Source organism: Vipera berus (assembly GCF_964194415.1).
Source record: "Vipera berus genome assembly, chromosome: 2".
In the NCBI taxonomy this organism is placed as follows: domain Eukaryota; kingdom Metazoa; phylum Chordata; class Lepidosauria; order Squamata; family Viperidae; genus Vipera; species Vipera berus.
This window is the reverse complement of record NC_138203.1, coordinates 95,689,164-95,761,252: the sequence shown is the minus strand read 5'-3', so window position 1 is coordinate 95,761,252 and position 72,089 is coordinate 95,689,164. Positions and strand designations below refer to the sequence as shown.

The following is a 72,089-nucleotide window of genomic DNA, read 5'->3' as shown; positions in this document are numbered from 1 at the left end:
TGTGTATGTGTGTGTGTGTGCGCGCACACACACACACACACATATATACAGGAAATCCCCATTTAAAAAGGAGCCCACATTTTCTTATTAAAACAAGTTCTTAATGTCAAAAAAACTATTTCTTCATAGGAGACAAATTCTCATAGCCATTTTCAAATTAGTGTTTATGATGTAACCTTTTTGCCCTTTTGACTTAAAAGAAAAATCAATATGAGTATATTACTCTAGCTATTATAGGTCACTGAAGCACAAATAGTGTAATCTATTTGAACATCAACATTCTATTTTAAAATTTATAAAAAAAACTCAGATAAAAAGTGAAACTGAACATGTTTTTACACAAAAGTTTTCCCCAAAAAGGAAAAGAAAAAGGTATCAACAGATAAAAGAAAAGAAAAACTTGCAGTGAGTAAGTAAATGCCATTTGTTAAGGATAAATTGTCTCTGGCTGATTTAAACAAATAAGTAGTCCTGGACTTACAACCATTTGTTTAGCAATTCTTCAAGTTATAATGACATTGAAAACACCATACAACCTTGATCTATGTCACTTTTTTTCACATGTCATGAATAGAAATTTTTTGATTTTAATATGAAGCAGAGAAGTATCAAGCAGAATGTGAACACATTTACAGCAGTTATAGTCCCTCTTAATATTTACAATTCTAGAAGATATTTGAAATATGAAGTTTGTAAAAGCTATAGAAACACCAAAGCCAATAATGAAATCTTTCCCACAGCAATCTTAGTTAAATGTTCATTTGACTAATATAGTTTCGAATTTGTTTCTCCTACCATATTAGTTCTAAGTCCTCTCTTTTTTTTCCTTCTAATTTTTAAACCACAAAAAACCCTAAGCAAATTTACAATTCAAACAGTAGAAGAAAATACCCCTTAACTCATAGAATTAAATGAAATGGTGGCTTTAAAGCATAAGTTGGCTAGAAGGACCTTAGTTTTAAATGATTTAAAATAAGTAAATAATTTAATAAATACATATTTTAATTAAAATTATCTTAAATTATCTGTTGGTACACTAAAGAAACCTCCAATGTAAAACCTTTTCCCCCCTCAAGTATGAGTCATCACGCAAATGCTGCCATTATTTACTCAACATCTGACACAAGAACACAAGTTACCACATTTTTTAATGGCGCACATATTCTCACCTGCCCCACTTCCAATCCTTTCCTCAAGAAAAAAAACAACAAAAATCTGTGGTGGGGCATCTTTCCATCTACCAAAAACTCAAGTTATTTTAATAGAGCTTTAAAGTTACAATGTACAAAACCTAATAAATACACAATATTGGATTTTTGTGTTTGTATTCTTTTATGTTTATTTTGTTTTTTTCTCTTTGTTCTGTGATAAAATGGCAGAAGTAATTTTTGTTGACCTAGAAATACAGGCGGTTAAGTAGGTAGCTAAGTGAGTAAGTAAGTAAGTAAGTAAGTAAATAAATACATAAAAGGCAAGAATCATTTACCAAAATCTACCCTTGTTAGTATGCACTGCATTGGATGGTCAGTTGTATGCCTTGTCGTCGTTGCACCACTTTCATAACAAGATGCACACAGATCGTAATCGTAGCAAATTAAACACTTGTATCTGCGACCTCGAAAATTTCCTTTTAAACATGCATCGCAGCTGACACCTGCAAAAAAATAAACAGAATCATTAGCCATTAGCTATTTACATAAACAATAGGCATCTATGCAATTTCATTGCAATACCACTGTCCTGAATTACTATCAATTATCTTATTCTTAGTTGAAAATTAATGTTCATGATTTCATAATTATCCTGAACATGCTCCTCACATTATAACAATCAACTAAAATGCTGACTATTCATGTCCTCAGGTAGCAGTCGCCAACATGAGGACTTCCAGATCAATTTTGAGAATCATAACAATACTTACAAAGAGTACGACCACCAAGGCCTGCTTACAAGTTTATTTCAAAAGAAGGTGGCATTGTTTGCAGCCCATTTAAATGGGGGTAACATGTGAGACAACTGTAAGATAAGAGAGGTGGACTGACAGACAAGGGATAGAAAAAGACAGTGCAAGCTTGCCTGCTACACAGAATAAAAAGCACCTCCTCATTCATGGACTGCAGCAAAACAGGAAGTGTCAAATCTTTAATTTAATCCTAATTCTCTCACTCTCTCCATCTCCTCCCTCCCGCAAACACTACGAGACTGAGGGAAATGTACAAGGCTGTGGAATTCAGCAGGTTTTTCAGAGAAACTAAAGCCAACAGTTGTCCACCTGCACAAAAGCAATGATCTGTGTCCACACAGGAGAAGCAAGATGGCCGCATGTCTTGCCGCCTACAGATGTACTACTAGAGCCGAGCAGAGGACTGAACCACCACCACCCCGCTTTTTCCATTTGCCTGATTCCCACATCACTGGTGTAGCTCTCGTTACCAGCAGCTGCTGTCCAGAAAAGTACAGGTGTTTACGTCGATGTATAAAGCTTTCAAAGTTGCAGACTTCAAACTAATTGACCATCTTTATGAAAGGCTTGTGATGATCTGAGCTTGAGATCCTTGTCCTAAAGTCCAAAGATTTTCTACACTCCATTATTTTGGTAGTTCACACTACCAAAGAAAAATAAAAGCATTTCTATACAAACCAAACACATATCACTCTTGTAATACATTTCATTCTGACCAGGGCATGCTGACATAATAGTCTTGTTTAATAAATGTAACTTAACTATATCTACTTAAGTTAAAAAGGAAAAGAAAAAAAAACAAGAGTCTGAGATTACTACTAACTCTTGGTATGAAAGGAATCTGTACTAGTTGGTTCTAGTTATATACAGACTAAAGTTTTCACTGGCTTGTCCATTAAAAGCTCACTGTTTAAAGTTGTCTAGAAAAGCATTGATAAAATATTTCAAGCACAGATTAAGAGCATAATATATATTAAAATCATACCATGTACAAAAATCTTCATATTAGCTTTGCAAATATGTCAAATTAAAAAAAATCCAAAATGTTATTGAATTTCAAAATCTTCCAAATCCTATTTTCTACTAAAAAAAAGAATCTGAAAACTTTTTCACTGTTCAAAAACAGCTGAACTGAAATATTTTACCAGAAGTGAAAGCAAAAAGTGGATTTGCAATCTGATATATGCATGCTTATGTATTTCTTCCAATGTGAGTTTATTTGGGTTCAACAATACTCATTCTAAAGCATTTAACTGCTCCACTTAGTACTACAATCTTAGCATGCTTAAAAAGAGAATCAAGGAATTATAAGAACCGGGACCATTTAGAAACAGACTAGCCCGCCCCCTCCAATTCAATGTAAAAAGTACAAAAGTTTTGTTTGTTATGTCCAGCCTCTTCTTGAAAATATCTTACTACCTCTGTGAATAAAAAAAAACCTAGTAAAGACAACAATCACTTGATCAAGTCCTATTTTTCTGTAACTTAATTCCATTACAGTATTCCATGTTCTGAACTCCAGAATACTAGAGAACCGTCTTGATCTTCTATGTGGCCGTCCTTCCAGGTGTTTGAATAGTACTGTTTCCCATTCTGTTTTCTTTTCTCAAGTGAGACAATTCCTTCAATCTTTCTTTTACAACTTACTGACTAATCCTTTGATCATCATCACTGCCTTTCTCTGAACATGTTCAAATATCTCTGGATCCTTCTTGAATAGTGCCCAGAACAGGACCCAGGAGCAGAATAAAGCAGAATAAAGTGGAACAACTGAAGCCGTGAATTGCAAATTACATCTGTTGATGCAGTCTAAAATTGTATTTGCCTTTTGCAGCCACACTACACTTCTGGCTAATATTTTATTTCTAGTCAACTACTATTGACTAAAAAATCTCTTTTACAAGTATCTTTATCATCTTACACTCCATAAATTTGATTTTTGTTTCCTAGGTAAGCTTCACGTTTGTCCTTACTAATGTTATTTTCAGGCCATTTATCTGATTGCTAAAATTAGCTGTTCCATTGATTAATCATCTTCACTGTCAGGAAATTCCACCTTATTTCCAGGTTGAATCACCCTCTGAGAAGCTTCCGCCCACTGCTTCTTGTCCTGCCCTCAGGTGTTATGGAGAGTAAATCGATGCCCTCATCTCTGTGACAAACTTTCAAGTATTGGAAGACTCCAATCATGTCTCCCATGAGCTTTCAAAATTTCATTAATATCTCCAGGTACTTCAAACAATGGTAAAACTATTGTAAAATTGAGAAGTTAATAGGCAGCTACTCAAGGAAGTCATTGTGTTAACAAATACAATTTCAGAAGAAGATCAAGAAAACAAACAGCTATGCACTGATTTGCAAACAGTACCATCTTTCCAACCAAAACTCTGCACCGGATTAAAATTTCAAATTTGTTCATCATTTATGCTACCATAGCATCATTTATCACGGTCCCTCTTAAGAGAGTAAGGAACTCAAATATTAATACTTTTATATAGCTGCCATCACATATACACATATCACACACATCACATTTGAATGGCAAGCGATTAAAACCAGAAAACAATAACCAAATTTGTAAAAGCACAAATAATATAAAATAATAGATACTACAAAAATCTAATTAACTATCTGTCATTAGGTAAGCAGCTGTCAATATACTGTGCACAAAAATATTAATATAATTTTCAATACTAATTCAATACATTTTTAGTTTTAATAAGGCAAGACAGGATAGGTTTGTATTTAAATGTTTCCAATTTTTCCAATATAATTTTCTATATTAAGTGGCACTATTTAGCTAACACTGAGGTTTTTATTTTTTATCATATATTTCAGAATGTTCATGTAGTTAAGCCAAATAATCAACAAAGAATACAATGTTGTATACAATGCATTTAAAATAAAATACTAGCAAAATTAAAATTCTTCTCTAGACTATTATTTAGAGTTGCAATAAATAAAAAATTGTATTGTGATGCAAAAAGCAAAAAAAATCAGTTTAAAGTCTTCAATTCAGAATTTTCTGGAACCAATTTCAGCAGAACCATATCTGTACTTTCAAAACTGTACTTATGTTGAAGTTAATGATAACTACTATCTTTAATACACTATAATTATTAAGCACGATCAAACTTTGAATCCATCTGCAATGTTAATTACAGAGACAGGCTCATCAATAAGACTTTGTATAAATCATGGGGTCAATTGAAAGGGAAAATGTAACTATTTGAAGATTCTGAGTAAAACCAGCATTTCCAAGTTTCAACATACAAGTGGGTTCTACAATATTAACAATCATTTCAATCAGGTGTTCCATCTAAAAAAAGTGCAATAGAATCACTCTACAAAATCAATGCTTCTTATGTTTTTAATCTTTAAGATGGAAGCTTAAAATAATTTACTCACAATGCTAACCAAATTACATGTGTCCTAATTTTAATAAAAACCAGCAATGCAGATGTTTAGTTGCTCCCTATGATGTGGATTTCATCAGCAAAGATTGGGTTGAGACAATATTGTAATCAGGATTGAGAACCAGCAAATATAAAATAGCCTTAATATTTTTTTTTATTTGTTAGATATTTTTATGTCCTGAAAATGTAATGTCAAAAGTAGAAAGCTTGTGCAGACACTTGTTTTTGAAGTAGTTTTGTATTCCTCTTATACTCCTTAGGAGAGAGTAGGCCTAATAATATCACTGCTTCAACACTTGACAGAAAATGAGAGGATTGGCATTGCTGCTGTCTTGAGAGGACAGCCAAGTGATAGCAAGCTGAGAAAAAGAACAGAATCAGGTGAGCTCAAATTGTGGATGAGGATCATCAGTGATAAAATATCAAAAAGGACTCCATTCCTGTGGCAAGGTCAAGCCAGAGGAGACTGCTGCTACTTGATCAAAGCTTCTGCAATTGAGTAAAAAGGCAAAGAGGCAGAAGACTGACTAGAACAGCAGCCCAATCCAAGGGGATTCATTCTTTCATACTAGTTTAATAAAACATGAAGAATCCATAAATTTTAGGTTCTGCAAAGGCTAATAAGGTATGCCTATCTGTAAGAAATAGTTTATTACCTCAGAACCTTTTTCCCCTCCAACTCAAGTACCTCCACCACAGCTAACATACATTAGTCAACGTTTATAAAAACTGCAGTCCATTTGCTTTCTCCTACTCTAGGTTATTTGTCCATCACGACAGCAGAAGAGATACTGAAAAGGAATGTGGATTCTTCCTATTAAATTTGACTGTTCAAGATAGGAAGCTTCCAATAAAAGTGTGGAAATTCTCACATAGTGGAAAACATTTTATAGTAGATCAGGTCTTTGCCAAAACAAGGAAAGATGGAAACTACCTCACTTGCAAAACAGATTAGCTTCTAACCTTTACATAGAATAGGTAGAAGAAAAAGAAATAGAATAATGATTGCTATAAATAATATTTACATTTGATACACAGCGATCATGGAAACATTTTGGTAATAGCTTTATCGTTTTTGCTACTATATAAATCTGCTTGTCTGAGCTTTCCTGTCCTGAAAATATATTCTACAATATTTTGTCTTGCCTTGACAGCCAAGGCAGGTCTGAAAAAATACTAGCCTAACTCTATAATATTTGAAATGCTCCTGCCCAATGTTCCAGATGTCAACGCTGCTATCATTGAATGTTATTGCTTGACAAGAGATGAAGAAGTAGCCATTTCATAGTTAAACTTGTGTATTACTTTAAGAGATTAAATTTAAGGTTGGGAGGGGGGGATGAGTAGGATTGTACTTTCAAGGCCATCTCTAACTAAAGAAGATAAGACCTTGGCAGGTTTTCTAACGGAAGGGAAACTGATTCTTTAAATTAATTGGAGAATATGATTAATGACAAAATTAGAAAGATGGAGAATTGTGTTTTAATATATTGTGCAAGAGGCGGAGATTTCAGATTCCAGCTTCCTTTGAGCAAACATTTGCCAGTGTATTAGGCTAATAAAGGACTTTTAAGGTAAACAATGCCTCAGAGTCACTTGAAAAGCCCATACGTCAACACTGAATTCATGTTACAAAGTTACAATACTGTTGTGTAATGATGTTATACAGGTAATCCTTGACTTATGACTATTTGTCCAGTGAATGTTCGAAGTTACAACAGTGCTAAAAAAAAGTAACTCACAGTTGGTCCTCAAAGTTATGGCCATTACAACACTACCATGGTCACATTATCAAAATCAGACACTTGGCAGACTGCCCGACCAAACGTGGAAGCTCAGAATATCTTGGATTGGGTTATGTCCTTGACTAACCACTGGTGGAATTTGGTTAACAGTGGAATGGCATGTGTGCTGCCAGTGTTGGTCTAGAGACTCTAGTGTTAATCTTGGTATTAATTTAATCTGATTGTCTCTTTTGATGTCATTCAAAAGCCAAAAAAGAAAGACCAAAAATAACATCCCACCAGCAATCAACAGCATCATGAGCAGAGATAAACACTAAGATTAACACTAGACCAACAATCAAGAAGTAAACAGTACCCCAGTCAAGGAATTACCAATACAGACAAACAAGGCAACAGCAGACAACAGCCCAATCAAGGAACCACGACTACTCCCAGCAACACTGACAAGGCAAGCCACTAGTGTGTAAAAATAAGGGCAAACCCCACTCCCTCCTAGCAGATGATTTATTTATTTATTCAATTTCTATAGCCACCCAACTCAACAAAGTGAGTCTGAATAGCTTACAGTTCAAAATTTATAAAACAGTTTAAAAAACATTGAAACATATCGCATATTGACCCCAACAATCTGGATTCTCATTTTACCGATCTCAGAAGGATGGAAGGCAACCTTGAGCCCCATCAGGATCGAACTCCATGCTGCGGGCAGAGTTTGCCTACAATACGGCTCTTTAACCACTGCACTGCTAGGACTCATGATGTTACCTACTTTGCTAATGAAATGTCTGTAAGAGAAACACCACCCTTGGAGAGCACCAAGGATCCCACAATCATAGTAATATATTGTAGTTCATAATATTTAATTTTCATGATTGATTATTTCAGTAATTTTAGAAAAATGGTTTAGGTATGTCAATATTTTCTTGTAGCACAGAGATCAAGCACTGAGAAATATAATATTTGCTATACAGAGAACATATAATACACAGACATCATTTATCTTGTTTTTAATGCCAACACAACTACACCTAGTAAATAATTGATAAAGGATATATGCACGTCTATTAGTGGCAACTCCATATAACTGCATTCCCAATCTGAGTTATACCAACATTTTCAGCTAATGCTCTTTTCATTTTAATAGAAGTCTATAGTACACAAAAATGTTGTTGTAAATAAAATTAGCTTTTCTAACTTGCAAAGCTGGAAACACTTTCTAACATTATTTTATGCCTTCTTGGGCCCTCCCTGCTTAATTCCCCAACGTAGTTGAAATGCCAATAGAAACAAGAAACAGTTTTTGAACATTATGACATTAGAGAGTAGAACAGTAAGGATAAAATGGCTCACCCTGGTTTTAAAAATCCTGCTTCCCAAGGATATTCTTACCTTTGCTGTGCTTCTAACCTTATATGCATTTTTAAAAACTTAATAAAGTTTTCATACACAAGGAAATGACAATATAAAATAATTACAAGCAAATTTAAGTTTCTTTTCAGGTAGGACATGATTGTAAGGCTTTCTCACAATGAAGGCCCGCAGGAAGCTTGTTGCAATGCATGAATCGTATTTAAATTTTGTTACTCAGAGATATGGAGCAGCAATTAATTTCATTGATGTTTTTTGCCTTAACCCTATTATTTCTATATTTGACAGAAAAGCTTGCTCACATTTCTGTTTTAAACCATGATTTACCTAATATACAGGAACATCTTTCTACTTCAAGTTCAAGATAATGTATGTTACAGATTACATTCTTAATAATCTAATTTTACCAACAACCAACAATCTGATTAACTAAGTACTTTGTGCAGTAGTGATTTCTAAAGCTACATCAAATCATTTTCTTGTTCCTAATACAATACATCAGAGATTATAGGGATGTGACACATAAAAAAAAGACAGACCTCCCTCTCTATATGGATATGTCTTACATGGCTTACATTCAATAAGGTTTAGGAATCACAGGAGTATACACTAAATAGAAAATTATTTTTTATCTCAAGTACAGAACAAAACAGTCTGACTCAAATGAATTATGTTGAAACATTTCAACTTGGCTATATTCCCTTGGAACAAAACACTAGGAACAAAACACAAAATATTTCAAGTGCATAGAACAACAGTGAAAACTCAGGATCAGCTGCATTCCCGTTTTTTATCCTAGGGCTACAAAAGTATAGTGATATTCCCTACTGAAAGAATAGACAAGATGATTTTTTTTAAAAAAAATTTTTTTAACTTTCCAGGTAGCTCAGTTACCACATAATAACACAAAAAAGAACAGTTAAATTATTTAACATTCTTTTTAATTGGTACATTAGCCCTATGAGGGTTTCTTTCTTAATTTCTTTGACTAGGCTGTCAAAATTTTGATGCCTGTTTGCCAGATGCAAAAGAACTAGGTTATTCTTCCCCAGTGCTGCTACTTGTGCAAAAGAGTGGGTGAAAGAAAGAAAAACAAGACTGCTAGAGCTTCTTAACAGCACGAATAAATAACATAAATATTACCAAACGGGAGAGAACACACAGACAGCATATAAACATTCATTCCCAGCCAGTATCTAACTCATGGAACCCACCTATATTCACTTGCATCGATTCTGTTTCTTGAAACAAAACAAATTTTTATTTCATCCTTGGGACAAAAATGTATGCCCAACATACTAAAAAGGGGTCAATTCTTTGCAGTTGAAATGTTCTACATTTCTCAAGGTTGACCGAAATATCTTAAGTGGGAGATACCATTTTGTGCACTTTGACTTTGAAACAAAACACCCATGCTGCAATAATTTATCCTGATCACAAAACAAATATACTATTTGATTCCAAGAATCCTGTAATTGGCTTTTTATAAATCCAACATTGCAAATAAAATGGCATTGGACAAGTAGAATCCTGTTACTATTGGACAAAACTAAATGGCCAAAACTCAAGGAGAGAAATAAATAGAAATAAGGATCAGAAAAAAAAACAGTGTGAGAAGCAGAAGCAGAGGCTAATAATGTCCCTGGACCCGTGTCACTGAATTATCTGAATAAAAAACACTGTATCATAAGTCAGGTATAAAAAAGCTACACATTTTACATTCAGATGATGGTGTATTAGAGCAAAGATAATTCAGGAGACTCAACTCAGAAATAAAAGTACCGGTAAGCTTTTGTAACTTTGGGTTTTGTTTAGATGCTCCTGATAATGAAAAAGTCTGTAAATACTATATTCTAGCTATACATACATTTTCTGAAAGTGAAGGCAGGTCAGTTAAACACCTGGGATCTCATGCTATTTGTAATGTTATCGCAGTACTGAATTTAAAACTCTAGATGAAATATATCCCAAAGTACTGAAACAACTGGACAACTAGATGGATTGGACATATGGTAGGTACATCAGAAATCCTGGAGAACTTGTGAATTATCCGATATACAACTGAAATAGAGATAATGTAACTCTGATGAATTTTCCTTTTCCCTCTTTCAGAAAACTACAGACTGATCAGTTTGAAACAACCAACCCAGAAAACTGGTAGGCTCCCCTTCATCAAATATGTTCAAGCACCTCTCTGTTGTTAGCTGCAAAGTCGTGTCTGACCCATCGCGACCCTATGGACAACGTTCCTCCAGGCCTTCCTGTCCTCTACCATCTTCTGGAGTCCATTTAAGCTCACGCCTACTGCTTCAGTGACTCCATCCAGCCATCTCATTCTCTGTCGTCCCTTTCTTCTCTTGCCCTCAATCTTTCCCAGCATTAGGCTCTTCTCCAGTGAGTCCTTCCTTCTCATTAGGTGGCCAAAGTATTTGAGTTTTAGCTTTAGGATCTGGCCTTCTAAAGAGCAGTCAGGGTTGATCTCCTCTAGGACTGACCGGTTTGATCGCCTTGCAGTCCAAGGGACTCGCAGGAGTCTTCTCCAGCACCATAGTTCAAAGGCCTTAATTCTTTGGCGCTCAGCCTTTTTATGGTTCAACTTTCACTGCCATACATTGCAACTGGGAAGACCATAGCCTTGACTATATGCACTTTTGTTGACAGGGTGATGTCTCTGCTTTTTAGTGTGCTGTCTAGTTTTTCCATGGCTTTCCTCCCGAGGAGCAAGCGTCTTTTAATTTCTTGGCTACAGTCCCCATCTGCAGTGATCTTGGAGCCCAGGAAAATAAAATCTGTCACTACCTCCATTTCTTCCCCATCTATTTGCCAGGAATTGAGGGGGCTGGGTGCCATGATCTTGGTTTTTTTAATGTTAAGTTTCAACCCAACTTTTGCACTCTCCTTCTTCACCCGCAACAAGAGGCTCTTTAGTTCCTCTTCACTTTCTGCCATTAGAGTGGTATCATCTGCATATCTTAGGTTGTTGATATTTCTTCCGGCAATCTTTATTCCAACTTTTGATTCATCTAGCCATGCCTTTCTCATGATGTGCTCTGCATATAAGTTAAATAGGCAGGGCGACAGTATATAGCCTTGCCGGACTCCTTTCCCAATTTTGAACCAATCAGTGGTTCCGTGTCCAGTTCTCACTGTTGCTTCTTGGCCCACATATAGGTTTCTCAAGAGACAAATAAGATGGTCTGGTACACCCATCTCTTTAAGAACTTGCCACAGCACCTCTCTAGGATGCTACAATCTGGGCTCCTATACTATGCAAGGGGCTGCATTTGAAGGCCCAAATGGCTTCTTCCACCTCTGTAATTAAAATGGAATGTTTTCAGGACAGAGAAAAAAACAAATTACACTATCTCATATACCATGGAAATTATTTTTTTTAACTTTGATTAATAAATCCAATAGTCATATTTTATATAGCTCCCTCTGATACTGAAAGCATGTATCAGAGGTAAGAAAAGTTGTACATAGAAAAAAAAAAGAAAAACTAAATCAAGATAGAATTTAATCTTCCATAAAAGTACTTACTGTATGCTAGCAAGATTTTCAGAGTTCCACAGATAAGATCAAATATCAAATTAAGTCACATTATATCTTTAGTCTATGGAGATTCTCAGTCATCCAGGTCATAGTTATCCCAAAGGTGCTTTTTCATGAGGACACTGGACTTTCTTGTTTTTCTTTGAAGACATTTCACTTCTCATCCAGGAAGCATCTTCAGCTTCTTGGATGAAGGAGAGAAAAACAAGAAAGTCCAGTTGCCTCATGAAAAAGCACCTTTGGGATTGTATCTTTAGGATGAAAAGCAGATTAAATAGGATTTGCCTCCTTTCCTCAGCCTATATAGTATCTCTGTATATAAAGAAGCCACTTGTTCCATTGAAATCCTCTGTCTCAACCAATTGGAGGAATGTATGCTTGAATCTAAAAGCTCAGCAATAGCCAAACACAACACTGCTGAGTTGCTCACTAACACTAATATTCAATGCAGTTTCTAAACTACAACAAAAGCACAACACAGCTGACAAAATCAATAAGCAAAAAATATGCTTCTTCATTTTAAAGCATTGTAAGGAGGAATAATATTGTGAGATCATTGGCTCCACATTAATTTATGAGTTTATTTAACTGCACTTCCCCCCCCCCCTTTCCTTTAATTTCTGTTACAGGTAATCCTCAACTTACAACCACAATTGGGACTGGAACTTCTGTTGCCAAGCAAGATAGTTGAGTTGCACTAGAGCAGGAGTGTCAAACTGCCGGCCCGTGGGCCAGGTGCATCATCCCAAAACCGTGCCCACCCCATTGCCGGCAATGGAGAAAAAGCTCCGATAGGTTGTGCGATGTCATGTGACATGTCTATACTAGATTATACAGCTTTTTTTGGCTGCAATCGCTAAGTGAATCATGTGATGACAGAAGGAATCCAGCTTCCCCCATTGACTTTGCTTGTCAAAAGCCAGTTGGGAAGTTCACAAATGGGGATCACACAATCCTGGAATGCTGCAGCTGTCATAAATGCCCAAATTTTGATCATGTGATCTAAAGACACTGCAACAGTCATAATACAAGGATCAGACATAAGTCAATTTTCCCCCCTGGTGCCACTGTACCTTTGAATGGTCACTAAAACAAATGATCGTCAGTCAAGGAGTATCTGTACATACTTGTCCCCCAAATTCATTTTTAAGTAATGGAGAATCAAGTTGAACAAACTGAATAGTGTCTAACTGATGCCAAAAACATCTACCTATCAATATTTGGCCAGAATTTATTAATTTGAAAAACAGTTTATATTATTATACATATACATATATATAAAGTTATATATATATAAAACTTTGTAACTTTTTAATTTTGGGTTTATTGTACCTTTAAATTTACCTACATGCAGAGTATTATTAATCCACAAAGGTCAGGAAAATACATGATTAAGTTAAGGAAGTGTTGCGGAGACCCTGATAACATGCAACTGCCTTAACTTAAATACATATTTTTCTCACCCTTTCCAGCAACCTTACAAGTCCAGGAAAAGGAAAAATTTGAAGAGCAGTCTACAGGTACCCTACTTCAATGAACAGAGGCTTTGGATAAATAAGGAGAAACTATGTGCCATCATCTCTTAGTTATAAGCTTCCCAAAGGCAACTGGTCACTCCTTACATAGATTTAGTACAGTTCAATATTCAAAGGCTGCATTAGCTATGATGGTCACATAAGAATATAATAACAGCCAAGTAAATAATGATGTTTATTTCAGCAAGTATTAAATATATCATGAGCCTACCCATTTCTTCCCATTCACATATATGGAGAGCAAGATATAATTTTAGAAGTTGGTAGGGGAAATTGATTAAGGAAAACATCAAAATCCACTTCAGTAGAAAAAGATCTGCTACTGAGTACTTGTAGCAGCTCACAAAGTACTCAGGTTAATAGCTATTAGTAAAGGTTTTATATGGAAATTATATCCACCTATTCTAATTGTTTTCAATAATTTCTTGAAATGATAAAATATCAGTTTTTTTTTAAAAAAGCACTTAAAATGCTTAATTTGTGTTAAAGAAGCTGTTTTTGGCACTCAGTAAAATAGACATCAGCTAGTACAATTGATACATTTAATCAAAGCAAATGTTTAGTCTGGCTTTAATATTTTTATTAGTTTATCAAAATATAAAATACAAGTACAAAGAAAAAATGAAAATAAGGGGGAAATAAGGGAGGGAAATGGTAAGAGACAAAAGCGTAGGGGAAAAGGGGAAAAAAAGAAGAAAACCACTGATTTCCAACTCCTTTTGGTGCAATAGAATAAGGTAGTAACATAAAACCTCAATTTTTTTACTTTTATATGATCATTATATACTAGGCATTTCCATATCAAACCAATCTAATCAACAAAATCCAAAATCAAAGTTTCAATTTTTCCACCTCAAGCATAAGTTCAAAAGCCATTTCCAAGTAAAAACAAAATTAACTGTATTCTTTTCTTTAATAAAAGCAGTCAATTTAGCCATCTGTGCTAACTCCCAACTTTTGCAGCCATTCATCCATTGTGGGAATCAAAGTACCTTTCCATTTTTGTGCATAAAGTATTCTTTAACATATCAACATATATAAAATCAAAGTTCCAACTTTTTTTCCAAACCTTTTTCCATTAAACTCAAAAGAAGAGTCTCTGGTTTTTATCTTTATATTCACTTTAAGAATCTTCTGTATTAAGACATAAATCCTACTCCAATATTTCTTTGCTTTGTCATATGTCCACCATAAATGATAAAAAGTTCCTTCTTTACATTTACAACACTCATTGAGTGCCTTTATACATTCTTGACAATTTGTCCAGATAACCAATGGAACATTTTATAGTTTCCTTTTAAATTACCGTATAATTTAATGTGAATTTTAGAACTTTTGTCCATATGTTCTCTCGTTGTTCAAGCATTATACTATATCCAAAGTTCTTTGCTCATTGAATTATACAATACTTTGCATACTCATTCTCCAAGTCAATTTCAATAACAATTTGTAAATTGTTATTAGCAATATGTTCATCATTACCACACAACAGGATGTCCAAATCAAATCCATAGTTCTTTTTGTCTAGTTTAAATCTTTCTTTCAGTTGTAACTATGTAAACCAATGGCAAACATGTTCTTCTAATTACAACTCTTTTTGATTTGAGGATGGGATTACCATAGCTGAAAGATATTATTTGACCATAAGTCTACCAGTCTGGCCTTGCCACCAATTCTTTTCTGAAAAAATCTTCCTGGGGAGACACCCAAAGAGGCATCTTTGCAAAGAACCTTACTTTATATTTATGCCAACTCTTAGGATGGCACATCTAACAATGTGATTATTAAAATCAACATTTATATTAACCTTATCATACCATAAATAGCCGTGGCATCCAAACCTTAATACATTATTCTCTATCTCGACTAACCTCTTATTTTGGAGCGCCAACCACTCTTTTAGCCAGACTAAATAACAGGCATCAAAGTATAATTTCAAATCTGGTAAACCAAATCTCCTCTTTCCTTAGCATCTTGCAATAATTTATATTTAATTCTTGGATTTTTCCCTTGCCATACAAATGTCCATCTGCCATTGATAAAATTGAGTATCAGTTAGAAGTATTGGTAAAGTCTGAACAGAAAAAATCATCTTTGCTAAAACATTCATCTTAATTACAGAGATTCTACCCAATAATGATTGCTGCAATTTGTCCCATCTTAATATTCAAAGCATTTACTCTGAAAGGAGAAAGTAATTTAACTGGTCATGCTAACCAAAATGTGGTATATTTGGTTTTAGCATGTTTCATGAATGCAGCCACTGTATATAATCCGTGGTTTATGGATAATTTTGATTGATTCAGTAAATTGCTATTAAGCATGTATGAACTCTTATATATTTATATATATTTATATTTATTAAATTTTTATACCGCCCTTCTCCCGAAGGACTCAGGGCGGTGTACAGGGCAACAAATATCAAAATACGAAATACAAAAGTTAAAAAACATTAAATAATTATGCCCGATGTAATACATTAGTTAAAATCCATATTAAAACCCCAGACCAGACTTTATCTTGGTCAAAGTTCTGCAGATTCACTCAACTTTCAGTTTATCTGTGCAATTCTTATGAAATGTAATCCTAATTGAAATGCAAACTTTAGTGGCAGGTGTTTTGTCTTTTAAAACAATAATATACTGTATCTCTAAACGCAACAAATTGTGCTGAAAAAGTTGCTTAAAACATAAATATCTTAATTTTGATTAATGGATGTCAATTCCAAGTAATCTATCAGATTATCAGCCATTGGAAATATTTCTACTGCTTGAGTGTCCAGCTGATATCTAAAGTTTTCATTAACTCCCCAGTTTCTTCCTTATGAAGATGCAAGATTCTAAGTCTGTCTTTAAGTCAAATTTGTATGTAAGTTGGAATAGGCTATTTAGTGTCAGTCAAATGTTTTTCTTAGTATATTTAATTCACATTTCTATGCATGTAAAGACACTTAGAGATACTTCCAAATAGACATTTTTAAACATAATCATGTAGCACATAATCATATAGTAAGGAATATTCTCCTTCCTCAAGCTGACAAGCAGTTGAAGCCATGCAATGTTTTCATGAGCATCACAAAGTACATACCCAACATATTACAAAAGACATGTGCTACTTTGGGACACTCATGAAAACATCATGCAGATTCAGGGATTCATGAAAACATCGTGCAGCTTCAGTAGTTCATCGGCTTGAAGATGGAGACTGCCCTCTGGCATTTTTAGTAACAGGAAGTCCATTAAGTATAAGTTGTCTGTAAGTCAGTTATTCTTAACATGGGAACTAATTATAAAATACTTTAAAATGTAGAAGAAAAAGTAATTGTTGCTGGGTGCTAGAAATGAGAGTAACAAGCAAGCTGTTTCAAGGCCATCACCAACAAGATTCTCTTGTTATATTTTTCAGCAATACAGGTAAATTGCTTAGCGATCACAATTGGGATTGGAAATTCCATGGCAAAGCAGAAATCACGTGATCATGACGGACTTACACTGTCACTTCCACTTCAGTCATTGTGAGTCACTGGCTAACCCTAACCCTTTTAAGGATATTATTTTATTTTTAAAAAGCAATCTAATGCAAGCTTTCAAAAAAAAAACCTAACAGAATTCCTTACCAAAAATTTCTGAAGAAACCAAGCCATTATTAGCTAATAACAGAAGAAATCACCTTAAGAATCAGGATGTGATTATAAAGGACTACAAAGAAAAACTAAATGCACACTTTTTAAAATAATATATGTGCTCCCATCTATACTTCACTGGTGGTTATTTACATTATTCTTAAACCAAAACAAAAAGCCCAAACTTTAAATATATACAGAAATTATCATTTTAGAAAGACCAAATAAAAGGAATTTTCTTTAGAAATATGTACAAATTCTACTGAGAAATATCTCAATATTTTACATTAATGAGAAAAGTTCATTGTTAGAAGCCAAAAACAAATACTGGTGGTCCTCCTTACAAAAGTTGGTTTAGTGACCTTTCAAAGTAACAGCGGCACTGAAAAATGTGACTTATGACTGTTTTTCAGAGTTGCAGCATTCCCATGATCATGTCATCAAAATTCAGGTGCTTGGCAACCAACTCATATTTATGACGATTGTAGTGTCCAAGGGTCACGTGATCATATTCTGGGATCTCCTGATAAGCAAAGTCAATGGGGAAGCCAGTCACTTAACAACCAGGTTACTACAGCAACTTATCAACTGCAGTGATTGACTTAACAACGGTGTCAATAAAGGTGGTAAAATGGGGCAAAACTCACTTAACGAATGTCTCGCGTAACAGAAATTTTGGGCTCAATTGTGGTTCTAAGACAAGGACTACTTGTATACCATGATTTAGCTATGCACCCTGTCAACATGAAGAAATTACACTGGGTTGAAACTAATCTAATGCAGACACGTTATGTAAAAGGACAGAAAGATCCCTACAGAAAGCACTGGACATACAACTCAAATCTCGTTCACCCAAATGCCCACAATTCAGAATTACCGTATTTATCGGCGTATAACACGCACCGGCGTATAACACGCACCTCATTTTAAAAAGGAAATTTCAGGAAAAAAACTTAAATTTCGCGCTGCTGTGCGGTATTTACTATGGGTCATTAACAGTATATCGGCGTATAACACGCACACATCATTTGCCCCCTATTTTCAGGAAGAAAAAGTGCGTGTTATACGCCGATAAATACGGTACATATTTCTGGGAAAAGGCACAGGCATATTACTGAGATGAGAGGCTTCCCATCAAATCTGCCCCCTTCCCAAACCTCTCCTGGAATTTTCAACTATGGTATCCTTTCAAGACATGATGGGAGATAAATATACATGCACACTATAATGAAATAATCATGCTCATTTCTGGAGGAAGATGCTGGGAAAATGTGGTATTAGCTGGTCTAATAGGGTTCCATCTTATTGGTTCATATTTTTTTAATGTTCATAGTTTCCAAAAAGCAAAGGATAAAATTCCTAAGTGCTTATAATCAGTTTAGGAGCTGACAAGGGTGAACTATTTAACAATCCAGGTAAGATAGAGACATTGCTGATCAGAGATTTCAGGCTCATTACTTTCTTTGGGAAAGAAAGATTGTCAATTGGCATATCTTTTACCAACTTTAGCTGACTAACTGAAAGAACTTTCGAAAGAAAATGGAGTTGATTATTCATGCACTAGTTACTTCCAGGTTGGGACAATGTCTTGTATGTGGATCATTTTTTTAGCTACAGTTTTAATCATTTGAAAATACTGTTGCCAGATTGCTAGCTGGCAATCTTGGATCTATATATACACAACATCTCGTATGCACCATTTTCCTATTTGCTCCCTGATTCAAATTAAAGTGCCAATAAAAGTCTCCTGAACATGAGCTCAACTCCAAATTACATAGACCCATATTTTCCAGGTTGGGTGCTTTAACAAAGATATAATTCATTCTCTGGCATATTTCTTTTCTTCACTGAGATACAATCCTCAACTAAGTGGAAGAAGAGAATTGCAAAGGGAAGCATTTCTGAACACAAGTGTCCTTTAAATCAAGATGTTTTTGTTTACACTGGGATTAATATAAATACAGCAAAGTTATCTATAACTTTCTCATCTATGAAGCTGTTCATAAATATTAATACAAGGATATAAAATTCTTATATATTTATGTATTTCTGTCCCTTACCTTTATCAAGTACTACCCCAGCACAACAAAACTGTTTTCCTAAATTGATTTATGCTACTGCTTATGCTTTCCACAACATTGTTTAAAGTTTCTCCTTTGAAATTCTTCCTCTGCAAAACCAATCTTCCTGTGAAAACTTTGGTATAATATTTACTCCTTACATTTCACCATGTGTCTGTAATAAATCATAAATTTTGTAAAGTCTTCATCTTCTCTCCATTCTGTGATACGCTGCAAGCTCTTGATTTAACACATTATAAGACAATAGTTTAAATATACAATACGTATATTAGTAACATACATTTCCTATTATTTGAAACAGCATTCATAAAAATAAGCCACAAAATTGTTTATTAAGTCAGTCACAAGTGCCTGAGAGTTCAGAAAATATACTAAACCAGTTTACAAATCACAATACTAGTTACAAACTTCTAAACCAAACCACATTATGGCTTACTATATTCTGTACCGTAGCTACTGGATGCTTATTAGGATCAGATCATAACAGAAGTAAGCCGTTATGCACAATTCCTAATGGGCTTAAGCTGTATTCTTTTAGTGAAAAAGAATTTAAAGTTAGCTGAGCAGAAGAAATGTATTGCTTCAAGATATGGTACTTAAAAGGTTAATGACATTAAAAACAGGCTTACTAGAAGGAACAAGGAACAAGTGTCTTTCAATGTTTAGTCAGAGAATTAAAAATGGAATTTGGTAACTCAAGATAATAAGCCTTTGAGTACTGTAAGAGACACATGTCCATCATGTTGTATATGAATTCCCCAAGGTCATCACATTAGGTGCTATTCAAAACAAATTGCTGAATTAGATGGACACTGACTGGTTGTGTAAGGATGTATTCAGGATGTGTAGCAAATATTGAAGGAAGACATAATGAATACAACTGGAACAATATACAAAAAAGCAGTATCACACTTCAACAATTCAGCTTTTATTTACATACCAGCTTTATTTACATACTGGTGTATCTTTCCACCCCAGAGTAATCTCTTTTAAGTGTACTGTATTTTTAACTTGCTTATCTCTAAGTCTGTATTGTACACTACTGTTTTGAAAACTTTGAGCTAAACACTAAAGAGCTAAAGTGTAGAATTCAGATATGCAAAAGCTATTTCTAGCTCAAACTTTCATCACTGAAGATTAATATTTAAATTTTTAGGGGGATAGAGAATTGTTCATAGTGAAAGGAACTGATAACACAGAACTTAGTAAAACCTAAATAAGAAGTTCATCAGATCTTGGCTCAGTATTAGAACTATTAACCAAGTACAAAAAAAAGAGTTGCCAATAGAGGTAAGGCACATTGACCTTTATCAGTTTTCCTGAGAAAAGAATAAAGTTAGTTGCAGCATAAAAGCTGCATCTAAATAAACTTCAGCAAAGGATCCCAGCAGCCAGTATATAAAAGAGGTTGTTATACTAGTGCAACATTAACTGTATCAGCAGTAAACTGGCTCCCTAAAAAAAATATCAAGGCCTGCTCTAATGTACAATTCAAATGCCTTGCTGCTTGTAAATAATGAACAATATGGCCCTGATAGCCATATCAACTGTTGGTTCTCTGGCTCCAATTCCCCATGTTAATTGTCAAACAACAAAACAATAAACTTTTAAAGAGACATTATTACTTGCTTGCTGATGACACCTGTCCAAAACATAAGAACCAGACATCTACTTAAGGAAATCAGCGTTCTAAGAGAATTTTGTTGATTCTCTACTATTGTTAAATACACTGAAAGTAGTGGCAGAGTTATACTTGCATTATGTATTCAATATTGCTTCTCTTATGAATTTAGTCAAAATAATTTATATAGAAAACTGAGGAAAATATCAATACTTTGTAAAATTGTTCAGAATAACTTTCTTCATCACTAAAATCTATTGAAGGTAATACTTTCAGAGTGCAGTCTCTTGAACACTGACTTGGCACCTCTCAGTTAATAAGCATAGGATTCAGCTGTAAAACTAAAGACATTTACAAATTACAAAAGCAATCTGAAATTGTTTTTCCATTTTACTGTATATGCTTACAATCTTTCCGAGATCTATTGAGCCCTTTTAAAAAAGAAAAATCACTATTATTGCTATTTATATGGAAAGCACTCAGATGTTGAAGTATTGGTATCAACAGGATATTCACAAACCTCACAAGTACTTGGCATCTCTCCTTTATAATTTTAATCAGCAGAACTATAATAGTACTTTATTCTGCTAACATCCTTTAAATTTCCATACAACTTGATTGCAGCCCTTAAAAACAATTTAAAAACCATTCATTCCTCAAAAAGACAACAGTAGTAAAATATGCAGTTTTACAGCTTTCCTGAAACAAACCAAAAATTTAACTAGTCTTTAACTAATCTTATCCAATGTCATTCTGCCTACAAACTTTAAAGATCCAATAACCTATAATGGCTAATAATTATGAGCTACATTTCATGAATTCCCTTATTAAGCTATTTAAACTATAAAGATAGATATTTTCTGATAAATCCCATCAACTGATGGAATTTCAATTATAAAAGACAACAACCAAGAGCAAAGATTGAAAATCTTTGTTCAAATACATAGTTAACTTCTTCAATTACCTTTAAACACAAAAGTGCTGTTTTGTCATAGCTTCTTCATTACAGAGTACCCCAAATGCCTGTCATGCATTTCAATAAGAATATATAAGGCCCACTGATAATTAACCCTGTAGTTTGCTTTCCCTGGTACTAAATTTGTACAAATTTAGACAAAAGTTGTTTAAACAAATAACTTCTGATTATTAACATCTTCAAAATAGGAGGAGGAAGAATGATCCATCAGTCCTGCATTTAATTTTCTTTCTTAAGGATATTCTCTTCCAAATTCTCCTTATTTCAAGAATGAAAATGCAGAGAAAGCTGAATTATTACTTTTGTAAGTAAAGCAAGAGTTCCTATTATATTCTGTCAACAAAAAGATTTTCTCAAGGAACTATTTTCATTAAAAAAAAACTTCCAATATCTATAAAGTACCACAAGATACAAGCATGCCTGATGAGAGAAGTACCTAAATAGTGACTATTTTACTCATTACTGGACAAAAAGACTATTTATAAAACTTTAAATTTGCTGGAAACCATTTAAAAACTCAACACTTTCTCAACCAATTGCATATGCCACTGGGGGGGGGGGCGAAAGCCCTAATAAGCAGGCATATACATAGAATGAAGGCTATTGCTAAGCACATTGGTTTGTGCTTTAGATTGTAAGCCGCCCTGAGTCTTCGGAGAAGGGCGGGATATAAATGGGATTAAAATAAATAAATAAATATACCACACATCCGTCCATCGATAGCTAAATATGCCACTTGATCTGTCTCTCGTGTATTTTTCTCCATTTGAAATTTTCCACTTTTCTCTGGCACTATGCTTTCCTGGAATTCAAGGAAGCCTGCATTCTCTGCAACGTGTGAACTTGATCCAAGTTCAATACCAACTTCCTCTTCAAATCTCCCATTTTCCTGTATACACGCACCTAACCTCAGTACAACTATCTCTGAATACACTTTTCCTTAAGTTACACAAGGTACATTCCCCACTTTTTCGGGCCTATGATCTCCGACCGTTAACCTCCCTTCCTGAAAGGCAAGTCGTTCTCCACCTTAGCTCGTCCTCCTTCGCCCAACCCAACCACAGCTTTAACCGGCTACGGTGGATTCCCGGTTATCCCTTCCTCTCCGGCAAATACAACGCCAGCTAAGTGCCTTAGGCCCTCACACCTTTTCCCCAACGTCTATCCTTTCACACAGATTCACATTTGCCCGGGAAACTTTTCCCCTCTTATGTGGCCTTACCCAGCTCTCACAATCAAACCCCCTCCGATTTTCATTCGGCCACACTTTTACGCCGTTAACCCTTCAAATGTAAGCGCGTCATTCCCATGTGCCGCAGAACAACCCTCCAACTCGGTCCGATACGCCAACCATCCCGAAGTCCATCCTGGCCCGTTTCCTACCCCTCTTGCCATCTGGCTCTGGCCGGTTCAGAGGTCCCCTTTCCCTCCTCTCTCAAGGACGCCCACCCCCCGAAAAACGCAGAGATCGTCCCGGAAAGCGGGGAAACTTTCGCTCAGAAACTATTTTTTTCCCCCCCTAGGGTGGGGCCAGGGCCAGGCCCGGCCCCGAGGCTCCCGGAACGGCCTTGCCTCGTTGTTGTTTTATTTTTTTTTAGGCCGCACCTCAGGCCACCCGTGGATCGGGGCGAAAGAGGAGCTGTAACGGCCCTAGGCCTCATGACAATGCAAAGCGGGGCCGGCCCGCCCTTCCGCCGCTGCGGCTCGCCCTCTCGGACTGCCTCCTATGCCGGCTTCTTCCCAGCCGACTCGAACTACTCCCATCACCACTCCTAGTGCAGCGTCGGCGGCGCCATGATGAGCCAACCTCTGCCTCGCTCCTCTTTCCTCCACCACCACCACCCCCCCTTTTCCCGGCCCGCTCCGGCTTCGCACTCACCTTCATGTCGGGACATCCTAGTTCAGAGGAGAAGACGGCGGCAGCGGCCTGTCCCGGCCCAGCCCAGGCCCGTCCCGGGCTCCAGTTCAACCCCCCTTCCCTCCCTCCCTCCCTCCCACCCACCCCCCGGCTCTCTCTTGGCTGCTCGGCGCCCGCTCTTGCAGCTTGGGCCCGGCCCGTCTTGGCCTAGCCTGGGCCCCCAAGTCGCCCCCTCTGCTGTGCACGGCTCGGGAGGGCTCGCCGGGCCGGGGGGCGCGCGCGGGTGTGTGTGTGTGTGTGTGGAGGGAGGAGACTCGGCTCCGGTGGCGGCAGCGGCTGAGACGAAGGTTGGTGATGGTGGCGGTAGCAGAGCGGAGAGGCCTTTCCGGGTAAGAGAAGCGGCGGCGGCGGCAGTTTCCTCCTCCTCCTCCTCCCCCCCCCCTTCCCTAGCAGCAGCAATGAGGCGGGCGGGCGGGCGGGCGCCGCCGCCGTGACACGGTGACTTCGTAAGCTCGCTCAGCCCCAGGCCAGCTTCTAGCGCCGCCTCCCCCCCCCACCCACCCCGCTCGACCACGACAGCGGCGGCTCGCGGCGGCCTCCTCTTTCGCCTAGTCCCCTCCCCGCGCCATTCGCGCGCGCGCGCGCTCGATCGCTCGCTCGCTCGCTCGCCCACAGACAGACAAATAGACAGAGAGACACCGCCGGGAAGGAGAAGAGAGAAAGAGAGAGAGCGCGAGAGAGTCTTTGGCAAATAACAGCGCCGCCGCGACCTTCTCCTCCAGCCCAACCCAGCCGCCCTCCTCTTCTTTCCTCTCCCGCGGAGAGGAAGTGGAAAGTCACTCAGCGGGAGCGGAGAAAGAGCCGGCGGCTGAAGAGCCCGAGGGGAAAAAAAGGCTCCTTTTTTCTGGCTCCCTTTCTTTTGTCAGACTCGTTAAGGTCCGGGTCCTCGGTCCTTTTCTCCTCTAGATACCGGTAGGACTGAGCTTTTCCCGTTCGTCCCGAAGCCAGACTAGGATGGTGGGAAGAGAGCCAAGGCGAGACATAGCCCTTCCCCATTTAGGTTGATGTTATACAGTAGACGAGGCCAGGTGCCTCTGTAGGATTAACCGGGTGGTCTGAACTCCGATAAAGAAGCCTTCTTCTTCTTCTTCTTCTTCTTCTTCTTCTTCTTCTTCTTCTTCTTCTTCTTCTTCTTCTTCTTCTTCTTCTTCTTCTTCTTCTTCTTCTTCTTCTTCTTCTTCTTCTTCTTCTTCTTCTTCTTCTTCTTCTTCTTCTTCTTCTTCTTCTTCTTCTTCTTCTTCCTCTTCTTCCTCTTCTTCCTCTTCCCCTTCTTCTTCTTCCCCTTCTTCTTCTTCCCCTTCTTCTTCCCCTTCTCCCTTCTTCCTTTTTCTTCTCCTCCTCCTCCTATCCATCCTGGAATTTTTGGAGCCTGGCAGCATAACTCTGGCTACTATTCACACTTTCAGGTGAGGAAGGTTTTTGAACACACACCCGGTCGAAGTTAAATTGGACACAGAGGACCACAGATGGTGGGGCTTCACATTTTTTCCCCCCAGAAGAATCATCGTCCTCAGTCCAGTTTCAGAATTTCCTCTTGTGCAAATGTTACAGGTGGTTAGCTGCATCTTTAATTCCCTGCCGCCCCAGTCCTAGGCTTTCAGGTGGGTTTTATAAAACTTTTTCGCTTTAGGCCTGCGTTGTCGTGTGCAAAGAAAAAAGAAAAAAGGTTCAATCAGTCAATCAATTTCAACTTCTCACGGGAAAAAAAAAGATCTCCGATTGATTGAACTTTTTAGTCCCACCCAGTCTGCCCTTACCACTGCAGCCATGCCCACCCAACTGGCCAAACCCACCCAATGGGCCACGCCCACCCGGCACCCGACCATACATAAGTGGGTTTTGGGTTGCAGTTTGGGCATTCGGTCTCTAAAAGGTTCGCCATCACTGCTATATACTGAACTCCCACACTAGAACAAGTGATATTTAAGTTAGATAGTTGGTATGTTCAAATAATGAACAGTGGTACAGAGGATCAAAGATGTGAGCAAAATTGTGTAATTGCAGCTCAGAGGCTGTCTTGTATCACTTCCTCCTAGAGCAATTATCCAGCAAAAGCAGGCGGCTTCATCAACGATGATAGGTTCAAGATTTTGCTGAGAAGAGCTTGACTGCCTAAAGGAAAGTGATAGTGGAACAGATACACATTACAACTTCTCTCATTCCTGGAGGAGAAAAAAGAATATTTGTCTATAAAGATGCTCTCCCTTTTCAATTGTTAGACATTCCTGATCGTTCTTAGGGAACTAGATTTCTAAACTACATTTTGAAGAGTCCATACATTGGGGGAAAAGGTTCAAAATCTAAACCTGGATTTATTAAGTCTGTGGATGTGAACATTTCCATGAAAGAACTGAGGAAAACTGATAATAGAACTTTTTGGAACTACTTATGTTTCAAAGTTTCTCCATAAAAACTGGCTAAAGACAAAGGACACAGAATTTCTTTATCTTTGTCTCTTAATTAATGGCTACTGTGGGATTTGCACTGCTATAAAGTACTTTAAGAACAACATTGGAAATCACTAAGTCGGTGATTATTGTCCTACACTACTGCTCCCTTTATTTTATGTACATTAGAATTTCACTCCTTTCCTTGAGTAGCAATCACACAAAATATCCTTCTTTCCTCCTTAAGACTAATTATTAATTTGGAGAGAGAATGGCAGAGTTTTAAATGAAGATGGTCCTGTAGAAGATGACCAGGCTGAGCCTGAGGGAGGTGTCAAGCACATCATCAATTTAGAATCCCACAAGAGATCTAAGTCTAGCCCATCTTGAATTCCGTTGACTCTTCTCTGCCACCAATTTGCTTTCACCGTTAGTAGTTCAGATTTTTGTGGAAAGTGTTAATGTGCATTAAACCTGTATTCATCTGAACCGCCTTGGCTCCTGATTTCATGTGTGTGACAGCTCCAACTGTTTTACATTAGATGGCATATTTGGAATTTTGAAAAGGTATTGTTGGGTGCCGTTGTAAAATGGCTGCACTGTGGGAGAAGCCATTCATGGTAATCATAATGATTTTAAAAAATTCAAAAAAAGGCAAAATAGTGATTCTTCAAATCATGAATAAAATGTCCATATGATGTCAGAGGTTTATAAGGCAAGTCCTGAATTCACAATTTTCAAATCCAATGAAACTCCAATAATCTACTTGTATCTTACCAGTTCAGTGACCTTGGTGAACTGGGGTTGGTGGTTGAGTTCCCCAAACTTATAGTTTTGGGTGACTTCAACCTACCATCCCTGGGGGGATCATCTGAGTTAGCTCGGGAGTTCATGGCTTCCATGACGGCCATGGACCTGATGCAGGTTATTCAGGGCCCAACTCATGGGGGGGTCACACGCTCGATCTGGTTTTTCTATCCGGACGGTGGTTAGATGATCTCGGGGGGGGGTTCCCCAATTATTACACCCCTGTCATGGACCGATCATCATCTCCTGCGGTTGGTCTTCCGTTTTGCCACTCCCTGCCGTGGGGTTGTTGAGCCAATAAGATGGTTCCGTCCTAGGCTCCTGATGGACTCTGAGCAGTTCCAGACGGCGCTGGGGCCCCCACCTGCCTCCTTTGCTCACAGCTCGGTCGATGCCCTAGTGGAAGCCTGGGAAACGGCAGCCACAGAGGCACTCGACCAAGTTGTACCCATGCGGCCCTTGACCTGGCGCAGATCCCAATGGGCTCCATGGTTCTCCATGGAGCTCCGGGAGATGAAGCGTCGGAGACGGGGCCTAGAGAGCTGTTGGAGATCCAGCCGATCCGAATCCGACCGATTACGACTAAGGTCGTTTACGAGAACTTATCTCGCGGCGATGAGGGTGGCGAGGTCTAACCACTTCGCCACTCTCATCACGTCCGCAGAAAATCGCCCGGCCGCCCTGTTTAGGGTAACTCGCTCTCTCCTTAATCGGGAGGTGAGGGAGGACCCCTTGCAGGGTCGAGCCAAGGAGTTTAGTCGATTTCTGTCGGACAAAATCGCTCAGATCCGGACCGGTCTGGACTCCGACTGGGCAGAGTCTTGACGATGAGGATACGGGCAGCCTTGTCGATTTAATCTGGGAAGAGTTCGACCCTGTGACTCCTGAAGAAGTGAACAAGATCATGGGGAAGCTGAGCTCCACCACGTGTTTGTTGGACCCGTGTCCCTCCTGGCTGACTTATGTGGCTCGGGATGGGACATGAGGCTGGCTCCAGGCAGTGATTACTGCTTCTTTGAGCGAGGGTAGCTTTCCCGCCACCTTGAAAGAGGCGGTGGTGAGACCCCTCCTCAAGAAGCCTGCCTTGGACCCAGCAATATTAAACAACTTTCGTCTGGTCTCCAACCTTCGCTTTCTGGCAAAGGTTGTTGAGAGCGTGGTGGCGCAACAGCTCCCTTTGTTCTTGGATGAGGCTGATTATCTAGACCCGTACCAATCGGGTTTCAGGCCCGGGTACAGCACGGAGACGGCATTGGTCGCACTGGTGAATGATCTCTGGCGGGCTCGGGACAGGGGTTGCTCCTCTGTCCTAGTCCTTTTAGACCTCTCAGCGGCTTTTGATACCATCGACCATGGTATCCTGCTGCGACGTCTCAGGGGGTTAGGAGTGGGAGGCACAGTTCTCCAGTGGTTCTCCTCCTACCTTCTGGGACGTTCGCAGTCGGTGTTGGCAGGAGGGCAGAGATCGACCTTGAGACCTCTCATTTGTGGAGTTCCTCAGGGATCGGTTCTCTCGCCTCTCCTGTTCAACATCTACATGAAGCCGCTGGGTGAGATCATTCGTGGCTTTGGAGTTGGGTATCATCAATATGCTGATGATACCCAGCTTTTTATTTTGACCCCAAACCACCCCAGTGATGCCCTCGACGTGATGTCCCGCTGCCTGGAGGCGGTCCGGGTCTGGATGGGGAGGAACAGGCTTCGACTCAACCCTGACAAGACTGAGTGGCTGTTAGTGCCGGCATCCCGGGAAATTCCGATTATTCCATCTCTGGCCATGGGGGGTGAGCTATTACCCCCCGTAGATAGGGCTCGCAACTTGGGGGTCCTTCTAGATTCACAGCTCTCTTTGGAAGAGCATATTGGAGCTGTGACTAGGGGGGCCTTTGCCCAGGTTCGCCTGGTGCGCCAGTTGCGGCCCTATCTAGACCGGGATGCCTTGTGTACAGTCACTCATGCGCTCGTGACTTCTCGTCTAGACTACTGTAATGCTCTCTACATGGGGCTGCCCTTGAGGTCCACCCAGAGACTTCAACTGGTGCAGAATGCAGCCGCGCGAGTTGTCTTGGGGGTTTCCCGATACTCCCATGTTACACCTTTGCTCCGCGAGCTGCATTGGCTACCGGTTGCTCTCCGGGTGAGGTTCAAGGTGTTAGTGATGACTTACAAAGCCCTTCATGGCATGGGTCCGGATTACCTACGGCAACACCTGCGGCCGGCGTCAACTTCCCTCCGTCCAGTGCGCTCCCACAGAGACGGCCTCCTCAGGCTGCCTCCGATCAAAGAATGCCGATTGGTGGCCCCCAGGGGGAGAGCGTTCTCTGTGGGCGCGCCAGACCTATGGAACCGCTTACCGGTCGAGCTCCGGATGGCCCCCGACCTTTGCTCCTTCCGGCGCGATCTCAAAACCTTTTTTGAACAAGCTGGCCTGGTCTGACGGGATGGGGTTGGGTTTTTTATAATTAGTTTTAATTTTTAATATGTATCAATTACTACGGGCATAGTTGTTTAATCACTTTTTAATTTTTGTATCCTGTTTTTTATTATGTATTGCCCTGTTCACCGCCCTGAGTCCTTCGGGAGAAGGGCGGTATACAAATTAAATTATTAAATTATTACATTATTAAAAACTAAGCAGGGAGAGACTTAGTTCTCAGAAAGGAAACTACCCAAAACCTCTCTGGATTTTTTTTCTTTTACTCTAAGCATACAGCACAATTTCATTAAAATAGTTTATGCTATCTCTTTAACAAATACTCTTCCCATGTTGCCGTGCATATTCAAAGTACCCATTCCCTACAAGTACTTTTTGCTTTGCCTTTACTTTCCTCCTATTCCCCTTTGATCTCCACCCTATCTCTAAATCATCTTCCTATGGCCGGGCCATCTGCAACTTGAATCCATCATTCCATCATCCTTCAGAATCTCCTGTCCATGATTTCCAAAAATTAGCAGTATGGTTTCTCACAATTTTGGTTAATAACAAAATTATAGTGTGCATCGTGAAACAGGTTTATTTTAAAATAAAAGTTAAGTACTATGAAACCCAGAAAAAAATGGAAACTCCCAATTCCACCTATGTGTGGCTTCCCCTACTTTGCATCATGTTTATTTATTTTGCATCTTGCCTTTATTATTTTTACAAATAAGATGGTGAACATATCCAATATGCCTTCCTTCTCCTATTTCCCCCACAACCCGGTGAAATGGGTTCCATCCAATGTGGCTCTTAGCCCAGCCAAAAATGTTACTCATCCACAATGTGAGGTCCTAGCTAATGAAGCTTAAGGATACTAAAGAGATGGTAATTTGCAATTTTTCTTGACTAGTTGCTTAGATAAGGTACCGTATATACTTGAGTATAAGCCGACTCGAGTATAAGCCGAGACCCCCAATTTCACCCCCCAAAACTGGAAAAAGTTATTGACTCGAGTATAAGCCGATCCGCCGTTCTGCAAGCCTGAATACACAGGAATACCCTGTGTGGCCGCGGCTCGTCGGCAGGTCTCCGTTCCTCCTGCCGACCTTTGGGGAGGTTTGGGCGCCTCCCCAAACCTCCCCAAACGTCGGCAGGTCTCCGTTCCTCCTGCCGACCTTTGGGGAGGTTTGGGCGCCTCCCCAAACCTCCCCAAACCTCGGCAGGTCTCCGTTCCTCCTGCCGACCTTTGGGGAGGTTTGGGCGCCTCCCCAAACCTCCCCAAACCTCCCCAAACCTCGGCAAGTCTCCGTTCCTCCTGCCGACCTTTGGGGAGGTTTGGGCGCCTCCCCAAACCTCGGCAGGTCTCCGTTCCTCCGCGCAGACCTGCCGACCTTTGGGGAGGTTTGGGCGCCTCCCCAAACGTCCCCAAACCTCGGCAGGTCTCCGTTCCTGTTTGGGGAGGTTTGGGCGCCTCCCCAAACCTCCCCAAACCTCGGCAGGTCTCCGTTCCTCCGCGCAGACCTGCCGACGTTTGGGGAGGTTTGGGCGCCTCCCCAAACCTCCCCAAACCTCGGCAGGTCTCCGTTCCTGTTTGGGGAGGTTTGGGCGCCTCCCCAAACCTCCCCAAACCTCGGCAGGTCTCCGTTCCTCCGCGCAGACCTGCCGACCTTTGGGGAGGTTTGGGCGCCTCCCCAAACGTCCCCAAACCTCAGCAGGTCTCCGTTCCTGTTTGGGGAGGTTTGGGCGCCTCCCCAAACCTCCCCAAACCTCGGCAGGTCTCCGTTCCTCCGCGCAGACCTGCCGACCTTTGGGGAGGTTTGGGCGCCTCCCCAAACGTCCCCAAACCTCGGCAGGTCTCCGTTCCTGTTTGGGGAGGTTTGGGCGCCTCCCCAAACCTCCCCAAACCTCGGCAGGTCTCCGTTCCTCCGCGCAGACCTGCCGACCTTTGGGGAGGTTTGGGCGCCTCCCCAAACCTCCCCAAACCTCGGCAGGTCTCCGTTCCTGTTTGGGGAGGTTTGGGCGCCTCCCCAAACCTCCCCAAACCTCGGCAGGTCTCCGTTCCTCCGCGCAGACCTGCCGACGTTTGGGGAGGTTTGGGGAGGCGCCCAAACCTCCCCAAAGGTCGGCAGGAAGAACGGAGACCTGCCGAGGTTTGGGGAGGTTTGGGGAGGCGCCCAAACCTCCCCAAAGGTCGGCAGGTCTGCGCGGAGGAACGGAGACCTGCCGAGGTTTGGGGAGGCGCCCAAACCTCCCCAAACAGGAACGGAGACCTGCCGAGGTTTGGGGAGGCGCCCAAACCTCCCCAAAGGTCGGCAGGTCTGCGCGGAGGAACGGAGACCTGCCGAGGTTTGGGGAGGCGCCCAAACCTCCCCAAACAGGAACGGAGACCTGCCGAGGTTTGGGGAGGCGCCCAAACCTCCCCAAAGGTCGGCAGGAGGAACGGAGACCTGGGGAGGTTTGGGGAGGCGCCCAAACCTCCCCAAAGGTCGGCAGGAGGAACGGAGACCTGCCGAGGTTTGGGGAGGCGCCCAAACCTCCCCAAAGGTCGGCAGGAGGAACGGAGACCTGCCGAGGTTTGGGGAGGCGCCCAAACCTCCCCAAAGGTCGGCAGGAGGAACGGAGACCTGCCGAGGTTTGGGGAGGCGCCCAAACCTCCCCAAAGGTCGGCAGGAGGAACGGAGACCTGCCGAGGTTTGGGGAGGTTTGGGGAGGCGCCCAAACCTCCCCAAAGGTCGGCAGGAGGAACGGAGACCTGCCGACGTTTGGGGAGGTTTGGGGAGGCGCCCAAACCTCCCCAAACGTCGGCAGGTCTGCGCGGAGGAACGGAGACCTGCCGAGGTTTGGGGAGGCGCCCAAACCTCCCCAAACGTCGGCAAGTCTCCGTTCCTCCGCGCCCTGCCTGCCTGCTTCTTTCCGCTGCGGCAGGTCTCGGACGGCGGTGGCTTGGGAGAGGTGCGGGCGATCCCGGAAGCACCAAAGCCTCGGCCGCGCACAAGTCCTCGGTAAGTTTTTTTTGTTGACTGGAGTATAAGCCGAAGTGGAATTTTTCAGCCCAAAAAGTGGGCTGAAAAATTCGGCTTATACTCAAGTATATACGGTAAATTGTCAAAAGAGAAGTATGGAGGCAGGTTCATATCTGCTGGTCACTGCCTCTTATCTCCATTACTGAGATCCTCTACCGGATTTAAAAAAAACTGCCTGAGGGAATGATAAATGGAACCCCACTTTTTGTATCCAATTATCCACATTTGTGGAATAATCTGTAACCTGTAAATCTTGCTCATTTTTCCTTGAAGTCATAAGTTTCTCCTAACTCTGCTAATATATAACTTCTGTCAAGTTTAATGTCAAATAAAAGGAGGCAAATTTCCCTTAGTATTAAAATCACTCTGAAGGAAAACAATGAAGACCCCTATAATGGTGATCTGCCTTTCTTTTCCAACTTTCCTGTGGGGAAGAAGAAAAAAGAAGAGTTCCAAAGTTGAGAAAGAATTTTTAAAAAGAAGGAAAGAAAATGTCTAGCCCTGTCCTATAAAGGGGTATGTTATATTTAACAAACGGTTCAACTTCTACATGCGTTTATTCTTTAAACACATTTATTGAGGAGTAAACCTCACTGATTTTATTGGGGCTTGTATCTAAAGGCACATGTTTTGGTTTGCAACTTTAATAAAGCTTTATTTATTTATTTGTTTGTTTGTTTTTATATACCGCCCTTCTCCCGAGGGACTCGGGGCGGTGTACAGAGTAAGGTAGGTATACAGTTGAACAATAGTAAAAACAATAGTAAAAAACAACTGAGACCCCAAGAGCTATCAGGCCAGGCCGGCCTGCTGGAACAGGTAAGTTTTTAAGTCGCGCCGGAAGGTGCGAAGGTCGGGGGCCGTCCGGATTTCGGTAGGCAAGCTGTTCCAGAGGGCTGGCGCACCCACTGAGAATGCCCTCCCCCTGGGGGCCACCAGCCGACATTCCTTGAGCGGTGGCACCCTGAGGAGGCCCTCTCTGTGGGAGCGCACAGGACGGAGGGGCGTTGACGTTGGCAGAAGGTGCTCCCGTAGGTAGTCCGGACCCATGCCATGTAGGGCTTTGTATGTCATTGTTAGCACCTTGAATTTCACTCGGAAGGCAACCGGAAGCCAGTGCAGCTCATGGAGGAGAGGTGTGATATGGGAGTATCGGGAAGCCCCCAAAAGTGTTCGTGCAGCTGCACTCTGCACCAGTTGAAGCTTCCGGGTGGCTCTCAAGGGCAGCCCCATGTAGAGAGCGTTACAGTAGTCAAGGCGAGAGGTCACAAGTGCATGGGTGACTGTACGTAAGGCATCCAGGTCCAGATAAGGTCGTAGTTGGCGCACCAGTCGAACCCGGGAGAAGGCCCCCTTGGTCACAGCTCCTATGTGATCTTCCAAGGTTAGCTGTGAGTCTAGGAGGACACCCTAGATTTATGTAATAACCTTGAAACTCTTTGGAACTAAGTGACATAATTCAATTTCTTAATATAACAGGATAAGCGTTCTGGGTTCCAGTGCCATGTGTCCACTATCATATTCTTGTTATCACCATCTGTACTGTGCCTTTTATGCACACATCCAATTTTAATTCAGATGTGTACATTTATTTACCATCCATTTTCCTCTTTTCCTCTTATTCTCTGTAATTTTCCAAACTTTTCCTTTTCCCCATCTTTTCTGAATGCATTTTTGCTTCAGTCTCAAATTATAAGAGTGGTGGTGCTCCTTATTACTGATCATCATGTTTTGGACAACGAATAAATGCGCCGTTGCAATTTTTGCTCAGTGGATGTTGGTGGCTGAGAATGATTGGAATGCATTTTTATTTTGAAAGAATAAATTTTGGGTAAAACAGAAAACATTATGTTAAAAGTAACCTAATATCCCAGATATATATTTTCTGAAGATATATTTTCTTCAGTCTCATGATTTTATTACCAAAAATATCTGGCTGATGGAAGCAAGCTGTTTTGATCAAATGTAAACATTCTTTTTGGAGAATATTCAAGTTTATGTTACAGTCAAGTTTATGTTATTTCAGTACTATCCAGTTTTTAAAAGAGAAAGGTACGGTACTATAATAGGCAGAAACTGGAGGAATATATCTTACTAGATTACAAAGTAGGGAAACCTATGAAAGGATAACTGTAGACAAAATTTTATCTTCAAGGTGTTGTGGGATTAAAATAGTGTATAGACTAGAGGAAGAAAAAAAACATGCTCATTTAGGTTTCATGCAATAGAAAGAGTTTTTGCCCTAAATAATTATCCCGTATACAGTGTTGTGGGGATAATAATAAATTGTTGGCTTAGCTTCAAGTGCAAATCCAAATAGAAAAGGGAGACAGCCAAATTCCCGTTTTTATTACCGTATTTTCTGGCGTATAAGACGACTGGGCGTATAAGATGACCCCCCAACTTTTGAGATGATTTTCAAGATTTTTCGTCTTATATGCCGGAAAATCAGCGAGCCCGGGAAGGCACGCCCTCCCCTCTCACTGTGGAGGAAGCAGGGCAGGCTGGCGTCTGGCGGGAGCCGGCAGGGCAGTCCTGCGCACGCGCACGCTCCCCAGCTGTTAAGGAGCACTCCTTAGCCGGGGAGTGTGCACGTGTGCAGGACTGCCCTGCCGGCTCCCACCCGACGCTCTTCCCTCTTGAGGCAGCATCACCCCCCGGCTCCTAAGGAGTCCTCGGGGATGCTGCCTCAAGAGGGAAGAGCGTCGGGCGGGAGCCGGCAGGACCCGACGCACTTCCCTCTTGTGGCAGCATCCCCGAGGACTCCTTAGGAGCCGGGGAGCGATGCTGCCTCAAGAGGGAAGAGCGTCGGGCGGGAGCCGGCAGGACCCAACGCTCTTCCCTCTTGAGGCAGCATCCCCGAGGACTCCTTAGGAGCCGGGGAGCGATGCTGCCTCAAGAGGGAAGAGCGTCGGGCGGGAGCCAGCAGGGCAGTCCTGCGCACGCACGCGCTCCCCAGCTGCTAAGGAGTGCTCCTTAACAGCTGGGGAGCGCACGCAGGACTGCCCTGCCGGCTCCCGCCAGACAACAGCCTGCCCTGCTTCCTCCACAGTGAGAGGGGAGGGCGTGCCTTCCCGGGCTCGCTGATTTTCCGGCGTATAAGACGACTGAGCGTATAAGACCCCCCAACTTTTGAGATGATTTTCATGGGTTAAAAAGTTGTCTTATACGCCGGAAAATACGGTATTTGTAAAAATTTAGTGCAGGCTCAACTTTGTAATACTTTCAGTAACCCCATGCACTGTATTACTAATCCCATAATGCTTTTTTGGGAACTGAGCCTGGAAGATCATTTCTTTGCCTAACAGTTTCGCCATTGGTTTCAGAAAACCAAATTTACAGGTCGTGTTCCAAAGACTCCTATCTGTGCCGAAAAATATACAGGCTAAATTTGCTGCAGGACCAGAGGGTAACAAGTTTAGGCACTTCCCACTTCTTTAGAGCTGGCAAAAATTTCTATTTCCCAACAGAATCCGCCATTCTTCCCCCCCCACTATTCTCAAGAGGGTGGAAAATGAATCTTTTTGCCAGTTCTGAAGATGTTAACAAACGCCTGAACTTGTTACATTCTAACTTGAGAGCAGGAGACAATCTGTAGGGTGAATTTTGTTTGTGGAGTAAACCGTGTGTAAGAGGTCCCAAGTCTCAGATTCACCACCACTTGATGCTGCTCTTCCTCATATTTGTCAGTGGGCTTGGTGTTTTTGGGGCAAAAGTAGGAACCCTAACTAGCCTACTGAATTCCTGGCAAAGACATTTTTTTAACTTGGTACTTTCTAGTTTGTATACCAGCTGCTCTGCTGTAGCAGCTTTCATAGAAGAGTTACAGCCATATCGTATTTCATAGAACAAAGACAGATATTTTATCCCCCATTCAGAATTTTCTATTGGGACATCTTGTTAACCTCCTCTCTCAATGCAGTAATGAAGCTTGAGCTGTTTTCTTGTGGACGGCACTCTTTCTCTGATTTCTAGAATTGGAATAGTAAGATCTTAGTGGAAAAGCAGGATTATGTACAAAAAACAGCTCAGGATTGTCACTGTAAAGTGGCATGCAGAATATTGGTAGTCCTCAATTTACAACAGTCTGTTTAGTGATTGTTCACTGAAAAAAGTGACGTACGGCCGTTTTCACATTTATGACATCAACATGGTCATGTGATCAAAATTCAGACACCGTAAGTCGAGGACTATGTGCATTTACTGCATCAAAATGAAAGCTTAAAAGGCTTCCCAAGTAAAGTAAGTCAAATCGATCCAAGTAACGTTTTCATTTATTATATCATGTATTTAGCTATAAATTGAGGAAAGGTATATTTGTTCAGTTTATTTCACAAAAAAGTTTGTACAATTCTTCATTAACAGAAAAAAAATGCTGAAGGTTTAAGAACATGAATGAAAAAAAGCAAAACTGACAGGTTCATTCACAAAGAGAACTTTGGTTACTTAGCTTGTAGATCATTTTGAATCCCTGTTGAATTCAAGTGTTAAAAATAGATGGAGTTTTATTTGTTTTTAACTGGTTTCACTCGTAATCTTCTTAATTTGCACAGGGTTTTTTTTGGAAAGAATTAAACCATTTTTTAAAATAAATCTGAATGCAGGACCATACTAATCTGGCCATCCTGGTTTCAGAAACAACTGGGAAAAACTAGAAACAATTATTATGTTATTGGTGAATTGGCCTTAAATATTAAAATAATGAACTGTACATGTGTATGCGTAGATATAGCTATCCCTATCTTAAATACATTCCAAGGTGCAAATATTCCCCACTTGTAAGAAACCAGCCAGGAAAACAGAGATAAAGACTTAACTGGGTCAACCTATTGTCAAAAACTATTTCCTCTGTAGATATACAGGTGATTTAATAATCTGTATACAGAGCCATGACCATACTGAAAACCCTCACTATGGCCCCATTCTGATATCCTTGCTCCAGAAAATAGAACAAAGCCGTTCTTGTACAAGTATAGTATTTATATCTTTTTGACAAATTATTGATGGCACTAGTTGGATACAATGAAAACATAGTGTTGCATAGCTGCTCCAATGTACTACCGCATATTCTTCATACTGTAACTTAAATTAGCCTGTGCGTCCACTATAAAGCAGTTCTTTGCAGTCCAAATACATTCAGAGTCTCACATGCACACTTACTTTATAAGAAGGGCCACTTTAAAATTTAGGATAGTAGAATTGGTTGTACAGTGTTATTCACGTACGGAATAGAAAAACAAATTTCTTTCTGATACAAATCAAGTAATTACAAAGTGTTTTTTGAACACACAGTGCTTTAATTACCCCATAGCTAATGTGTGTAGCAGCAATAACTGTGGGTCAGTTTGTTATGCAGAACACTTTGCACTCTCAATGTGGTTAGAAGCAATACCTCTGCAATTAATGTATAGTTACAACATACTTTGGAAAGAAGGGGAACACTCTATTAATTGCCAGCAGAGTTTAGAGATTTTGTAAAATGCACAGAAGCTGAATGCTGCATCATTTCCTCCTTCACATGAAATTAATGCTGATCATTTTCTGTTGGCACAGTCTGCTCCTCATTTGGGCTATATTTATTCTTAAGGGATCTTCCAATATATCCCCAGTATTCTTTTCGTATAACGTCTTTTTCCTTAGCGAGGATTTCACATAACTACGAAAAAGAAAATAATAAGTTACTTATGTTTATATTCCCTTCAGTATGCACAGTGTTTGATGGATGGATGGATGGATGGAAGGAAGGAAGGAAGGAAGGAAGGAAGGAAGGCAGGAAGGCTTTATTGAGATCTTACAATAAAGCAGGAGATGCTACTATAAATTATACAGTAATTAAAATTTATATACTATAGATTATACAGTAAATTAAATAAGCAGGAGTAAAAGACAAAGACAGTGAATTGGGTAACAGTATTCACTCTGAATTCTCCAATATTAAATACTTAACAGTTTTATTCTAGGCTTCTTTCAGTTTAGTCCCTGAAACTTCTTATAATGCTTATAATAATAAATTAAACCATTTTAATTGATTTGTGAACAAAATAAAACATCTACAATGAAAAAGAAGACACAATGTTCTTTGAAATATAATTGGATCACTGTAGCATAACACCAATATTATGCTAGAAGATGGCAATTTTTAACTACATAACTAAAGTGAAAAGAGTTATTATAAATACTCATCATCTTATTTGGTAGTGCCACTATCAAAATCTGCATGCTATTTTATAATAGCATATCCAAATCAGCGACAGCTGCAATGAATATTCCCCCTCTGCATTCTACGTTTTAGTCTATGTTTACTTCCCTTCCATTTTCTTGTTCTCCATGTATTTAGCTTACGAACACGTAAGTCAGGAATATGTTTTTTCAAAATGTTGATAGCACTGTTCAAATAAGTTTTGGGATTGAAAATATAATGATTTATCAAAGCTTTTAGAACACAGTATTTTCTTCAGATAATCTGGTAAATTAGCTTGATTTTTAAATAAATTGTAAGATCAGGCCTCTTAACATTAAATGAAATGCAGCTTTCTAACACAGCATCCAGTTGAAAGGCAATCTTTCTAATCCTACCACCTATGTGTTGACAGGTTGAAGCAAATGGCAATTATTTCTGATACCAGAAATTACTTTTAAAATGGAACTAAGTTGAAGTGAAATAATATATGGGAAAAGAAGCATTTATTCTCTGATATTTCTATGGCCAAATGATTATTTTATTATACTTGACATAAAATACCATGGTAATTGGCATGCATGAAATCAACAACAGTAAGAATATAACACACTACATGAATGAGCATGTCATTTTCTTCATCCTTTTGAAAATACAGTTCTGAATAAATTATAGTTTGCGACTTAGCTTTCATTTTTTTAAAAAAGCATTTAAAAAGTCAACCGTATGTGCACTCAATGCACCAGTATTGATAATTTGAAGTCAGCTCTGAATATTTCTGTTTCTTTAATACCACCACTAGGCACACAGACATAATGCACTCACAAACACACACAAGGAGCCTGCTATGATTTTGAGACACACACCCCGCCGAGATGTTGACTTCAATGGTCTTATCTCTCTATCCAGAAACAGCACTGACCATGCTTGATGGAGATTATGAAAACTTCCTGTAACTTCTCATTGTATGATTCAGTGGGCAAGGAACTTTGGATACAGTAATGCTTGAACAATGAGAGAATATGTGGATGAAAGGTCTAAAATGTAAATTATAATTTAAAAGAAAATTTTTATAAGATGATTATCGGTGTTTAACACCAAACAAGTTGTCAAGACCGTATAAAGGTATTTCAAATGAATGTTGGAAATGCAAATGTAAAGAAGGGACTTTTTATCATTTATGGTGGGCATGTGATAAAGGACAGAAATATTGGAATAGGATTCATATTCTAATGCAGAAGATTCTTAAAGTGAATATAAAGATAAAACCAGAAATTCTTCTTTGGGGTTTAATGGAAAAAGGCCTGGAAAAAAATGTGGGACTTTGATGGTTACATATGTTGACGGCAGCAAGATGGTTTTATGCACAAAAATGGAAGGACACTTTGATTCCCACAATAGATGAATGGCTGCAAAAGTTGATGGAGTTAGCAGAGATGGCTAAATTGATTGCTTTGATTAAAAAGAAAAACACCATTACTTTTGTTTCTACTTGGAAACCACTTTTGGAATTTGTGCTTGAGGTGGAAAATAACAAAACTTTGATTTTGGTCTGCCAATTATATAGGCTTGTTGTTACAGAAATGGTTAGTTTATATTGTTATTATATAAAAGTAAAAAGTGGAGGTTTGATGTTATTATCTTATTCTACATGTAACACCTCTGCTCCGCGAGCTGCATTGGCTTCCAGTTGCCCTCCGGGTGAGATTCAAGGTGCTGGTGATGACCTATAAAGCCCTATATGGCTTGGGTCCAGGATATTTGAGGGAACACCTGCTGCCGGCATCAAGCTCCCTTCGTCCTGTGCGCTCCCACAGGGAGGGTCTTCTCAGGGTGCCACCGGTCAAAGAATGCCGGCGGATGACACCCAGGGGGAGGGCCTTCTCTGTGGGGGCGCCTGCCCTCTGGAACCAGCTGCCTGCGGAGCTTAGGACTGCCCCCGACCTTCGATCATTCCGCCGAGACCTGAAGACCTGGCTCTTCGAGCTTTCCGGCTCAGGCTGAGTTTTAATTGGGTTTTAACTGGGGTTTTACATGTTGCAGGGACTTATTTATTTTTATTTTTATTTTTATTTTAATCCCATTTATATCCCGCCCTTCTCCGAAGACTCAGGGCGGCTTACAATTTAAGCACAAACCAATGTGCTTAGCAGTAGCCTTCATTCTATGTATATGCCTGCTTATTAGGGCTTTCACACACACCCCAGCGGCATTATTACAAAGTCAGCTTAATTGCCCCCAACAATCTGGGTCCTCATTTTACCTACCTCGGAAGGATGGAAGGCTGAGTCAACCTTGAGCCTGGTGGGATGCGAACCTGCACTAATTGCAGGCAGCTGGTGTTACTTAAGGAGGCATTAGCCCACTGCTAATCTTTAATTTTTGTATTAATGTTTTATATACCTTGTAAACCGCCCTGAGTCCTTCGGGAAAGGGCGGTATATAAATTCAATAAAAATTCAAAAATTCAAATTCAAATTCTACTGCACCAAAAAGTGTCGGAAGTCAACGGTTTTACTTTCTTTTTTCTCTTTGCCCTACACTTTCCCCATTTTCCTCCCTTATTTTCTCATTATTTTCTTTTGTATTTTATATTCGGATAAATTAATAAAATTTTCAATTGTAAATTTTTTTTTTACTATAACTTCTGTTAAAGACTCCAGGCTGGGGATAGCTACTATAAAGAACTTTAAGCTTTAAAGAACTAACCTCTAATGCTTTGTTGAGAGCGTCTTCCTTGTTTTCACACTGGTTTTCTAACATGTCTTCATATATGTCCACCAAGAAGGCAATTAGATAAGGGGAATTATGACTTGGCTGCAATTCCAGTAGCTGTTCTAGCAGGTCTGGATATTTTGAAAGGCCACGATCTTGCAAAATCCTGAAACGAAAAAGTTTCATGAACCTCATATTAAAATTTCAATCACCTTGCCATTTTTTAAAAATGTAAACATTCTAGAAGCATAGAGATCCTAGCTCCAGTCTCGTGTTCTGCTTGCTCATCTTAATAGCAGCAGAAGGAAGAACACAAGGATGGAATCGAGCAAGGAGGTAATGCTTGGGTTTTAATTAATTAAATGCTTAATTAAAATTCAGCAGCTGTGCTTTCCCCTCATACTTCATTCAACTCTTAAAACATAAACCCTACCTTTCCTCATGGACAGAACGTCTGCCCACTTGCTGCAATTTCTGAGGGATGCATTAAGTGATGAAATGTGATCTTTTAATGGAAGGACCATGAAATCCAGGGCCTAAAATTAGCCAGCTATATTACTGCAGTATTTTAAGCATTAAAAGAAGTTATACTACTCTAGTTTGGCTATGGAAAGGATACAACCTACCCAGTATATAAAAGAAAATAATTTTTTAAAAACCATGCTCTGTGCTGTTAGCTGATTGAACATTTATTTTTATTTATCATGCAATTTACATCCCACCTTTATTCTGTACTCAAGGTGATGTACATAATGCTTTCACCTATTTTCCCCATAACAACTTCCCTATGCATTGGGTCAAGCTCAGAGAGAATGACTGGCCAAAAGTAACTTCCCTGCCTAAAGGATGACTAGAATTCATGGTCTCCCACTTTCTAGGCAAGCATCTTAACCAGTACATTAAACTGCTACTATTTGCTTTGTAAGTTCCTTTTATTGGAACTGTTACCAGGACATTCTCTGAATAAATATACTGTACTTATAATTTAAGTGCTGGTACTTACCTTTAAAGCCCTACATGGCCTAGGCCCGGGATATTTGCAAGACCGTCTGCTGCTGGGAACGACTTCCCATCGCCCAGTGCGCTCACACAGAGAGGGCCTCCTCAGGGTGCCGTCGGCTAGACAATGTCGGCTGGCGACCCCCAGGGGGAGGGCCTTCTCTGTGGGAGCGCCAGCCCTGTGGAACCAACTCCCCCTTGAGCTCCGGATGGCCCCGGATCCCCGGTCCTTTCGCCGCGGCCTTAAAACATTCCTTTTTCATCAGGCTGACCTGGACTGACGACAGGGTTTTTTAAAATGTTTTTTAATTTTTAATTGTTTAGTTTAACTTATTTATTGGGGCTGTTTATTTAATTTCTTTTAACTTTTGTATTGTTGTTTTTATTGTTGTTAGCCGCCCTGAGTCCTTCGGGAGATAGGGCGGCATATAAGTCCCAAAAATAAATAAATAAATAAATAAATAAATAAATAAATTTTTCCTATGGAAAACCCTTTTCATGCAGAACAGGGTATGTATGTATGGTTCCAGAAAATCCCAGGGAAGGAAACCCTATTTATTACAAAAAATACTAAAATGACATTTTTGAACAGTTTCTTTCTGGATCTGCCAGTCTTCAGAGAGTGCACGAAATTTGCATCTCCTCTCACCATCAAAATGCATTTAGTTAATTTAAAAAGTTTTACAATACATTTTGACTTTAATCCCCCCCTCCCCCACCCCCACCCAACCCTCCCTATCCCTCTCCCCCATTCCCTCCTCCCCCCCCCCGACTTCCCAGAGCTAAATACAGGGTATAAAATCAAAAAACAAACATAAGCACCCCTATGTTATCAGCAATAAACTATTAATTCTATCTCCCTCTAGCTCATGTAAAATGAATACAAACAATATTAATATTACAAATAAAGTAAAAAAGAAAAAGAGGAAAACAGAAAAAAAGCTTTACTCAGAATAGATTTTCTTAATCCCAGTCCTTATTCATATTTTGTTTAGTGAAACAAAATAGTGACTTCTACTGCATCGGTTTGGCCACATACTTTCAGGCTTTTTTTTCCCGATCAAAAAAGTAAAAACAAACACCCCACTTTAACAACAATAACAAAGCAATAATATTCTTATGTGAATCCTGAGCAGGTACCTGATTCTACCCTTCTTTATGTGCATTAAATTTGTAAGATACAGCGACATTAAACATGTAAGTAAAACTATCTCACCCTCTCAGGTAGTTCCAGGCACTTTCATTATGAGGTACCAGCTTGATCATTTCTAGGGTGTACCTGAAAAGGAAAAACAAACCAGATAAGGAAACTATGGAATAACTGTGTATATGTCAAGGTAGCATATATCCTGAATGGCATGCGCACACACACATATCAAGCTATTATTGAGTGAAACACTGATTTTGTTTATGGATATTAGACGTAAAACATTCTAAGTTTACAACAGCAATCCAGAGAATTTTGTGCATGCTTCAGGGAGTCTGTCATCTTGCAGTTACCTTAAAACAATTCTCCAATTTATGGAGATTGACAGCTTTAGCCAACAGTAGGCACAATTCCATCCCTATATTGTCATTGGTTGGACATAGTTTAATATTTTTTGAAACAATCTCCTAGGATAATTTTAATCCAGACAGTACTCAGCATGGATTACTGTATTAAAACACAAAAGAAAAAAGGGGGTTATTTTATATTCACCTAGTTCCTTATTATGGAAATGTTTTAAGGTTTATTCCACTAATGCAATAATCCATGGGGCTGTTCTGTTTCATACTTTGGACATTTTTTTTGTTTCAGAGTTACCGTATTTTTCGGACCATAAGACGCACTTTTCCCCCCCAAAAGTGGGGGGGGGGAAACGAGGGTGCGTCTTATGGTCCGAAGGTGATCCGTATGGCCAGCCCCAACCTCTGCAAGTGGAGCACGAATCGGCACGTGCTGAGAAACGCCGATCTCACGCTCCTGCACTCTCCCTCGCTTGGTTTCAGCATCCCTTGCTACAAGAGAAAGCAGGCTGAAACGGAGTGAGGAGATTGCCAGGAATGCGAATCGGCTGATCTCGCGCTGCTGCAATCTGCCTCGTTTCAGCCTGCTTTCTCTTGTAGCAAGGGAAGCTGAAACTGAGCGAGGGAGTTTGCAGGAGCGCGAGATCGGCCGATTCGCATTTCTGGCAATCTCCCTTGCTCCGTTTCAGCTTGCTTTCTGCAAGAGAAAGCAGGGCCGCAGGGCCGCCTCCGCGGGTACTGCTCTAATGCAGAGAGGGAAGGACAAAGAGGGAGGGAGGGAGAGAGGGAGGGAAGGAAGGAAGGAAGGAAGGAAGGAAGGAAGGGACAATGGGAGAGGGAGGGAGAGAGAAAGAGAGAGAGAGAAAGGGAGAGAGAGAAGGAGAAAGAAATAGGGAGGGAGAGAAAGAGGGAGAGAGAGGAGAAAGAAAGGGAGAGAAATAGAGGGAGAAAAAGGGAGAGGAAAAGAGAGGGAGAGAAAGAAAGGGAGAGAGAGAAGGAGAAAGAAAGAGGGAAGGAAATAGAGGGAGAGAGAGAAGGGAGAAAGAGAGGAAAAGAGAAAAATAGGGAGAGAGAGAGGGAGAGAGAGAGGAGAAAGAAAGGGAGGGAAATAGAGGGAGAGAGAGAAAGGGAGAGATAGAGGGAAAGAGAAAAATAGGGAGAGAAAGGGAGATGGAGAGAAAGGGAGAGAGAGGAGAGAGAAAGAAAGGGAGGGGGAGAGAGGGAGAGAAAGAGAAGGAGAGAGAGAAATTAAATTAGTAACATGATTGTTAAGTGAATCTGGTTTCCCCACTAAGTTTGCTTCTCAGAAGGTTGCAAAAGGCGATCACATGACCCTGGAACAATGTAACCATCATAAATATGAATCGATTGCCAAGCATCCGAATGTAAATCACGTGACCCTGGGGATGCTGCAACAGTCATAAGTGTGAAAAATGGTCATAAGTCACTTTTTTCAGTGCCGTCGTAACTTTGAACAGTCACTAAGTGAATCATTGTAAGTCAAGGACTACCTGTACTTTATCATTTTTTTTTCTTTTTTGGTGGGGGGTCAAGTTTTTGACACCTTGCTGGGCGATTGGTGGTACTCGGACATTGCCTTGTCCTAAAAGTGGTACAATGAATGAAAAGGTTGAAAAGCCCTGTTTTAGTATACCGGTACTATTTGGTTCAGAATTTTTTTTTCTTGTTTGCCTGCTCTAAAAACTGGGTGTGTCTTATGGTCAGGTGCGTCTTATGGTCCGAAAAATACGGTACTCCTAATGATAGATACATTTATAAATCAAAGCATTTCCTATATAGTTAAAGGAGAGATAAACCATACATCAAGTAGATTTATATCACAAGGTACATAATGCCCAAAGTATTTCCAATTTTTTAAACAAAAACAACTCTTTTTTTACAATATGAAGTTTATGTTACAAATTCCAGGTTCGCTGTCATATCATGCTATATTCTCATATCATGCTATATTTCTTTCCAATTCCATGAGCTTATTTGGGCTCTTTTAGGAATACCGTATATACTTGAGTATAAGCCGACTCGAGTATAAGCCGAGACCCCTAATTTTACCCCCAAAAACTGGGAAAAGTTCTTGACTCAAGTATAAGCCGAGGCTGGGATCCGCCGAGTGGCTTTCAGCACTGGAGAAAATGCAAAATCGCTCGAGACCAAACTCGAAGGAATCAGCTGCCGGTGGGAGCGAGGCGATCCGTGCGGTCCCGTGACAGCCAGTCGGGCAAGCAACGCGAAGAGCGGCAGGGCTTTATTTTTGCACCGTGGAGCTCCCCCTCCCCCTCCTCCCAAACTCCCCCTCTCTCCCCCTTCCCCCCACTTCCCAGAGCTGAATACAGGGTATTAACCGGCGGCGGAGGCTTGCAGAACGGCGGATCGAGCCTCTGTCGCCGGCGGCTGGATCCGCGCTCCGCAAGCCTCTGCCGCCGGCGGAGGCTGGATCCGTGCTCCACAAGCCTCTGCCGCCGGCTGGATCCGCGCCCTGCCGCCGGCAGAGGCTTGCGGAGCGCGGATCCAGTGGGGGGGAAAAGCCCTTTAGCAGGATTTGCCTGCATGCCGGCGGAGGGTGGATCCGCGCTCCGCAAGCCTCTGCCGCCGGCTGGATCCACGCCCTGCCGCCGGCAGAGGCTTGCGGAGCGCAGATCCAGTGGGGGGGAAAAGCCCTTTAGCAGGATTTGCCTGCATGCCAGCGGAGGGTGGATCCGCGCTCCGCAAGCCTCTGCCGCCGGCTGGATCCGCGCCCTGCCGCCGGCAGAGGCTTGCGGAGCGCGGATCCAGTGGGGGGGAAAAGCCCTTTAGCAGGATTTGCCTGCATGCCGGCGGAGGGTGGATCCGCGCTCCGCAAGCCTCTGCCGCCGGCTGGATCCGCGCCCTGCCGCCGGCAGAGGCTTGCGGAGCGCGGATCCACCCTCCGCCGGCGGCAGAGGCTTGCGGAGCGCGGATCCAGTGGGGGGGAAAAGCCCTTTAGCAGGATTTGCCTGCATGCCGGCGGAGGGTGGATCCGCGCTCCGCAAGCCTCTGCCGCCGGCTGGATCTGCGCCCTGCCGCCGGCAGAGGCTTGCGGAGCGCGGATCCACCCTCCGCCGGCGGCAGAGGCTTGCGGAGCGCGGATCCAGTGGGGGGGGAAAAGCCCTTTAGCAGGATTTGCCTGCATGTCTCAAGTGCTACCTAATGTGCTTTCAGCCTCAGTCGGCCACTCCACATTGTAATCACGAAGGTAGCTCTCTAACGGGAAGGGAAGGGAAGGGAAGGGAAGGGAAGGGAAGGGAAGGGAAGGAAAGAAAAGGAAAGGTAAGGAAAGGAAAGGAAAGGAAAGGAAAGGAAAGGCCACCATCTCTCCTCTGCCGCTCGCTCTCGCCGCTCCAGCCCTGGCAAGCCAAAGAGACGAAAGGCCCCGAGCGATAGGAAGGGGATCTCTGCCCTAGAGCGGGAGGGGAGGGGGGAGGGAAAGGGGGGGAGGAAAGGCCCGATCGCTTTGTGTTGAGCTGGTTCAGCTCAGCCGGACTAGGCGGGGCTGCGGCTCCCAGCTGATGCCGCTGCCGCCATCCAAGTCCGGCCGGCAAGAACTTTTTTTCTCCCCGCCCCGCAGTGACGAGTAAAGCGCGACTTACTTCCTCCTCCATGCCCACGTCGCCTTCTCGCCCAACAATCCCAAGTAAGGGGCGGCCTCAGAAAGGGGCTCTAACTTTCCCCTACCGCTCGAACTTATCTTGGAGAGGAAGGCAAAATCGGGAGAGGGAAGAAGAGCGAGGACTGGAGCAGCGCTTGCCCGGCTTCTCTCCCCTGCAGGGAGCGGCGGGGTCGGTTCCGCCTCCACCATGTTCTCTCTCGAGAGCCTTGTCCCACCCGCAAAACGCCAGCGCCGCCGCCGCCGCCCCCTTCCTAGCCAGCCCTCAGCCGCTTCACAAGCACCCGTTGCCGGCCTAGTTCTATCAGACCCGCGCGGCGCCGCACGTACTCCGTTTACACGGCCCCCGTACTTCCCCCACACGTCCCTTCTCCCGCCTCCTTCCCATAACGGCCTCTACCTACCGGACGGCGCCTCAGCTCCCCGTGTCCGCCGCCGCCACCCTGACCAAACCCTCTCTGCCTGCGCGCGCCCTCCCTCCCTCCCTCCCTCCCTCCCTCCTTCCTCTCTGTCTCTAGCTGGGCGAGGCTTCCAGCCGTCGCCGTGACGCTGCACGCCCAGCTTCTCTCTGATTTCCCTGGCCCAGTCCAGTGATGCTTGAGAGGAAAAAAAAAGCGAGCGGGCGGGCGAGGGGGGGAGGGAAAGGCGAGAATGACCGCTTTGTGTTACCTGCCATGAAACCAGTCCTTGCAGGCGTCGCATTCTATCATGAAGCGGGTTACATCGTAGGGCAGCCAGGCAGCGGAAAGAAGCAGGCAGGCAGGGCGCGGAGGTCCGGAGACCTGCCGACGTTTGGGGAGGTTTGGGGAGGTGCGCGCGCACCTCCCCAAACCTCCCCAAACTTCGGCAAGTCTCCGGATGGCGGCGGCTTGGGAGAGGTGCGCGCGATCCCGGAAGCACCGAAGCCTCGGCCGCGCGCAAGTCCTCGGTAAGTTCTTTTTTTTTTGTTCACTGGAGCATAAGCCGAAGTGGATTTTTTCAGCCCAAAAAGTGGGCTGAAAAATTCGGCTTATACTCAAGTATATACGGTACTTTCCAGAAGGATAGGGATTTTCTTAAAATATATTTTGTAGTTCTAGAGTTCTGGATTACCTCTCTTCTTGGGATATGGTTATAGCAAGATGTAAAACTGAAGTGGCCATAATCCCAAATTAGAGTACACCGTGCTTAAGGTAGCGAAATGATTCTAAAAGTCCACTGGGGACATGTATACAAAATTCTCCATACAATATACTACATGTACACCCTTGTATTCATGGTATAAGATAAAACCAACTAAAACATTACATACTGAATTTCTCTTTCTAGAACAGCAGGATCATTGTAACCAGATGTGTTTGAAATCACAAAGTATCTTTGGTTCCAGGCGGAGTTATTTCTGACATCTTCTTTCAAAAGTTGCTCAACATACTGCAATTCATCATCCCACAGCTTAAATTCCTAAACATATAAAATTGAAGGAAACACTAAGAGACTGTATTAGGAAAATTATCTCATTTTCATTAGTTCCTGATACAATTATAGATTTAAGAGTTAGTGAACATGCATTCTCACATAGCAATTACAGAAATAAAAATATGACCATCTTGATACCAGATGTGAGACGTCAAACCATATAAACCATACACTACATGTTAGGTATTTATTATATACCTTGTATACCATTTATAGGGAAAAGTATCATGGAGGTGCACTAACAACTTGATCTGTCTGAAGCATATTAATGCGATTATAAAAACACAAAAAATCAGTTCCTCAATCTTCCGTTATAAATGACATAATGGGATTCACACAGCATCCATAGATATCACTTCACTTTCTCAGCAGATAAATGAACGACTGCCATTTGTTTCTTTTGGGGGAAAAAATAAAACAAAACAAAAACTTCAACTTTTCCTTTCACACATTTCCTGCTCAGGATCACAATGCGCAATTGTTAATAAGAGCCACAGAAAAATACCTGAATGACCCATTGTCTATGTTGCCAAGCATGGTAATTCTTGGCATCCTGGTTAAGAATGCTTGCAATAAATTCAAGTTCTTGCGATGGGTCCTTCAACCACTCTACCAAAACTCGCCGGTGGTGCCTAAAATTCAAGAATGTTAAAGAATAGTTGTTAGTGTGTGTTTTCTAATTGCAGTCAGGTTGCTTGGCAACCTGTTTGTACTTACAGCCATTTGCCAAGCACGCCAATCATGTGATCACCATTTGCAGTCTTCTCTGCTAGCTTCCCCAGAAACTCAACGGCAAAGCCAGCAGGGAATGTTGCAAGCTGCTACTGCCTGCCAAGAAGACACCTCTGGGAACTGGCTGAAAGAACTCCCTGCCAAGCTCCATGCAAGCAGACGCAAAGGATTTCAGTTCCATGCAAGCAGGCACAAAGCTGAAATCCTATGGCAGGGAGCTCTTTCAGCCAGCTCCTAGAGATGTAAAAGGTAAAGTTCCCCCGCACATGCGTGCTAGTCGTTTCCGACTCTAGGGGCTGGTGCTCATCTCCGTTTCAACGCCGAAGAGCCAGCGCTTGTCTGAGGACGTCTCCGTGGTCATGTACTATAGGATTTGTATATTAGTGCAGGGATTTTTTTTCTCCCAAGACCCCTTCCCACTTTTAAAAGTTTTTGTTTGTATGAATTGTATGTTGTTCTGATTCTCATGGTTGCTTGATGGGATTTTAATACTGTCTTATTTTTTAACGGGACGCGGTGGCTCAGTGGATTAGGACGCTGAGCTTGTCGATCAGAAGGTTGGCAGTTTGGCGGGTCGAATCCCGAGTGCCGCGTAGCAGAGTGAGCGCCTGTTACTCGTCCCAGCTTCTGGCAACCTAGCAGTTCGAAAGCATGCAAAAATGCAAGTAGAAAAATAGGGACCACTACAGTGGGAAGGTAACAGCATTCCGTGCGCCTTTGGCGGCTAGTCATGACGGCCACATGACCACGGAGACGTCCTCGAACAAACACTGGCTCTTCGGCTTTGAAACGGAGATGAGCACCGGCCCCTAGAGTCAGAAACGGCTAGCACGCATGTGCGGGGGAACCTTTACCTTTACCTATTTTTTAACATAAGCTGGAAAACCAATTTGATTTTACAGTCTCTTAGGAGGATCCTGGGAGCCTAGGACCACACTTTAAGAAATGCTGTATTTGTGGGTTAGATAAACCCAGTTTATTTCAATAGTTTATGACCAAGTGTTCTGTGCCAACCGAGAAAATGATTTTATTCACTAACCAGGTTAACTGAATTGTGTGAATAAAAGGATTGTTAGCTCAGCAGAGATTGAGTTCTAATAACATTTGGCAAAGTGACTTGAATGCATCCACTAAAAATATGTTTTAATTGACACTAGATGTAAGAAACTTTCCCTTCTAATGATAGCTTTACAATAGCTTGTTCACTTGCCCAAACTATCATTTGATGCCTCAGAAATGCCTGCAAATATATGCTATACCCAGTTAAATTGCCTCTTGAGTTGATAATTACATGGCTAATAAAACCTGTTGCACAAGAAGTGTGGCAATGGTGCGTAAGAGAGAACACCCAAGCATATGAAAACACAAAGACAAGTTATCCAACAAAGCACAGCAGTAGAATCACTGAGCTGTTGCTGTTGTGGATCCCCTGCTGTATTTTTCTGCTTGGCAGATGCAGCCCCTGCATCTTAGATGAGTCTGCTTTGTTTTGCTCCAGCAGTAACTGTAATTATTTGCATCACATTGTTCGAGCACAACATACAAAGCATAGCCAACATAATATCATCTTGCCATTGTTTATTTTTTCTCTTTCAAAAACCAAGACCACCACGTGGGAATCGATATCATCGTACCAATAAAATCTGCAGCTTAAAGAACTCTTTCTATAACCATGCTGAAATTCTGCTTAACAGTCTCTGTGCAACAAATCTGCACTATCTATTCAGAGGGGAAAACCACAAGGAATCAAACATTTCCATACGTAGGAAATAACTTTTGTTATCAAAGAAGCTACACTTACCAGACTTGGTAATTCTTTGGCTGATCTTCAATGATAGTGGTGATGTAACTGAGTTCCTTATTTAAGTCTTTCTCCAAAGACTGAAGAAGTACCCTACGGAAATGCCTACAAGGGGGGAAATATTTATTTATTTATTTGTTTGTTTTTATATACCGCCCTTCTCCCGAGGGACTCAGGGCGGTGTACAGAGCAAGCTAAGTATACAGTAAAACAATAGTAAAAACAAATGAAACCCCAAAATCTATCAGGCCAGGCCGGCTTGCTGGAACAGGTAGGTTTTTAAGTCACGCCGGAAGGTGCGAAGGTCGGGGGCCATCCGGATTTCGGCAGGCAAGCAGTTCCAGAGGGTTGGCGCACCCACTGAGAATGCTCTCCCCCTGGGGGCCACCAGCCGGCATTCTCTGACCGGTGGCACCCTGAGGAGGCCTTCTCTGTGGGAGCGCACAGGACAGAGGGGTGTTGACGCTGGCAGTAGGTGCTCCCGTAGGTAATCCAGACCCATGCCTTGTAGGGCTTTGTATGTCATCACTAGCACCTTGAATTTCACTCGGAAGGCAACTGGAAGCCAGTGCAGCTCACGGAAGAGAGGTGTGATATGGGAGTATCGGGAAGCCCCCAAAAGTGTTCGTGCAGCTGCACTCTGCACCAGCTGAAGCTTCCGAGTGGCTCTCAAGGGCAGCCCCATGTAGAGAGCGTTGCAGTAGTCAAGGCGAGAGGTCACAAGTGTATGGGTGACTGTACGTAGGGCATCCAGGTCCAGGTAGGGTCGTAGTTGGCGCACCAGGCGAACCCGAGTGAAGGCCCCCCTGGTCACAGCTCCTATGTGATCTTCCAAGGATAGCTGTGAATCTAGGAGGACACCCAGGTTGCGGGCCCTATCAACAGGGGGTAATAACTCACCCCCGATGTTAAGGGATGGAATACTCTGAGTATCCTGGCATGCCGGTATGTACAGCCATTCAGTCTTGTCCGGGTTGAGTTGAAGCCTGTTCCTCCCCATCCATTCCCGAACCGCTTCCAGGCAACGGGACATCACATCGAGGGCATCACTGATGCAGTTTGGAGTCGAGATGAAAAGCTGGGTGTCATCAGCATACTGATGGTATCCTACTCCAAAACCACGAATGATCTCACCTAGCGGTTTCATGTAGATGTTGAACAGGAGAGGCGAGAGGACCGACCCCTGAGGAACTCCACAAACGAGAGGCCTCGGAGTCGACCTCTGTCCCCCTGCCAACACCGACTGCGAGCGTCCCAGGAGAAAGGAGGAGAACCACCGAAGAACCGTGCCTCCCACTCCCAATCCCCTGAGGCGCCGCAGCAAGATACCATGGTCGATGGTATCGAAAGGCGCCGAGAGGTCTAATAAGACTAGGACAGAGGAATGGCCTCTGTCCCGGGCCCTCCAGAGATCATTTATCAGAGCGACCAATGCCGTCTCCGTGCTGTAGCCCGGCCTGAAACCCGATTGGCACGGGTCTAGATAATCCGCTTCATCCAGGACCTGAGGAAGCTGATGCGCCACCACACTCTCAACAACCTTCGCAAGGAAGCGAAGGTTGGAGACCGGACGAAAGTTATTCAATGTAGCTGGGTCCAAGGTGGGCTTCTTGAAGAGAGGTCTCACCACCGCTTCCTTCAAGGAAGCGGGGAAATGACCCTCACTCAGAGAAGCAGAGATGACCGCCTGGAACCAGCCTCATGTCCCCTCCCGAGCTGCATAAGCCAGCCAGGAAGGGCACGGGTCCAATAAGCATGTGGAGGAGCTCAACCTTCTCATAATCCTGTCCACTTCCTTTGGAGTCACAGGATCGAACTCCTCCCAGATGACGTCGACAAGACTGCCCGTGTCCTGTTCCTCAGACTCTGCCCAGTTGGAGTCCAGGCCGGTTCGGATCCGAGCGATTTTATCCAACAGATATTGACCAAATTCCTCGGCTCGACCCTGTAAGGGTTCCTCCCTCACCTCTTGGTTCAGAAGGGAGTGGGTCACTCTAAACAGGGCAGCCGGGCGATTATCTGCGGACGCGATGAGGGCGGAAAAGTAATTGGCTCTCGCCGCCCTTATCGCTGCGAGATAAGACCTGGTGTGGATTCTTAGTCGCAACCGGTCGGATTCGGATCGACTGGATCTCCAACGGCTCTCTAGGCCCCGTCTCCGACGCTTCATCTCCCGGAGCTCCGCAGTGAACCATGGGGCTCGCTGGGATCTGTGCCGGGTCAAGGGCCGCAAGGGTACAACTCGGTCAAGTGCCTCCGTGGCTGCCCTTTCCCAGGCCTCCACTAAGGCATCCGCCGAGCTGTGAGCAGGGAGTGCAGGTGGGTTCCCAAGCGCTGCCTGGAACCTATCAGGGTCCATTAGGCGCCTGGGGCGGTACCATCTGGTTGGCTCCGCACACCCATGGCAGGGGGTGGCAAAGCGGAAGTCCAGCCGTAGGAGGTGATGATCGGTCCATGACAGGGGCATAACGGTTGGAGAGCCCCCACCAAGATCATCACGCCACCGTCCAGATAAGAAAACCAAGTCAGGGGTGTGGCCTCCCTCATGAGTCGGTCCTGAAATTACTTGCGACAGGTCCATGGCCGTCATGGAAGCCATGAACTCCCGAGCTAGTTCAGACGATCCTCCTAGGGACGGTAGGTTGAAGTCGCCCAAAACTATGAGTTTGGGGAATTCAACCACCAACCCCGAGAGGACATCGAGTAGCTTAGGCAGGGCTGCCGCTGCGCGATTAGGTGGAAGGTACGTCAGCAGCACGCCCAACTGCGCCCCGGGACCGTATCTCAGAAAGAGAGACTCACACCCGACTATCTGAGGAACAGTGGTCTCCCGCGGGCTTAGGGTCTCCCTGATAATTACTGCCACTCCTCCGCCCCTGCCATGAGGCCGAGGCTGGTGCAGCACCTGGAAACCAGGTGGGCAAAGGTCAACCAGAGGAACACCACCCTCTGGGCCCAGCCAGGTCTCCGTGATGCAAACCAGGTCCGCGTGCTCACCCTCAACTAGATCTCGAACAAGGGGAGCCTTATTAGCGACGGACCTGGCATTTAGGTAGACCAGCCTGAGCTCAGGAGGCTGCACATCTTGCTATTGTGAGGATAATTAAGCTTTTTGTGTGTTATGACTTAGCTTTTTGAACTGTCTAAAGTTCTAGATGGTTTGTAACTTTGTAATAAGTCCGTATCATTTTGTTCAGTTTCCAAACTTATCATAAAACTGTTCACTTATAAACCACCTACAAACCACTGTGTATTTACCCATGTAGTATAGCTGTAGTATTATTATCTTTATCTTCTTTACTCCCTACTCTTATTGGTATTATTATGATGATTATTCTGTTGCTTTGCATGTACACTGAGAACCTCTGCACAAGAGACAAATTCCTTGTGTGTCTAATCACACTTGGCCAAATAAACCATTCATTCATTCAAACCTAGAGTCACTTGGGTAGATGGCACACAATATCCCGTGTTTCCCCCAAAATAAGACTGGGTCTTTCTTTCTTTTTTTTGCCTCCAAAAGAGGCACCGGGTCTTATTTTCAGGGGTGGTGGTGGTGTCTTTTTTACTCACTTCCTGCACCGACAGCCCTGCCCAGCCGGTCCACTTCTTCTGCAGCCAAAAGAGCATTGTGGCCTGCATTTCGCAGTCAGACTTTTCTGGAAGGCTTCTGCAGCCGAGTACTGAGCTATGGATTCAATCCATAGCTCGGTTCTTGGCTGCAGTGGCCTTTCCAGAAATGTAGGCCTGACTGAGAAATGCAGGCCTGGCTGCAGAAGACACCTCAGAAAATGTGGGCCAGCAAGGTAAGTGGGTACAAGGCGCATGGGGCAGATCGAACCCCTCACCTCCACCCTAGCTTGATTTTTAAGTGCAGGCCTCACCCCAAAACTAGGCCTTACTTTCAGAGAAACAGGGTAGTTGTAACAAACAAATAAATAAAAGGTTTGCAAATGTCACTCCAAAGGGCAGCTTGCAACTAATCTGAATGGCCTCAGTATTTTAAAATTGTCTTGTTTTGGAATTTTGGAACAGAACAAAAAATTAAATTCTCAGGATTACTACATACCATACTGTGTAGTTTGCAGCATTAAGTTCAATGGCATCCCCTGTTAACTTGAAAGCTCTCTCACTCCGTTCATCATGTTGCAGAACAGCCCGGAAGTAATCATATACATCTTTAACTAGGCAGAAAAAAAATAGTTTATCAAATCTGTTTTTGGCTTTCCTTCGCTACATTTACTCTTATTTTTTCAGATATAATACTGTTTTTTCTTCAGGCCCCATATTTAGCCCAAATTACTGGTGCCCTTAATTTTATAGCTCTCTGTATCTTTTCCCTACATCCTTCTCTATTAATATTTCCTGCTAGACTCCTGGCTCTCACCTTCATTTTCTTGTACCTTCAAAATCCACCATCTCCAGATCATCTCCTCTTGTCCTCTTATTGCTTATCACTTGTATCCCAGAAGACTGACAAATCTTCTGAATCTTTTACTTGAACTCCTTCAATGGCTACTTTCATTTTTAACTTCAGCTGAACACATGCAGCTGGATTTGCCAACATCTATCATATACTATTTTTTTTCTTTTTATCTTGTCTTCCATCCCACTATTCTTCCAAAGACATGAAACAGTCCTTGCCCCACATCTTTATTTCAAATCACCATGAGTCCATTCAGAGCAAGGTAGGGTAATAATCTAAAAACAAGTGGAATTGAAACCAGAAGAGCAAATACAGATATCCCCTTTCTTATGTTAAGATTCTGTTCTCTGAAAACCTCATATAAAGCAAAATTACACAAAGTGAGACACTGGAAAAAAGAAGTGGTGAGGTATGGTGTCAATTTTTGTACTATAAATATACTGACAAATGTGCTCATATCTCCTATTCTTAAGCATTGCCTTATTCAAACATGTTTTTATCCTTGTTTCTTATTTATGTAAAATGAAAACATTTTCTCCGTCTTTTCTACAGATGTAGTTCTAATGTGTGTGGTTATCATGGCAGACAAATAGTGGAATGCATTACAGCACCATGAACTTCATCTGCATTCTTTCTTACATTGCACACAGATTAAAAGTTTATCCTAGGCCAGGGGTAGGCAACCTTGGCTCTTTTATGACTCGTGGATTTCAACTCCCAGAATTCCTGAGCCAGCATGAAGTCTACAAGTCATAAAAGAGCCAAGGTTGCCTACCCCTGGCCTAGGCCAAGGATCCTTTACCAACTTTGGTGCAATTTACTATGTCCAGATTTGTTTCTAGTGTTAAAAATGTCAATTTCCTATTCGGTAAGAAGGTTAGATGAGATATTGATGTCCATTTTGATTACCACAGTAATAGCAACTGCATATAGAAATAAGTGGAACACACAACTAGAACAACCACACAACACATTAGTAAATGCAAGAGTGAGGGCATCAAAGTTTTGATGGGAAAATGTTCAAGTGGTTTTGGCAGGAAAAAATCTTGGTATGTTTCCAGGTAATTGACACCAATTGCATAGTAACTTTCTTTTTTCCACATAAAGTGAATTCTAGGTCAAAAATTAACACTTATCTAATAGTAAATTTGCATAAAGCATGGGAATCCTGGAGTCTTCTGATGCTTTTGAGTATCACATAGTACATTTCATCAAATATAATTGTTTCCTGATACAATTATCTGCTTCTGTTGATTTCTCTGAACTTAATGTTTGACTGGTGGAAAAACAGCTTACCTTTCTGAATTGAGTTTTAAAGTATGACATTCAAACTTCTAGGATTATTTAATAAGTAGATACAATTTTTAATTAACTTTAACCTCATGTAATAGCTTATAACAAGCATAGTTCTAATCTTAGTTTATTTCATATCTTGATGATCTAATCATCTGTTTCATCTTTGGCTTCCAACGAAAAACACATGACACAATTCCAGATTCTTATGAACCATTATAAAATCCTACAACAATTTATTCCAAAGTCAACCTCAGAGTGTTCAGCTGAATTTACTCACACAGAAGCCTGCAAAAATTTGTGATTTTAATTTACACTGGTCAGTAATGGGTCAGCCAGTACAACTCAGTTAGAACTACAATGAAGTAACAATGCCAGTCTCCAAAAAGCAAAGACACACACTAAGCCAAATTAGGAACAGTAGTATAAAACTGTTATTGAACTACAATCCCTCCCCTCCACACACAAGCGGCCATGCTGAATGATGATGTTGAGAGTAAGCCTCGAGTGCGAGAGATTCTGGGCTAAACGAATACAAGTTAGAGTAAAACCAGCTGAGAAGATAAACTTAGATGGTCCATTTATTCAGGGACACCCACTTTTACAGCCGTTTTGCCATGACTATCCCCACCATTGAGATCTCTCAAACTTCTTCTAAACTTACATTTTTCACTATATATGATCTGAACAACAGGATGTGGCCCATCATCTTGAGGAACTGGCTCAATATCTGCCCATTCTTTCCTGTTCCTGTAAAAAAAAAAGATCAGTCAGCAGGTAACAAATAAGAACATTTAAAAGAAATATATAGTTCAAGGATATCTCCTAAATATCAAAGACTTGTTCATGTATGTTGTAGTACAGAACAGCTCCTTGCTGAGAATTGTACTTGCAACTAGGAAAGAAGAATTTGTACGTAAAACAAATTTGATATATTGTAAACATTCCTATATACTATGCTCTCTATTAAACATGTATGATTGCATCATCACAAGGAACCCTACCTGCAGAAACACAGGAAACACATCTTTTCCCCAACTAGGTACCTTACTGATATGTTGGATTAAACAAAGGAGAATTCTGGGACATGTAGCCTAATACATTTGGGCAATATCAAGTTGCAGGAGGCTGGATAACAATAAAAAAACCAACCATATAAACTTGACATAACAATATATCCAAGAAAATTGACAGTGTGTACAGATAGCACTGTGACTCATTTTTATTGTTTATCCCATTTGTATAGCCTCACATCTCATCTAAGTGATTCTGGGGACTCACAACAAGTAAAAACAATCCAGTAACTGTTAAAAGTTAAAAACCATTATAGGTAAAGGTAAAGGTTCCCCCGCACATGCGTGCTAGTCATTTCCGACTCTAGGGGCCGGTGCTCATCTCCGTTTCAAAGCCGAAGAGCCAGCGCTTGTCCGAGGACGTCTCCGTGGTCATGTGGCCGGCATGACTAGACGCCAAAGGCGCACGGAACGCTGTTACCTTCCCACCGTAGTGGTCCCTATTTTTCTACTTGCATTTTTACGTGCTTTCGAACTGCTAGGTTGGCAGAAGCTGGGACAAGTAACAGGCGTTCACTCTGTTACGCAGCCCTCGGGATTCGAGCCGCCGAACTGCCGACCTTCTGATCGACAAGCTCAGCGTCCTAACCCACTGAGCCACCGTGTCCCTATAAAACTGCTTAATAAGGAGAACTTAATAGAAGTATTCCTTGAAATGTAGCATAAAGATTGTAGTTCTGTACTATGAGTACTATAGGTGCTTAGGGAGAAATAATGATATTTACAGCTTTTCTCACCTCTGTACAATATGACGGTTTGCTAAAAACTAAGAATAGACTTCTAGGCAACTGTTAAAAGTATAAGAGCCCTGTCATCCTGAACATTGTTTCAAAAATAGAGGTGGGAGGTGCAGATCCTAAATTTTCCCCTAAAATTGCTTTCATTTGGAAATAGGTCCAGATTGTTTCCTTTTACATATAGCCCATCTGCTAAAATTTATATTATTGCCATAGACTTTTTCATTCTGTCCAAGCTGCCATTTCACATTCTACTATTTGTTTTTTATTTCTACCAAATTTATCTATGTACATTAATTGTTTCTGGCAAAAAAGAGAGCAAGTCACAAAAAGCATTCTCCACTGAGACCCAACATATTTAAAATGAAGAATTTCCAGACCAGGAAATTTATATTTGGGATGGGGATTTAAGCATTTAAACTTCACAAAACACTTTTGTTTCCTCTCTAAGAGCATCTACTGCGGTTTTTATTTCCAACATTTATTTCAATTCAAAACATTTCTCCATGCTGAACAAGCATACCTGGATATCCTAGATTTGGAATGAAATGAATGGCTGGAGAGGGGAACTTGCTTTTCCTAGGCGGACTTGACCCTTCCTTCATCTCCCCACTTTTCCGAAAGGGAGAGTATTCACTTGATTTAGATGGCTACTCACGCCACCCAATCCAAAGTGAAGTTCCTTGCAATGAAGTTATGCCTCAATTAAGGACACCGAGCAATGTAAGGAGCGCCCTAAAACGTCGAGCCGTCTCCAAATTACTAGCAAAGTTAAATCCTGCATTGATGATGGTCGGGTAATGAAACGAGCTCAAGAGAGTAGCAAGGACTCCACCGTTCAACCCTGAGCGACTCTCTTCCATTGAAAGTTAAATCAGCTTAACCGAGTTCCGGGGAAGCGGCTTCTACTCAGACGGCTCTGCCGAGGAGAGCCTTACCTGTACAGCACGTAGCCGGCGGAGTCCAAGGGTTCTCCGCACTCCAGCAGCTCTACGTCACCCGCGGCTTCGGTCTCCGTCCCCAACCGAAGGGTGCAAACCTCCGGGCTCTCCCTCTCTTCGTCGTCCGCCATCATGGTGCACGCCTCCGCCCACCCCGGAAGAAACCAAAGCTGGAGGAGCCTATAAGAAACAAATGACCGTCCCTCCTGCACCATAGAGTTGCAGCCGGCTGTACGGCGGATGTGGGTCTCCTTTATCCCAGGCGGACGCGCTTTTGCTCCAGCCGGTTCCTGTGTTGCAAGGCAAGGCGAGAGGCTGCGCGTCCGCTCTGCGCTTAGACATAGAGTCGAAGAGGGCTTCCCGGTGCCTCCCTTGAGAACAATTCTGAGGTTTTGCTGGCGTTTCTCCCTCGGACATGCTAATTTAATCCGCCAGGCGAGATCTTAGACGCAGAACGGCAAAAATCGCAGTGGTTTGTTTCTGCTAGCCCAGGGATAGGCAACCTTGGCTCTTTTAGGACTCGTGGACTTCAACTCCCAGAATTCCTGAGCCAGCATGGCTCAGTATGGAAACCTCTCCATTTCTCCTCAGCGTGGCTGGCTCAGGAATTCTGGGAGTTGAAGTCCACGAGTCCTAAAAGAGCCAAGGTTGCCTACCCCAGTGCTAGCCTCTCCGTAAAAGATTGGTTATATCTCGAGCCGTTGGTAAACGCAACTTGTTCGTAGATGAGCTCAGCGCCCAACTACTGCGGTGTCCTTCTACTTATTCTGATCGACTGCGCAGTTCACCTCTTCAGTAAATGTTGGTTCAGTCCCTAAGAAAAAATGTTGGGGGGGGGGAGCTGCACAAAATTATTCATTTTCATCACTGCCCTCCTTCCCCCCCCCCCCCGCAAGCCGTCAAAGCTGCTACCGATAACGCCATTGTATTTTTTTATGTATATGTCTGATTGTAAGAACACAACATTATAATCCTTATGTTTGGGAATAAAAACATTTTCCATTTGGAAGATGTGACATCCATTTGCCCCCTGTTTGTTCCCAAATTTTCTTCTGGGAAAGATGTTTCAGGCCTCCTTGGACTCCTCAAGATGCCTGAGATAAAGTACTATCTTAGCACACAGAAAATCAAAGCCACATAAGTGCTGCCCTCATTGCTGATCCCTATTCTGCAAAACGATTGGGCTGGCAAACTGACAGATGGCCTCTCCTTGGGTTTTCATGTAGATTATAAAAAGTCGGGGGAAGAGGACAAATCCTAGGGTGCTCCACAAGCAGGCCTGAACACATCTAGAAAGAAAAGGATACATAGTGAAAGGCACAGAAGATCACTGACAGTTCACATGTGCCCAGGAGAGATGCAGAATCCCATTCAGGGACCAACAAGTCACCCACAACACCATTGTATGCCTATTCTATCTCGTACCTATATATATGAACCGTGGCTGCAAGGGTGACATTCCATTCATTCTTCTAGAAATATACCATGAAGCTTTGTTTTGCCAAAGAAGCAACATTAAGCATAAAACTTAGTTTTGCTGCAGTGTAACTTGAAAAACATAAACCCTCCTTTAAGCTTTCTTTCTTTCTTGCCTTTATTTCAGTGTATATTTTGGCAGCTGAGTTGATAGAGGTCGCTGAAGTATATAGCCAGTCACGAAACACTAACATCGAGTTGATGCAAGGTAACAGCAACAAATGAAGAAAGTCAGAAAACAGAAGGTCATCTTCTGTATGGAGAAGTGGGGTAAAGGACAAAGAAAAGAACGGGCTCAGATATGAAAGATGGTGCTGAAGAAGATAACTTTGGACTCGCCTCCAATCCTTTCAGTTTCCCCTTTTTACCATACCCCTCCTCTACCTGAACGTGTGTCTTAGACTCCTCCCTTCCCACGCTTCCCTTCCCTCTTTCTCCCTTTTCTTTGGTTAGGATTAATTTTGTAATCATCAAATTTTGGGTGCTTACCGTTATAATTACATACGAAACCTTAGATACACAAATTTGTAACCTTTTAATTAGCCAATTAAAGAAACGGAACAAAGCCTAGTTTGTTCCTTAGTTTTTATATAACCTATTTAATCCAAGGACATGCTAGGGTGTATGTAGCATGGCCATGCCTGGTGGAACAATGTTTGTTTGCCTAGGCCAGGGGTAGGCAACCTTGGCTCTTTTATGACTCGTGGACTTCATCTCCCAGAATTCTTGAGCCAGCTGGCTCAGGAATTCTGGGAGTTGAAGTCCACGAGTCATAAAAGAGCCAAGGTTGCCTACCCCTGGACTAGGCAGTAATCTCAGGAAAGAGACTACCAGTCCCCTCAGTAAAATGAAATTGGTGGTCCCTAAGGACAATACAAAGGGACGCGGTGGCTTAGTGGGTTAGGATGCTGAGCTTGTCGATCAGAAGGTCGGCAGTTTGGCGGGTCGAATCCTGAGTGCCGCGTAACAGAGTGAGCGCCTGTTACTCGTCCCAGCTTCTGCCAACCTAGCAGTTCGAAAGCACGTAAAAAATGCAAGTAGAAAAATAGGGACCACTACGGTGGGAAGGTAACAGCGTTCCGTGCGCCTTTGGTGTTTAGTCATGCCGGCCACATGACCATGGAGATGTCCTCGGACAAACGCTGGCTCTTCGGCTTTGAAACGGAGATGAGCACCGGCCCCTAGAGTCGGAAACGACTAGCACGCATGTGCGGGGGAACCTTTACCTTTACCTTTTTAAGGACAATACAATCAATGCTGGATGGAAGAAGAGAATTGTATCATAAAAGCTTTCACTATGAATTCCTTCTAGGATTGAAGCATGCCAGAACAGTTGGAAAAGAGATTTCTTTTAGCAAATTCCTTTTAAAAACATAAAGGGTTATAATTTTTGTAATCTCAACAGTTAGAATGCCATCTTGCAGTTCTGCAGCACTTTAGAGTTTACAAAATGTTTCCCACACATTACTGTAGTAACCCAGTAATCCTTACATCAGTACTAACATATGATTGGCTCATATTTACATTATTTGTAAAAGGCACAGAGAGAAAAAGAGAATGTCACTAGAAGGGGAAACACCCCCCCCCCCACAAAACTGCATCTCACTTATTTTGGCTGTGCCCTATGGAGGAATTCACTAGAGAAAGCAGTTATGTTGGGAAGAGTTAGCGATAAAAGCAAACCAGGCTGCCAGAGAACATGATGGCTGGACTCCATCAAAGCTGACACCAGCCAGAGCGTAGAAAAACTCAAAGAAATAGTGCAAGATTGGAAGATGTGGAGAGACCTGGCCCATAAAATTGCCAAGAGTCGAACATGACTGAATGGATAACATCGTCATTATCACGTTTGTAAGGGCTGAAATGAGGAGTTCTGTATTTCAGTCAAAGCTGAGGACATTATTCTTTTGAGCTCCACTTGTTTTCATTGTCATTGATTTATATATTTGTCTCTGAAATATAGACAGGATATGAAAATGCTCAATTCCAGTTTATTTTAATGTATAAAAAGTTTCATACATTGCTTGGACAGCTCAGAACAAAAAGAACACATTAAAGCAAAAAAGCATTAAAACCTTAATTAATAAACTTTGATTAATACAAGCAAAGCAAGCATGTGTATAATTGGCCACATTAAAATAGAGTAGAACCTTAGCAGAATTCTATTTCTCCTATCCACATAAAATGAGAGAAGTGTCCCAAAGCATTTATTTATTCATCTATTTTCATTCTTAGTGTACCATGTCAAAGAGTACCACTTAGTTCACCATATCAAAGTTCTTTTGATTGTTTAAAACTAGACATCAGCCACAAAAACACATTTGATCAGCCAATATCTCCCCTATCCAAACCAACAATCACATATAGTTTCACATTTAGCATCTACAATATATACAGACTACACTTTTATTCATGTTGAATTTATAACATATTTCAAGCTAGTTTTCTCAATGACTCATGCAGTCTAATATGATTTTAGCTTAGCTTCATGGTGTAACTACGGTAATACAGGAATTGAAAGTTATGTACCAATTTCATCCTTCTTCATTTTCTCCTATGTCATGATATCCACAGTTTTACAAAATAAACACCTGCAATTTTTCATGAACAAAAGAAGTTGAAACAAACTATTTTTATTTATTTATTTTAAATGCCACTTATCTTATTCTATAATAAAAAGATTTATAACTGCTGATTGTTAACAGTATTCTGCAAGATAAAGTGCACACTTCAAAATAATTTAGAAGATATACATCAGGCCTAGGCTAATGCAAACTTAGCAACAGATTTCTGAAATTTAAAAATAAGTTGCCCTTTAAGAATCACAATAAATATGCTGTTGTTCATGGTGATTCATTAAAGCAGCATCATTTTTTCAGATATAAAAAAGTTTTTAAAGTATATTATTAGTACCAGAGAGGTATTGTGCTTGGATGTGGCTACAGATAAAACTAAATTATTATTTCTTAGAGAAATAATAAAGTTCTGTGTATATTATCAGTCAATTCAAGGAATAACGTTTGGCTTCGGCTTTAAATGAGCAGAAGAAAAGTTAATGCAGAGGAAATAAATGATCTTAAAAACAAAGATCAAGGTTGAGCAGCTTGGTTTCAGGGCCATAAGTAGCCCCTGAACCACCCTTTTCCTTTCCTGGAGTCCCTTTCAATGCAATTGACTGCCATTTTGATGTGGGAAAGCAAGCAAACGTGACAAAAGAAGCCTAAGGTTGGCTTAGCAAGGTGAAGATACAGGCCTCCTCCATTGAAATTCCTGCCCATGAGAATTTGATATACCGTAATTGCCAAGTTGATTTTGCCTATCTAGGAAATTAACTATATAATTAGTTAGCTGTGTGATCCATTGTTTAGTTAGGAAGATCAAGGTGGCACCGCCTCATGGCCCTTACTTTGTCCACAACAACCCTATGAGGTAGACAAACAGAAAGAGTGGCTGAATGTAGGCTAGAACCTGGCTATCTCTGTTCTACGCACATAGGTTTTAATCCTTGCTCCCAAGCTTCTCCACACTGGTCTATAGTTGTAGCTAAAAATGGAGAGCATAAAGTAAAATGTGGAAGAGAATTGATGTTATGTAACTTCCTCTCTTCAGCTCTGAAGTATTAGGTGAAATGTGATGGGAGGGGGGGCTCTTGTCTGCTCTGACCAGTAGATGGCAGCAACGAGTGAAAGTACAAGGTATCATGTCTTCACTGCCATCTTGTGGTCATGAGGAGTTTTTGCAGTCGGATGCAATAGCTCTGTCTAAGTTTTCAACAGCGGCAGGCACTTATTTGTAAAAGAAAAACAATGTTAAAGTTTTGTAACGTGATCTACGCAATTAATTCACCTTAACCCTTTTTTTAAAAAAAAAAACTCTCGGGCAGCGTGCGAATGTGTCTGACGCAGCTCTGACTGCTGCATTATGCTAAAAAGCGAGTTGGCAAGCGCATTGCAAACGGCTGTCGAAACCGCGATCGCTATTTTATTTATTTATTTTTTTAAAAAATGCGCTCCCCAAATGGGAAGCTCAAAACCTTCCCCTAGAAACCGCATAAATTAGCTGCCAAATTTACCCCCACCCCCTCATTTTGACGGAGATCCTTTCGGTCGGGACGTTCGGAAAGAGATGGGTTGTCTCCATTGAAACGATGCCACGATGAGCGTGATCAAACCAACTTTCCTTCACACAAACCCAGGAACGTTGTTTTCCAAAGTGGGATTCGGAGAACTCTGGAAGGCGGATCCCGGGATCTGCTTCTCCTAATTGATCCTCCGTAGGGATGTTATTGGGAGAGGAGCGCTGCGATCCGCTGCAGACTTTACTGTCGACCCAAGGGAAGTAGAGGCACAAATTGAAAGTAAAAAAAAGCGCCTCGCCACAACCAGGAAGAAGAACGGGGACTTGGGTGAGTATCTTTATTTCGTATGGGAAGCATTTGCGATAGTTTTCCTGTTGGTTTTGTACATCTGCAAAAGGCATAAAAAGGCGCCTGTAGATCTTTAAAAGAAAGACTGTCCTTATTCGGTTCACTTTTGGTCTCGAGTTCTGCGATGCAGTGAGGCATCTGCAGTTGGAAACGAGCCCAAACGTAACAAATAAAAGGGAAACGTAACATTAACTCTTCTGAACTAAAAGTACCAATGTAACGTTACAGCCCCGCCTCTCATGTTTTAACAAAAGAAGAAAAGAAAAACTTTGGGCCTATTTTAGCACAACCATTTCCCCCTTTCTTTTAATTTTTAAATTTTTGTTTATTTTCCTATATAGCAAAAGCTTTTACAATAGCATGCAGTTTAAAGCTCCTGTTAGTTGTTTTAACGTTTCTTCAGTATTATTTAAAGGGAGAAGAAAAAACGACTTTATTTTTTTTTTGCAAAGGCAAAGTTGTTCCTGGAAGGGTTTTCTATTCAGACCAATCCTCTCTTCACCTTTCAAGGAAAAACCTTACAAACCTTGATAAAACATTAGTGCTAATATTATCCTTAAGACTTCTGGGAAAGAGATTCTATAATTGTCTTGTTACACTTCCATTAGGCCTTAGAAATTGTATCTTAGATGTGTGTTCTTTGCTTTAAAAAAGAAAATTATAGATGCCTCAGATCAGTTCCTACAATTATGCAAATTTTGTGATGCAAATGAATGTGAATTTGCATATATTATGTAGCATTATTGTATCTACTCTATAGAACAAAGCATATTGCTGCTGTTCACTGCCTCAAAAGATTTACAATAATTACTGAATACCTTATTTTCTGCAAAAAGACAAAATTAGCTAAATTCCATATGTGAAATCTTATTCTAGCCTACTTAAATTTTCATATACTAAAGAACACATTGTCCTTGTTACAGATGAAGGGAAATACAATGTAGAACAATAGTTCCCAATTTGTGGCTTGTAATCCACTATTGCTAAATATCTTCAAATTAAATTAAATTAAAATTAGGACAGGCTTGGCCTGCTAATATTCTAGAGATTTGGCAGTCTCAAAAGCTTTGGGTCTTACATAATTTGTATTTAATGTTGGGGTCCTGTGGGTCCCACCTGGGGAGGGACACATGTGCCATAGTACCCAAGCACAGTGTTGCTAACTCTTGGTTTATGTGGGTCTCAAAAGTTTTTGGTGAGGATGTGATCATACACATATATCAGGAAGACTGGGGACTGATTCCTAGCACTTACGCCAACATAGGTTGAAGAATGTATTTCTGAACTCTATCTTTTCATTTAGCAGTGCATTAATTCCAAGGAATCCCTGACTGAGGAAGCTACAGTAATATAAGGTCGAGGATCAACTCAGGTTTGCTGCCACTTCTCCCACCAATAACCACAATCGAGAAGAACAAGGATTTCTAGGGAGAATACATTGGACCAATTATTGGACATGTTAAGGATCCCTGAGTCCCAAACTTTGTATGCCTGATCATAAGGCATGAAAAGAATTAAGAAGAAAAGATTTTGGGCATCTTGCTTCTGCTTTATGGCTTTCTTTTTTCTCCTGATCGCTTTCCAGGTACCAAAGATACTTGGGATGGAGCTGAGAATATATTCAGAAATGCCCCCAGGAGAGGAAGGAATAGCTATGTAATGTAAAACTTTAGGAGAGGGAATGGGGACATTGCCATATCAACTTTGGGGTTCAGCCTGGCGCTTTGGGTTTAATTATGTGCTTTCCCAATGCTCCAAATCTTTGTTCCTTTCTACTGGTCTCTCACTACTGCTTGGTTTTCACCAGTAAAAAGACAAAGCGGGTAGTCCTTGATTTATAACCATTTGTTTCGTGCCCGTTTGAAGGCACTGGAAAAAGTGACTTATACCGTTTTTCACAGGACTGTTGCAGCATCCCCATGGTCACATGATCAAATTTCAGACGTTTGGCAACTGGTTCATATTTCTGACGGTTACAGTGTCCCAGGATCACGTCATCACCTTTTGCGAACTTCTGACAAGCAAAGTCAGATTCACTTAACAGTCGTGTTACTAACTGAACAACTGCATGGATTCACTTAACAACCGTGGCAAGAAAGCTTGTAGAATGGTGCAAAATTCACTTAACAACCGTCTCGCTTAGCAACAGAAATTTTGGGCTCAATTATGGTCATACGTCGAGGAATACCTGTATGCGCAGAGTAGAAAATACAGGGCAAGTCATTTTCCATGAGTAAAAAAATATGCTCATTCTCATTATTCTGGTTCTGCTGTCAGGAATTATTCTATCTTATAATGTCACAGCTTGGTTCCTCTTGCAAGACTCCGAGCTGATGCAGTTAAAAAGGAGAAGGCACATTAGAGGTATCTCTGTAATGGGTCAGAATTCCTCCAAATGGGTCCTGTGGAAAGCTGCATTTTTTTCATATGAAGTACTATAATGAAATTAAATTTATGATCTGCTGTTTGTAGGCTTCAATCCAGATGAGATGGGGATAACAGACTTCCTAGCTTCTGTGTTAGTTTTTAGCCCTCTAGAAATATTACACCAAGGATGGGGAATCTGGAGAACAGGATAGATCATGGTATACAGACCAGGAAAATTCCTAAAAGCTAGAATATAGTAATAGTAGTAGTAGTAGTAGTAGTAGTAATATAATAATAATAGTAATACAATAATACAATAATAATATTGAAACTGCGCGATTATGGATGAAATGTGTAACAGTGATATCCATTGTTATTGGGGCACTGGGAACGATGTCCAAAAACTTTGCAAAATACATCAAGAAATTGCAGTTTCCTGCAACAAGTCCGGCAAAGCTACAAAAAACTGCGCTACTCGGAACATCTTACATTTTAAGGAGATACCTTGTTGATACCTAGGATGCTGGCTGCAACCTGTGTCAACCATTAGTGCCAGTCAATTTGAATGTTCAGTTGACTGAGGTTCATGTTTAGTGAATAAAATTTTTATAATAATAATAAAAGTTGGAAGGGACCTTGGAGGTCATCTAGTCCAACCCCCTGCTCAGGCAGGAAACCCTATACCATTTCAGACAAATGGCTGTCCAGTCTCTTATTAAAAACTTCCAGAAGGAAACAAGCATCCTAGAAGTTTTTGAATAAAACTGTTTTCTGTAAGTTTGGTTGCTTGGTTGTTGTTTTTTTTTATAGCCTGCCCCACTCAAAAGACTTAAAATTATAAATGGAACAAAAGAATAAACAAAAAGTACAACTAAGAAATCAACCCTCTTCCAGTATTAATGGCAGCAAAATTTTGCTAGAATTCATTAGAAAGCCTGATTAAGTAAAATGATCTTTTAGAGATTTTCTGGAAACTGTGAAGAAAAGAGCTTCACAGACTAGAGAGCGATAGTCTGATATGGCCAATGCATGGACAGAGTAAGTTCACAGTTCAGAAATAATATGCTTATCATAGCCTTACTGAGTACATGGTTAGAACAGTGTGTGTGTATGGGTGGGTGGGTAGGTTGTTCCTTCTGAGTCAGTGATAGACTAGTCCCTGCAGTTTTCATGGCACATTTCAGAAGTGGCTTTCCATTGTCTGTGTCCTAAGAGCTCAGAGAGAGGGACTGGTCCAAGGCCACCCAGTTGGCTTTGTACCTAAGTCAGGACCAGGATTCACAGTCTCCCAGTTTCTAGCCTGGTACCTTGGTCACTCCACCAAACTAGCTTTCGTTAGAAAGTCTAAGCCCATTTCAAATCAATATCAGCGCACAAGGTTTCATGGCTTATTTCTCAAGCCTTCTGTAACTCTTGATTTTCCTTTGTTTTCAAAAGGTGGTTGTAAAACTGGGCAAGTCTGAACAGCTGACCTCACAAAACTCAGTTTCACAAAGCGATGCTTCCAGAGAAGATGAGTTACAGAAATATCCTCTGTTTTTCAAAAGACCCAAACTTGACCCCAGTACAGGAAAGAAATTGCAGAAAGGCACGTATCCCATCTTGCTGTGGTGGTCTCCACTCACAGGAGAGTCTGGAAGGCGCGCTCAGTGTGGCGAGGATGTTTGCTTCGTTACCATTAACAGGACTTACCAACACAATCCTATGACTAGAGCCTTTCTTTTTTACGGTAAGGGAATGGCTAAAGTTTTGAAAGGGCTATTGAGTAATCTCTTACTCCCCCTTTTCTTGTTTAATTTACACATGGATTTCTGTACGTGGAAAAAAGTGGAACCAGCTGGGAATATAGTGATTTACTTAGTCCTTGACCTATGATTACTATTAGGACAGGATTTCTGGTCATCGGTCACTGCGCTCATAAGAGGAAGCACCTATGTGGCTAGACCTGAGTTTGTGACATTTTTTGCATGTGGTTGTAAGTGCAAAACCATTCTTCTGAATAGGTGGGGGTTTTTTGGGGGGGCAGAAATTATTTTTTTTAAAAAAATGCCAGACATTGACGTGAAATCATGGTCACATAATTGTGGGACACTCCAACCAGTCGTAAATGCGAGACAGCTGCTGAGTGTTTGAAATGTGGTCATGGGATCTTGGGAGGGTGGGCACCATTTTACAATGGCCAGAAGTGCTTTATGGGTTGTACAGCATCCGTTCGAGGCCCGTCTTAATTTCAAGTGGTCGTTAAGCCACTGGTCATATGTCAAGGGCTCTTCTCTGTACAGAACCTTCCTCTCTCCTATTTCCTATTTATTATTCTCCATCCTGAACAGTCAGTATTTCATGGCCACTGAGCAGGCTAAGTCCCGATTGGGTTATTTCCAGAGCTCTTCCTCCTCTTAGTTGTTTTTTTTTGTTCTCCCCCCCCCACCAAAGTAGATTTTTGTTCTCCTTCAAATCTGTCATTCTGATGCAATTTCCAATTTTTTAATACAGTGGTACCTTGGTACTCAACTGCTTGGAAACTTATAAAATTTGGTACTGAAAGCATTTTGATGCAAAATTTTTGTCCCAGTACCCATTCTTCATTTGGCGCTCGGCGCATAAGCTAGAATTAGTTGATGTTAGCTGCCTTGTGATTCACAACATTATTCCTTATAGGAAAAATTGTTTGGCACTCGTAGTTTTTAGAACGCATCGCACCTCCCAGAACCACTTAACAATGAGTACCAAGGCACCACTGTATTAGTATGACTCTTACAATTGGAGAATATCTGCTTTATTGGCGATGATCACGTTACCTTGATAATGGTATTTGTATTATTGAAGAAAGTGCAACTAAGTCCACTGAATTTAATTAAAAGGAATATGCTATGTTTTTCAACACCCAGGTACTGATTTCAGCATACACAGCTTACCTTTGCCCCGTGCAAGTTTCCATGACTGGGCTCTTTTTCACGAGGAGTCCCCCAAAAACAACTACAAGCTTTTCCAAGCCCCTGCCATCACTTTGTTCAACCACACAGCCACTTTCAGCCGCCACTCACACCTATCGCTTACCACCCAGTATCTTGAAAGTATTCAGGCCTTGAAGTCCCTGAAGTACACAGTTTCTTTGCAGAAAAAGAACAGCTTGCGGAAGAGACTTGCGCCGCTGGTCTATGTACAATCCGATTGTGACCCTCCCTCTGACAGAGACAGCTACATAAAGGAGCTGATGGCGCACATTGAAGTTGATTCCTACGGGGCTTGTTTGCATAATAGAGATCTTCCAGAGCATCTCCAGAATCCATCCTCCATGGACAGCGATAGTTTTTACAAAATACTTGCTCAGTATAAATTCATCCTGGCTTTTGAGAATTCCGTCTGTGAAGATTATATCACTGAAAAACTCTGGAGGCCATTAAAGCTGGGAGTGGTACCTGTTTATTATGGCTCTCCCACTGTTGAAGACTGGCTTCCAAGCAACAAGAGTGCCATTCTCATCACAGATTTCCCACACCCAAGGGACTTGGCTCAGTATATCAAAGCTTTGGACGCAGATGACCAGGAATACGTGGCCTACCTTGAATGGAAGTTGAAAGGTGACATTTCCAACAAACAATTGCTTGCTGCTATCAAAGAGCGCACATGGGGAGTGCAAGATGTTATGAAGGACAACTACATAGATGCCTTTGAGTGCATGGTGTGCACCAGGGTATGGGAAAATATCAGGAGGCAAGCCAAGGTAAGCATAAATATGTCTCTCCTTAGTGACTTGTCATCATTAAGTCAACTGCTGTCTTTTGATTCTCAGGCAGAATCAGTGTAACAGAGGCAAACAAATTCTGCAGAATTACAGAGTTCCTGCAGAAAGATACTGCTTCGTGAGTCAATCTGCGATCCATAAATGCA

At 41.7% G+C, this 72,089-nt stretch overlaps 3 protein-coding genes and 1 long non-coding RNA gene across 6 annotated transcripts in view; 2 read left to right on the top strand and 2 right to left on the bottom strand.

Annotated features, from left to right (window-relative positions):
• Positions 1-23,847, bottom strand: part of KCMF1 (potassium channel modulatory factor 1) — a 49,954-nt gene extending 26,107 nt beyond the window's left edge. The window contains 2 exon segments of the mRNA XM_081317902.1: positions 1,487-1,654; positions 23,759-23,847. Coding sequence (XP_081174028.1) covers positions 1,487-1,654; positions 23,759-23,774 — 184 coding nt within the window. The 5' untranslated portion in view covers positions 23,775-23,847.
• Positions 23,848-23,998: 151 nt separating this feature from the next.
• Positions 23,999-26,667, top strand: LOC308662282. Its single transcript, XR_014025160.1, has 3 exons — positions 23,999-24,126; positions 25,204-25,398; positions 25,834-26,667. It is a non-coding gene; the product is annotated as an uncharacterized lncRNA (long non-coding RNA).
• A 10,073-nt stretch (positions 26,668-36,740) lies between these two features.
• Positions 36,741-60,278, bottom strand: FNTA (farnesyltransferase, CAAX box, subunit alpha). The gene is made up of 9 exons (XM_081315756.1): positions 59,927-60,278; positions 57,843-57,928; positions 55,529-55,643; positions 51,460-51,564; positions 49,432-49,558; positions 48,763-48,911; positions 43,542-43,604; positions 41,321-41,492; positions 36,741-38,089 (listed from the first exon to the last, which is right to left on the bottom strand). Exons 1-9 carry the CDS (start codon positions 60,142-60,144, stop codon positions 37,958-37,960), a joined length of 1,167 nt encoding a protein of 388 aa, XP_081171882.1. The 5' UTR covers positions 60,145-60,278; the 3' UTR covers positions 36,741-37,957.
• Positions 60,279-65,308: 5,030 nt separating this feature from the next.
• Positions 65,309-72,089, top strand: part of FUT10 (fucosyltransferase 10) — an 8,420-nt gene continuing 1,639 nt past the window's right edge. Inside the window, exons 1-4 of one of the 3 annotated variants that reach the window (XM_081317033.1) lie at positions 65,309-65,810; positions 67,135-67,416; positions 69,636-69,927; positions 71,087-71,922. In XM_081317033.1, coding sequence (XP_081173159.1) covers positions 67,336-67,416; positions 69,636-69,927; positions 71,087-71,922 — 1,209 coding nt within the window. In that variant the 5' untranslated portion in view covers positions 65,309-65,810; positions 67,135-67,335. Of the gene's footprint in view, positions 65,815-67,134; positions 67,417-69,215; positions 69,237-69,635; positions 69,928-71,086; positions 71,923-72,089 lie in introns of those variants that run through there. The other 2 variants (XM_081317034.1, XM_081317035.1) reach the window with 2 other exon arrangements.

Coding starts and splice junctions, on each gene's coding strand:
- FNTA (XM_081315756.1), bottom strand. CDS start 60,144: ATGGTGCAGGAGGGACGGTCATTTGTTTCTTATAGGCTCCTCCAGCTT. Junction 55,644..57,842: donor GATCATATATAGTGAAAAAT/GTAAGTTTAGAA, acceptor TTTTCTGCCTAG/TTAAAGATGTATATGATTAC. Junction 43,605..48,762: donor GTTCTAGAAAGAGAAATTCA/GTATGTAATGTT, acceptor TTTCCTTTTCAG/GTACACCCTAGAAATGATCA.